The 72089-nt window shown below is 37.5% G+C and overlaps 1 protein-coding gene across 1 annotated transcript; it reads right to left on the reverse strand.

Moving 5' to 3' along the window:
* Positions 1-30913: 30913 nt before the first annotated feature.
* On the reverse strand, positions 30914-31870 carry LOC131639306 (uncharacterized). Its single transcript, XM_058909808.1, has one exon. It carries the CDS (start codon positions 31868-31870, stop codon positions 30914-30916), a length of 957 nt encoding a protein of 318 aa, XP_058765791.1.
* Positions 31871-72089: the final 40219 nt, after the last annotated feature.

Raw genomic sequence — 72089 nt, forward strand, 5'->3', positions numbered from 1 at the left:
TCGAGGGTCCTTGTTATAGCACAAGAGAAAGCTATGTGGTTTTGAACTTAGTTTGGCTCTAAGCAAATGGGTAAGAGGTTTCACTGGGAATAATTCCTCTTGGGTGGATGTGCCCTATTTTTGTTCTAAGGCTTTTTTCAAGATGTTTCACCGGGAATAATTCATCTTGAGGTTTGAACTAAGGAGATCTAATTAGGAAAGAGCCTTCACTGGGAAGACATTCTCAATCCTAGGCCATAGTCCTATAATATATACATATATATATATATATAGTTTATTTGTCCTAAAGTTGTACTCAGACGTAGTTCTAAACAATATATATACAGTATATATTTGACAGAAATTTAAATGAAAGCTTGTTAATTGAAAGCTATAAATCCTAACCTGGATGAAGAGGAGGCCTTTGAAAGATGTATGTACAAAGCCTTACCAGTAGCTTGGTTGTTTATTGATAACAATTTGAGGTTTGATTGTGAACAATTGAATGTTCATTGAAAACAGTTGAATGTTTTATTGAAAACAGTTGAATGTTTTATTGAAAAAAGTTGAATGTTTTATTGAAAACAGTTGAATGTTTTTGTTTTGAATACAATTGAATGTTTTTGTTTTGAAAACAGAAGAAGTGAGGATGGACACTAGGTCACATAGGTATCTGAAGAGTTTCACTGGGAATAATGCCCTTCAAATACCAGATGAATGTTTTGAAAACAGATGAGAAGTTTTTCTGTTTAAAGATGAGTTTGAAAACAAACTATGAAAAGAAAAAGGGTGTTGGGTCTTACACTCTATTAGAGGCCCACTGAAATTAATTTATTGTTTATGAAAAACAGTTGAAGAGATTTGAAATGATACAAGGTTTTGTTGTCTGAAAACCTTGATCGTCTGTTTAATCGAAGTTTGAAAACAGTTTGAAAATTGACAAAAATGGAAAAAAATAGCAAAAGGTCTGAGGGGGGGATCGAACCCCAGATCTTGTGGCAAGAGAGAGTGGAAGTGCATGTGACCAAGTGAGCTAAACGATGTATTCCTTTATAACACACTTCCAATTAATTATATTTTAAACTTGCCCCTGAGAATTCAAAAATGGCGCCACCCACCATCTTCGTCTTCAACCTCAAGCTCTCAATTTTTGAATTTATGAACTTGCTCATTTCTCAACCAAACAGGATGATGTAAACATGAATTTCACTCTAAATTTCCTCACGAATCCAGATATGTAACTAACATAAGTTTATATTAACTACATCTACTGAATTAACTGAAATACTTGAAGAACCCTTGAATTTAAAAATAAAATTAAATGATGATGCTGAAGAATAAATGAATGATGATAGAGGGTTTTTAATCCTCTGATGATGCTGAATGAACTGGTATCGAGATATATTGCAAAGAGTACTTAAATAAGAGTGTTAGAATTTGAAAAAATACCTCTGAAAATGGAGGTCGATGGCTATGGTGGAGAGCTTCTGGCTATGGATGAATGATCACAAAAGCTTCCTGGTGACTCAGTGATGCTAACTGAATGCTTATTGCTACTTGAATACTTCAGAATTGCCCTACTCGACACCTTCTATTTGAGCTTCAAGTGAACATGGAGGTTGGTGATTCTGTGGTTATAGATGTGCTGCAGGCATCTGAATAGCTTCACTACACCCCTAGGAACATGTTGATGTGCTTAGATTTGTTTGACACCCTCTGAAATGTTCTACAGACCTCCAACTGCTTAGGCTCCAAAATGAAAGTGGCTATGGTGTTTCTCCACTTCCAGAAGTGTTCCAGGTACTTGGATCACTTCTAATGAACCTCCTTGAGATGTTAGAAGGCTTACTTTCAAAAGAAAAGCTCTGGTTTGAAGAATTCGATTCTTCTTGCCAAAGAACTTTTGAAAACCATAAGCATAAGGGAGAGAATGAGAAAGCAAGATTCTTGAGTTGCTTTGGCGTGTCTAATACTGAGGTATCCACTCTTATTTATAGCCAAATGATGCAGAGTAGTTTGGGAGAGTGAGCTTGCTTAGTGAAGTCATTTTGGTTTCTTGGCCATGAAGAAATTCAAGGAATCTCCAAAATGCAATGATGGATTTTTGATACCACTCCCCTAGCCCTCGGTTTTGCTTGATTTTAGTGGACAATTTTGTTATAGAAATGTGCTCCAATTGGTTGGGAGAAGATTCTTTTGGTGATTCACTCTTTTGCCATAAATTCCCAAATGTAATCATTACATAATCACATGTCTTTGTTTTTGGAATATTCTTCAATCCTTATGCAATGATGAAAATGGATGCATGGCATCTTTACTGACGTGTTATGTGACATGTAGCATCAATTGGTAGAGGCATTTGCACAAATTTGCAAAGTTCCAAAATTGAACATGACCTATAATTTCACTTCATGAGCCAAACTTTGAATAGGCATAACTCTTAGCTCAAAATGAATTTGAAGATGGTTGAACACAATTTGGAAAGTCCTTAACATGTACTTCAATTCATTAGTTTGGAGTTTCTTCAAAATCATTTGGGACATTTGTGTAAAATGGGCTCAACGTTTGAAGAAAACTAGGGTTTTTTGCTATTTTCATGAAGGCAGTCACTTTGAAGCTCCATATCTCTTCAATGGTTGATTTCTAGCCAAAAGATCATATGTGACAAAGTTGTTCATTGGATCAAAATCTACAACTTTGATGTTGTAAATTTTTTTCAGTTTGTACATGAAATTTTGAGATATTCCCTTCCAAAGTTTTGAAAAAAAGACCCTTAAACACTTAGAAAAATTTCTAAGTATGAAAAGTCAATCTTTGACTTTTTGATTCTTGATTGATTTTTCTTGATCAAATGAATTTAATAATCATATATTGATGATATTGATCCTTAAAAGTCATGGTTTGCTCCAAAACCCTAAAAGTCAAATGTGGTCTTGTACAGTTGACTTTTTCCAAATGAAGTGAAATCTTGGACTTTTGTGATGAATCAAGCTCTCCTCCTCAAATGGATGATATGAATGGAACATATTGAGGTAATATAAGTTATTGAGCCATGTTTTGAGTTGTGGAGCCATGTCTTGATTAAAAGTCAACTATCCAGGTGAATTAGGTCAAAAACCCTAATTTGTAGGTCAGATGAAATTGATGACTGTGGATCTTGAATTGAAGTACAATTCCCATTGGATATTGTCATAGGTGTCATTTGAGGATGATTGAACACTTTGAGTGATGCCCTGGAGATTTTTAGGGTTTCCCAGATGTGGGCCCTGATTTTAGTCCTTGATGGGCTCAAAACCCTAGTCTGGTGACCTGAGCAAACTTGAGTCCTGATGACTGGTGTCTAATCAACATAGGTGGATAAATGAATCATTTGAGTCCTATGATTGTATTAGAGGTCATTTTCTTATTGGTTGATCATTTTCCTGAGCTTCTTTGTTCTTGAACACCCTCGATTGAGTACCAGATAAACAAGTGATTGCTTTGGGTACTTGTCTTGAGTTGATGAAATGTCTGGAGGTGTGACATCTCAGGGGGGGTCAAAATTAGGGTATGACATTATCCATAACATGTTTTCAATCATAACACTACTATTTCCTTGGTCATTGCAATATTTCTCTCCTTCTCTTCATTCCATAATGCATGCGAGTTCATACATTGATTATCTAGTCCAAACGTTTTCTCTTCTCATCAACGTCTATAAAAATCCTTACCTTTATAACATCCATTCATTCAATTATTATCAGTTTTCTGTTCTCTCATAAATACTTCCTTCCAGCATGTCGTCCCAATCATCCCTCACTGTCATCAAAGAACAAAACATATGGCTAGCTAAAAGAGATAACTATTACATAAACCTTTGCCATAAGCAAGGATGGGAATCCTACATTTCTATCCTAAACGGTCATGTCCTTCCAAACCTTGTCAAGAACTTCAGAGTCAATGCGTCTGTTAATGAAGACAATCTCAGTATCACCTCCTCCATTTATGGAGCTCTCTTCACTATTTCTGAAGCATCGATTGCTGAAGTTATTGGTTGTCTAGTCAGGCATGATGCTGCATGTCTCTCAGTTTTCTACTATGTCAATGCATTTGTCATTCCAAACGATTTGAGCTAACTCGCATGTAGTATAAAAAATAATCCCTACTACCTCTCCTCATCCAAACAAGTTTGGTTCAGGCTGATTCTTTCAAATCTCATTCCTAGAGGAAAGTTCCATAAACTCCTGTGTGCCAGAGACAGGTTCATGATCAATCGCCTGGAATCAGGTAAACTGATAAATCTTGTCGCGATTATCTTTGAACACATTAGAGAGTTTCTAATAGCCTTCAAATGTGGACAGGAATTCTTCATTCCCTATGGAAGTGTTCTGTCAGAATGTTTTGAATCTGCAGGAATCATGAACACTCTCCGTACGTCAGGACTTCCGAACAAAAGGGAAGCACTGCATGCAGAGTGCTGTGACCGTTTCTTCTTTCATGGAGGATATTATGAACCCATCTACTAGGAGTCTATGTAACTCGAGTCTGTATTCTGTCATGTTTTTCTAATCAATGAAATTTTTCTCTTTGTAATTTGCTTATTGTTTGGGATAACATGAAAATATAATGCTTATAATAGTTCTACCTGACTAAACTCATACATTTTTATTAAGCATCATTTCTTTTTGATTATGACAAAAAGGGGGAGAATCATATGTGTAAAAAAGAAAATTATATACATCTCCTTGAAATTTTAAGTAACAGAAGAGTTAATCAGAGAAAAAATCTTTTTAACTTGTGCTCCAAGAAGGATCTGTTGTTATAAGGAATGCAGGAATTTTTTTTGAAACTTCTACGAAGATGCGATGCGCGTATACTCAGCCACATTCATCAATCTTCTTAAAGATCAAATTCAAGAAGAAAATTATTTAGGGAAGTTATCCATCATATTTCTCTCTAAATATTTATTTCAGGGGGAGATTATACATCTCAGGGGGAGATAAATTTTCTTATACAAAATTCAGCTTTAGAACGTAAATGTTTTGTCATCATCAAAAAGGGGGAGACTGTTAGAACATAGTTTGGTTCTAATTATATTTTAGTGTTTTGATGATAACAAGCAAACAAATTTTGTATAAAGCAAACATGGTACTCTAATCATATGTTTCTAATTTCAGAAGATGTACCAGTACCATCAATCAGAACTTGAAGAGTCAGAACATAAAGCTAGAAGAAACTTCTTATATCGCACGATGCAAACATATCTACAATAGAAGTTGAATAACAAGGCTTAACAGAAGATTATAAAGAATGATTCAAGCTAACACCGCTGAAAAACAACTTCTGATACTGCAGGCTGAAGACATACTCACAACAGAAGTTGAAGAACAAAAGCTGATCAGAAGATTACACAGATTGATTCAAATTTAACCGTTGGAGACATAATCATTAGCAAAACGGCTGCAACACTCCAAAAGCGTAATTTCCAAGGTTGATTGAAGAAGCTATCCACATGAAAATTTCTTGGAGAAAGCAAAAGCAAGGACAACACGCAAAGCATTTAATGCTGAATGAACTCAACAAAGCTTCGGAGATAACGATCAAAAAATTCTGAAAACTATATATAGTCATGATCGTTTAAAGAACATATAACAACAACGACACATCAATACAACGAGCAAAAATAAAAAGAAACAAGAAAAGTTCACACAAGAATGCTGCAACTTTGATAAATCATCAAATGTGAAGAAAAACTCTTGGAAGCTAAATTCTCTTATTCATATTCTGAGTTTATTATTCTGTACTAAATCTTAGTGAAATATCACAGTGGTGATTACAACTTTCTAGAAGCAAACTATACACTATCAATAGAAGTTACGTGGTAACTAAGTCCTTGAGAGACCAGTGGGTCAGAAGTCTCAAGAAGTGTAGGACTAGCTGAGTCTTAGAAGATTGGTTAGTCACAAGCGGTTGGATTGTGCGAGAATGTTAGTCACCAGCAGTTTGGCTCGTGCATTGTATTGTGAGTCACGGCAGTTGGTCGTGCAAGTGTACTCAAGTTCTAATTATAGTGGATTAAGACCTCGGTTGAGAGAGGAAAATCACCTTGTTGAGGGTGGACTAGAGGTAGCCTTATTGAGAAGGTGAACCAGGATAAAAATAGTTGTGTTCTGATTATCTTTCCTTCACAAAGTTTTAAAACCCACTTATTCAACCCCCCTTCTAAGTATTTTCCCGACCTTCACTTAGATACTACGGTAGAGGAGGACTTTGTCTCTTTGTTTCTTGGGAACACATAAGACAAAAAGAAATCACGACCACTATCACTATCGCTACTAGAACTAGTAATCTTGAGGAGGTTAATACCCTTGGTTTTAGCTTGAATGCTGATGGAGCTTATTTCCCAGGTGATTTTAGAGATGATCTCTTTTAGCATTATTGGGAATTTGTTGGTAATGATAATTTCAAAGTTTTTATTCAATTGTTTTGTAGATCTAAGTGATTGTAGGTATGAAGACTGCAACAACCTATTAATTTAGCTTTGATGTTGACAATGCTCTTAAGAGAAGTTTTCACCAGTCTTGTTATTTAAGGATATGCTTGTACAAGTGATGGTTCGTTAAGATTAATAAAGTGATGGTGCTTGATATGTTTGCTCAAGTGATGGTGCTTGACATATAGTTAATCAAGTCATAATGCTTGATAAGTTGTTCAAGTAATGGTGCTTGACACATTGCTAATCAAGTGATGATGCTTGATAAGTTGTTCAAGTGATGGTGCTTGACAAGTTATTATTCAAGTGATGGTGCTTGAAAATTTTTTGTTCATGTAATGGTGCTTGGTGCTTGAAGCTCAAGATATGTGATCAAGATATGTTGATTAAGGTGAAGCCTAGAGATCGTCTGGTGCAATGATCAAGTGGTTGTAATTATATTTATGGTGATTAAGATTATTATGGTTGGAGATCAAGTTACCATTGATGACAACATGTGATTTCCAATGATATCTAGTGAATTCCTCATTTATTGAAGATAGCTCAAGTGATCAAAGATGATCAAGATAGTTTTATCAAGCCATCCTTTTGAATCAAGCTATTCTTGAATCAACCTATCATTTTTAATATTCTCTTGAATATAAATTCATCACTTTGAAGTCAACACTATGGTTTTCAAACGAAATTAAAGTGAAGTGTTTCAAGGTTCGCCGGTGGGTTCACCTCTCAACTCTCAGATGATGGTAATCAACTTGATAAAATCTCAAGCCTTATCGAGCTAGAATATTCAAGATTCTTGTATGATGATAAACTCAAAGATAATAATGTCAAGATTTGAAGCTCCAGACTTGTGAAAAAGAGGAGGTGTGAAAGCTCACTTGGTCGTGTCTGTCTGAGTGACCAATTTCTTGTAAAGGAATAAGGGTACTTTCGGATATACTATTTCAAAACCATACACACACACACATACAAAACCTTTAAGAAGCCTCTCTTATTTTGTTAAAACCACCTAAAAATGTTTTTTAGGCCTAGCTAAATGATTAGAAAATTGTATGATCAGTTGGAAGCCTATTAACAAGTAAATAATCGATTAGCCATAGTGATATAATCGACTATTTAGATTTGTAATGCTCACAATTGATAGGGAAGAAGACTCTTAATGGTTTTCAACAGCTAGAACTCGAAACATTTCTTTTTGGGCTTAAATAATCGACCATCCTAATCGATTAAATGACTTAAATTTTCCATGGAATATTTCCAAATTTATACCACGACTTGGCCTATAAATTGAGATCTTCATTATCACCTTTTTACATCAGAAAACGAGCAATGATTTCACTTTCTTATTGTCTTTCATTGTATAAATCTCTCAGCTTCTCACATATATTTTTCCATAGTGCTTCGAGAGTACACTTGCGTCTAAGTGATGATCATCGTTAAGGGTGAGGGCTTAATTGATATTTACCAAGAGTCTATTATCTTTTGAGTAAAATACCCTTTTATAAGAAGTTCTTTGGTTGAGAGGTAAACCAATAAAAGATCTTATTTATTTTGGGTAATTGTCTTATGAAGTCTCCATCCTGGTTTGTGAGTTTCACCAAGAAGAAAAACTATCTTTTGGTTCATGAAGATTAGCAATGAAAATCTCTACAATGATTATGGAGCTCGAAATGGTTAAAAGCTCTATCGATTCTAGATTAGCCTATTTAAAATCTCATCTTGGTTCTTGAGTTCAGCCTGGTGTAAAAGCTCAGTTGGTTAGGGATTAGCCAGTGTAAAATCTCAATTCAGTTTGAGTTCAACCTCTCTAAAACTCCAGTCCAATTTAGAGAACAACCAACTCAAACTTCATCTCGATTCATAGGATAACCAACTCAAAAATCCATATTTGTTTGAGATCATCATGTGGAAAAGCTTTGTTTTTTTTGGGAGCATAATCACTCTAAATCTTGTTCATTGTTGGTTGGAATTTAGCCTTAACACTTCATTTCCTTGTATAAGGAGGTTCGTGAGCACATCATTCTAAATGCTCTCAAGTTTATTGGATACTCTCAAAAATAATTTATGGGAACCTGAGTAGGTCAATTAGGTCGAATTTGTATAAATCTCATGTGTTTCTCTCTCACCCTTATCGCTTTACTTTATTATCTTTCCTTTGATATTTCGTTTATCTTTTTTTTTTTCTGCTTCATATTTACTTGTTTATTTTTACAAAATATTTCAAACTCTGATTTTCCGAATGATTTTTGTTTTCTAACCTCCACAATCACCTCCATCTTGTGTTTGTCGTCACATGTCCATTATCTTTGAGCATAATTGGCTTCATAATAGTTACAATTCTAATAAGAAATTCTTATTCCTAAAATTCGTGATGCTTCTATGATGGAACACTATAGGCCTATTGCTCTTGCAAATTGTAAAATCAAAATAATCACTAAAGTGCTTGTTGATATATTAGCTCTAACTATGCCCAATATCATTTCTCCTCATCATAAAGGTTTAATTAAAGAAAGGTTTATTAGTGACTACATTTATATTGCTTATGAAGGAATTAATCTCTTACATCAAATAAATTTTGGTGGTAACTTGGCCTTCAAGATTGATATTTACGAAAGCTTTTGACTGCATTTATCTATTAAAGATGTGTGAGTCAGGGTGACCCACTTTTACCTTTGTTGTTTTCTATAGTTGAGGAAGCTCTTAGTAGAGGCATCACTTATTAGGTTAATACTGGTATGTTATCCATAATAAAGGATGCTAGAAATATGTTGGTTCCTTCACATGTTATGTATGCAGATGAACTGGTGATATTTTTCAAAGGTACTTTGTCCAATGTTAAAAATCCGAAGGATATTTTTTTATAGATATGGTTTAGCATATGAACGAATCATTAATCTGACCAACTATTTATTTTTGGTAGCATGTCTAGCTGAAGACACGATACTATTGCTAATTTTCTTGATTTTGTCATTGGCAATCCTCTCTTTCTATATCCAGCCATTCCTATTTTTAGAGTAAGGAATAAAATCTTTTATCTTCAGGGAATTACACAAAGTACAAATTCCTGCTTAAAAGGTCTCTTTACTTTCCATGGCAGGTAAGGTGGAGTTTGTCCAAAGTACAGTTCATAGCATGTTTTAGTATAATTTTCACATATATTAGTCACCTACTAGTTTATTATCTAATGCGGACAAATGGATGAGAAATTTTATCTGATTAGGAGATATTTAAAAGATAAAGTTTATTACTCTAGCTTGGCATAAAATTTGTAAAGCTAGAGATGTAGGAGGACTAACTCTCAGATCCATTAAAAATATCAACAAAGTTGTCATCCTTCATTTGACTTAGAACTACCTCACTTGTGATCAACATTGGGCTATTAGGTTGAGAGCTCGTGCAAAATTAGGAAGTGATCACACAAATTATCTCATTGAATACTCTATTTGCTTTTCTATTAAATCTCATTTACATATTATCTAGGATAAATCTTAATGAAAAACTGGTAATGATGACAAAAATAATTTCTGGACTGACAGTTGGCCTAATGAACCTCTAGTGAACATTCTCCCATTTGATCCTCATATTGGCCTGAAATCAAAGGTTAGGTATTTAACTCATAAAAAGCATTGGTGTATCTCTACTAATATGAATCAAGCTTTCCCTAATTTCAATATCTTGATCACAAGGTTCATATCCCTAAGTATGATAGTGATGATCATTTGCTATGGGCTCCTTCTAAAATTGGCACTATGTCCTTCAAGGATGCTTTTCTGCATTTTTCTCCTCGTAGATAGCAAATTCCATGGGATAAGCATATATGGCATCAATAAGGCATAATGAAACTAAAGTAATGTGAAGGTAGAGAAAATCACAAGAAAGAGGGGGGGGGGGTTAATTGGGTTTCCTAAAAACTTTTCTTCTGGAAAAACTATTCACCAAAAAGAATGAGATAGATAAGAAAAGAGGAAAGATTTAAACGTTTGGTTTATACAAGTTAACCTTAGAAAAGTCTAATCTTGTCCACCCTTCAAGGTGATTTCGCCTTAGAAAAGGACTTAATCCACTAATCTTGAAAGATTACAAACAACCTCTAAGATTCTAGAAAGACACCTTAGCCCTTTCAAGTATTCAGACTAACAACCTAGTCACTTGAGGAAAACAAATCTCAACATATTTACAGTAAAAACTATTTACAAATAGTGCTTATAAATAAGCAAATGAAAGCAACTCTTAAGAACAAACGTTAACCCAACTAATGAGAAACAACTCTTACGTTATAGAGATTGTTAGAAATAGATTTCTCATAACGGAGTGTTAAGAACAATCTCTCTGAGATTTTCTTTTTCTTTTCTTTCTCGTTGAAGTTGTATGCTGAGTTTGAAATAGTTTGAGTAGGTTGAGCAGCTTAGTAGTGAATTGGCAGCATTCTTCAATGGAGAGTGTCTCATATATATTTCCTAGGAAGAAGACCGTTTGAGAAGGACAATACGTTTCTTTCCTTGCCAACTGATGTAAAGGCTCCAAAAAGATCGTGTGGGACAAAGAGCACACCAAAATCGGATTCCTACATATGTCCTTGCAGTAGTGGAGAAGATAGTGTATTATTGTACTATTTAGCGTCTAGAGAAAGTTTCTGATCTTTTCTTCTTTTGAATGAACTTTTGATCTGAAGCAGAGAGTGCATGAAAGAGATCAAGTAACAAAGACATCCCAAGAGAATTTAGTATTCAGAGTCATAACATAATATTCAGAGTTGAACGCAACAACTTATCTGAACGACACATATTAATTTATGAGCTGGAAGCAAAAGCTTATCTGAGCCTTGAAATCTTTACTTCTGATCTGGAAGAGTGCTTATCTTAGAAACAGTTGAAGATACTTTTCTGGTGCACATTCAACATTCTTCATAACTACTGATGTTGCTTCAAAAATGGATGAATGGTTCTTCTCAGGTGTTGCAAGCGTTGATTCTGATGATTTGTTAGACAACAATCCATAATCAACCAAAATACTTTATCTGCACACTTAAGAAACTATTAGAGTACCAAATTGTATCATATAAAATATATGTATTATCATCATCAAAACTAAAGATTGAATGCAAAACCAAATTTTGTTCTAACATAATGGAAAATTAAAAGATAAGAGATGAGACCATGCACTAGAGACAAGGAAAAAGATTCATGGGCCTTTTTAATGACTCATTTGATCAACCCTCGTTGTTAATCGATTAAGAGCTTTCAAAAGACGATAACCCTAATCTAAAAAAGGAAACTCTATAATGATTATGTGATTTAATAAATGAAGAGTATTACTAATAAACTAATGAGTCTGTTTCTTTGTTCTAGTCGATTGTACTAAGTCCTTAATCAATTATGTACTTTAAAATATTTCCCAATTGAATAGGAATACTCCTTGGCCAATTTCACACAAGCCTTAATAGTTTTTCTAGAGGTTTTAAGGTGTTTCAGAAAATTAAGAAAGGTTTAAAAAACATTTTGAGTGTGTGTGTTTGAGCTTCCTTATTAATTTGAGAATTACTATTATACCTTTACATTCAACTTATTAGATAGACACAAGACCAAACAAGATTTCTCACTTTCTCTCTTTTCCAGCCTTGAAGCTTCTAGTTCCGTTACTTGTTTCATCATTGATTTAGAACTTCATATGGAACTTGGCTATTCTAACTGAAGAGGCTAGGTATAACTTCTTTGATAAACATCGTCGTAAGGTATTATTGGACATGATATCATCAAAGACTTCACTGAATGTTGTTTGATCTTAGGTGTTGTCATCATTGAATTTGACTTGACATCTTCATCTCACAAATAACATCTTGATCTTAATAGAGCATCTTAATCATAATAGAACATCTTGATCATTTCTCCTTCTTGAGAGAAGAAGACTTCACATAATGTCATTTGCCATACATTGTTATGATCATCAAAGCCATAATGATCATCTAACGCTTCCAGACAATTGTACTTGCAAGCACCTAAATCCACATTTATGACATTAATTTGGTTTTATTTTGCGAATGCAGGTCACCTATGATATTGATGGAATTCTTTATTTATGTAATCGGGGTCGATCTCAACAATGTAAATAGGTTATATTTGTAGGTATCAGTAATATTATTGATACCATTTGGTAATGTAGGGATCAAGCTCGATTAAATGATAAGAGGATTAAGTTCCAAACAACCATGAATCATATTTGTGCTAGTGTTTCTATAAATGTCAATGACACTAAGGGATCTTTTCAAGTTCTATATAAAAATTTTGGATCCTAAAATTCTTTTCTACCAAGCTCATCCTCCTTGAGCTCTAACGATAAAATAAGTGTATTGGAAGCCTCAAAAGGTTTATTGGATTCAGTGTAATACTGATGGTCTTAGTAGCCCATGGGTGATTGTGTGTGGTGGTATATTTAGTGATAGTTCCATGCCACTATTGGTTGTTTTGCTAAGCTTTTAGCTAATACTTATGCTTTTCATGCAAATATTTTTTGTGTTACGATAATTATTGAAATTGTTTATTCTAGAGGTTGATATTTATTGTGGTTCGATACTGACTATTTAATGGTTACTCTTGCTTGTGAAATTTCTTCCATGATTTTTTGGCATCTAAGAATTAGATGGCTAAATTGTGTTAAACTTAATAAAAGGATGACTTTCATTATCTCTCACACTTATCGTGAAGGAATCGGTGTGTTGATGGTATGGCTAATATTGATTAATTCTATATCAACTCCTACTTATTATGTTTTAGCCTAATCCCCCAAAAGTTGAGTTACAGAAGTGCTAGCATAGTCGAAATGCCTTTAATTATTTTTGTTTTCTAATTTTTGTTTTAAAAATAATAATAATAATTTAAAAGATCTTTATTACAAATTATTTAAGAGATCTTCAATGGTTATTTTTTAATAAAACCCCTTTAGATTTATACACTACTACAATTAGTTCACCAAGGTTAGGTCATATTTATACAACTCATATATCTTATATTAATAATAATAAATATGCAAACTCATGTCCTATTTCTGTTTGAAAATAAAAAGTTATATCTTAAAATGATTTCATTATTCTTAGATGATAACTAAATATAAGTGAGTATCCAATAAAATGAATCTCCATAATGATTAACAATATATATTGATGCAACCATAGTCCTAAACACAAGATTGAAACCAACAAGGCTCAAGGGGGGCACACCCATGAAATGAACACTTGACTCATAAGTTACAAATCAAGACACATACAAAATACTATCTGTCAACTATGATGTTTCACATTATGCCACTCATAATAACCCATGAGAGAATCAAGGTTCCCTTCCCTGGCCCCAACTCTCATCCAACCCTATTACTCCCTCCTCAACAATTATTTCATTTTGTACAATTATTTCAACCTCATTTTCCTGAATTTGGTAAGAAAAAATCAGTACTTTTAATTTAGAAAAAAACTACTACTAGTACTTTTACATCATCATTATCATTATAATAGTAACATAAAACAAAAATGTCACTATTTTTAATTCAAAATGTCATTAAAAATGCCGTGTAGAGTGTAGTAGTGGAGACAAGTTCACAAAGAAGTGGCAGTTTCATGTCTCAATGCACAAAAATTGGCAATTTTTTTCAATAAAAGAATACTAACATTACGGCAAGGTGAATGATTACTATACCAACGGTTCCCAACACATGAAAAAAACCGTAGGTAAAAATCATGGTGACCTAAAAGTAGAAAAACCAAAGCATAAATAAAACAAAAGAGTAATTGATTATAGTTGGGAGAAGGTAGGAAGGGTAGTTTTGGACCCAATCCAAATCATGATTGCAAATCTTGGGACGGCCTAGCCCATCATCATTTTACATAACCCTAACTCAAAGCCCCCATTATTGTTCCTTTCATCTTCAATTCTTCATCATGTTTATTTTTGTTCCTACTTTGCCCTCCTTCAATTAAGTTCTTTGAGTAAATTTACTTGATGGCAAATGGTGAGTGGTAACTTTATTCATATGCTTTAATGAATGAACCATCTATCGACAAGTGAATTGTGTTGTATTAAAATAAAGTTGTGCTATTTATTGCGAAAGGTGTTGCCTCATTATGATTTAAAATTAAAATGGAAAATGTTTAAAGTCTATGTTTGATGGGTATAAAGGTAAGACATACACGAAATCAAGCTACTTCTTCGGGGCCATTTGTAACATAGAACATTTTCTAATAAAAATAAGAGTCATGTTAAAAGATGATAAAGGCTTGAAGAAAATGTTTACAAAATTTGACTAGAGTAACTAAATATACAAGTGTTTTGGACCGGATCAATCTCAAATTATTAGAAAGTCGGATTGTCTACGTCTTAAGAATCGATAGGTCCCTATAGATTATTAAATGACGATAGTTTATAGGATTCTCTAACTTATATCCCTCAAAGCAGTCATCTTAAAATTTTAAAGATCCTATGTAAAGTTTTAAATTTAATCACCATTCAATCATGACAACATTATATAGGCCCCTATGAAGTATATATCACCTATTGTGGTGAACAGAGAAGTTGAAGTTGAAATTGATGATGACGATGTGGCATCGGAGACGCACTTATGGGAAAATGTTCTAATTATGTATGTGCTTGGGAAAGACATCAATATGCATACGATGAAGAACTTCATGATGAAAGCGTGTAATTTTATTTGTCTCCCTGATCTCTATTTCCATGATGATTGGTATTTTATCATTCAATTCAAAACTCATGAAGACATGGATGTTGTACTCATGAAGGGACCATATACCATCACGAATATGCCAACGTTGCTTAGAGAATGACGCCCAAATTTCAACATGAAGAAGGACCTGCTGCGAACACTTCCAATTTAGATTAAGCTTTCCAAACTCCCCCTGCATCTATGGGGAGCAAAAAGCCTTAGCAAATTGAAGGTGCCATTGGAGCCCCCTTGGTGACTGATGAATGCACCACACATAATTTTAGAGTGTCTTATGCAATAATTTTAGTTGAAGTAGATATCCCCCACAAGCTGCTCGATGAAATTACCATTAAGAATAATGAGGGGAGCAAGATGAAGCAACTGATAGAGCACGAATGGAGACCTAAGTTTTGTGAAAAATGCCAATAAATTGGACATCAACGTGGCATTGTAACAAAGCCTACCTGGAGACCTAAACCAAAACACAGGAGGAATAGAAGATTACTACTGAGGATACATCTAAATGAGATCCAATTGTGTCTAAGAATACTAATGAAGAAGGGAACTAGACTATGGTGAGTAAAGCTTCGCGGGATAGAGGTAAATGTATAGTATTTCCTGAATCATCTTACTCTATATCTTATCTTAATGGATTTAAGGCTTTGGAGGCTTTGATTGGTCCCCCAGGTCCTTTTGACAGAGGCCCATGTTAGTGTCTTGGAACATGAGGAGGCTTAATAAACCTGGTAAATTGAGGGAGATTAGCTCCCATCTCCTTAAGTTATAGGCTCCTATTGTTATTTTGATTGAAACTAGGGTGAAAAGTAGTAATTCTAATAAGGTTAGAGAGAAGTTACATTTGAAAGGAAAATATATGGATAGCTACATGCATCATGATAATGGGAAGTTGTGGATTGCTTGGGATGACACTAAAGTGTATGTTAGGCATGTTCATATTTCTAGCCAATTTATCCATTGTGGTGTATATGATATGACAGGGCAGTTCAATTTCTGGTTAACAACAATTTATGCACATAACCAACTTGAGAAGAGGAAAGTACTTTGGCAGGATATGATAGGGATTCATAGTAGGCAGTGATCATTGCATATTTATGCATATTCTCCTATATTTTTACTTAGGCATTTCTTTACTTTACCTTGGTTATTTTTCTATTTTAATGTATTTTTATAAATTAGTTTATATTTGCACTTAATTGATTTTCGCACTCTATTTTCAGCATTAGCAGTCTGCACTAAAGTGATCATAACTGGAGCTTCGGAAATCGGATCGACGTGTTCAAATAATCGCCGGAAAGCTAAGAGAAAGAGCTACATCTTTCATGTTGGAGTCAAAGGCAAATTTGAAATGCATAGTTCCCAGAATTTCGTTGAAGTTTCAGTCATTAGAATAATTTGTTTTTGGGTCATTAGTTTATGGGCTTGGGTTATGTTTTTGACCCAGTTTGAGTTAATAGAGAAGAAAACCTTATTTTGTTTTATAAAGGTTGGCAGCCGCTAGAATACTGGAGACTTTTTTTGCCACAAATTTCACTTTTGGTTTCATGATTAGAATGAAGAACTAATTCCCGAAGGCAAATCCTGCTGCTTATGGGTTCCATTGCTTTGAGGTTATTCTAATACTAATTTAAATTCGATTTCTGTTCAATTCTTTTCTATGAAATCATTTGCTTAATTTGATTACAATTGTTTGCTTAATTCGATTGTTGTTCATAGGATAGAATTGATTAAATTCGATTGTATGCATGTTCCTAAATTTAATTGCGTGTTATCGTTTGCTTAATTCGTTAACTCGTCATATTCTTAACCGTTTGCTTAATACGGTAAACAGGAACATAACTCGTATGATTTTGATAAGCGCTTGTCTGATTAATCTCATAATCGAATAGGATCGAAGTCGTTTAGGGATTGGTGTTATTATCACCGATGATAAGTCGGAACCCGAATCAGTAGGATTAGCCGTTTAGCTTATTTTGATAATCACTTATTTTACTCTGTTTTATAAATTGATTCTAAAACCATAAACCCCCATTTTTATTTATATTATTTAATAACAAAACAAGAATTCTTGTGAGAACGATACTCGAGTTGTCGTTACCACTAAACTACCATTTTACAAAATACTCGTTTTTGACCCGTGTGCGACAGCGGATCAAATTGGCGCCGTTGCCGGGGATTCTTGTCGTTATTAACTGATTTTAGATCTTAGGTTTAGTGTTCATGCGTTTAGGCCATAGGTTCCTAGTGGTTTCGGCCATAACGCCTTTTTGAGTCAAAAAAATCAGTTTTTGGGAAAATTGAGTCCGATCGATAATTTTTTTTCCTATTGGGAGCAGAAAAATCGTGCGATCAATACTCCCTTACTATAGAAAGTAAGGGAAGTCGACCCCAAATCTCCAAATTCATCGTTTTTCTATTTTTAATGAATTTTTTACTGTTTTCATAGAGTCAGAAAAATCCAAAAAAAATCCCAAAATTCTTATTTCGTCTAATTAGATGAAATTATGCGTTTTTATATTTTTTTGAATTTAATTTAATCGTTTTTCTTCTTTTTATTTGTTTCTGCCTATTTGGGACATAATTGGTATTTTTGTGTTTGTTAAAACCATGACTGAACAAAGAAATTTGACGCAGTTGGATGTCCCTAATGTGAACTATAATGGTTTATTTATTGACTATCGTGCGGCTGATGCACCTTTTGAATTGGAATATGGTTTAACACATTTGTTGCCTAGGTTTAATAGTTTTGCAGGTGAGGATCCGCATAAGCATCTGAAGGAATTTTAGGTTGTGTGCTGTGCACCTTCCGAACCTTCACTAGAGGATATTGTCAAACAAATGGCTGCAAATAATCTTCAATATCAACAACAAATAGATTCTACTCTTCAGGCTTTGCAAACACAGATTGGACAGCTTTCCACTTTGATGAATGCCATGCAGCAAGCTCAAGGATCAAACCAACAACCCTTGGAAGAGCATTCTATTTTTCAAATTGAGTCGCTTTCTGAAAATGTTGATGATACTCGTAATGATTTTCTTGCATCTGATTTTCCATCACTGTCCGATTTTGATGATGTTTACTCATGTTCTGATTGTACTAACACTAACATTTGTGTTGTATGCGCTGAGATTGATGCTGCCTTGCAGGCTAACATATTTACTACAGGTGAAGTTCTTATCGATGAAGCTGTTCATGTAGCTGATACTCTTGACATCCCGACAACCCCAAGCACTCCTTCCATTGAGCAGCCACCTTCCCTCGAACTGAAGATCTCAATTGAAGGGGAAGATGAAACAAAATTAGTGAGGCAGCCCCTCAATCTGTTGAACTGCGATGTTGTGGAAAAGCAGATCACATGTCCATTCGACACTTTTACTTATCGAAGATTCTTCTTTGATCCTGGAATAAAAGGCGAAGGCACTAATAAAAATTCCAAGTTCAATGGACATTACCCAAAGCTACCCCATGAGAGTCCCACTTTGGAAGAAGAGAATGTAGAAGATCCCTCACTAGAAAAGGCTGCTTGTGTGATCACCTATCCTCCTTGACTACTCGGGTGTGTTCTTTCCTTTCTCTTCCTCTTACTTTAATATTCATGTCTTTTCATTGAGGACAATGCATGTTTTAAGTGTGGGGGAAGGAATCATTTATTTTCTTTTCTTTTGTTCTTTGTTTTGTTTTGTTTTCGTTTTTTTTTTTATAATAAAAGAATGCATCTTTTGAAAGTTTTAGGATATAGATTAATTTGAGGTAAGTTTGTGGAGACTTGGGAAAATTTCACAAGATCGATATCGTTTTAACACCGTAAGTCTCCTGCATATGGAATTTAATTTGAATACTTATTATGACATAACCTTGAATTCTCATCTTCTAATAGCTCTTGAGTAGTTTATCTTTGCAATCGGCACCATCTCACACATGCTCTACGTAAGGAAGCCGATGAAAATAAGTGAGTGATCCAAGTTTTATTTGAAAAAAAAATGAATGCACCTTCTAAGTTTGGTGACCCTCACCCGGTCACTTAACCCAACGGTTGTAGAACCTACAAAAAAAAATTCAAGTCCCGCTGTTAGTTGGTTCAGAGGTTTCTGGTGCTGAACTTGGTAGAGAGGATTACGGTCCGATCCCCCGCAATTACAATTGGGGAATAAAAGGGGTATACCACTTAGGTACCAGAACCCCATGCAAAAAAGGATCAGAGTCACTAACCGGTAGCCTTACTATGAGTGTGTGGAGATAACGGGCTTAATGTGATTGCGCCTGAATGAAAAAGAGCAAAAAGGATGAGTAAGTTAGGCTATGGTATAATAATATGATTTGAATTGGTTTGTGTATTTAGGAGGCTTATGTCTGCATAACTGTGGTTAGTGTTCTTAGGATGTCCTTAGTGTGCAATATTAGTACCTATCGGTGCAAACTTAACCGAAGATGAATTGTAGCCTAGGATGAGTAACTAATGATGTATCTGTGCTTTCATTGTTTTGATTTTATTTTGCTCGGAGTGCAAAAGTTCAAGTGTGGGGGAATTTGATCAGTGCATATTTATGCATATTATCCTATATTTTTACTTAGGCATTTCTTTACTTGACCTTGGTTATTTTTCTATTTTAATGCATTTTTATAAATTAGTTTATTTTTGCACTTAATTGATTTTCGCACTCTATTTTCAGCATTAGCAGTCTGCACTAAAATGATCATAACTGGAGCTTCGGGAATCGGATCGACGCGTTCTAATAATCGCCAGAAAGCTAAGAGAAAGAGCTACATCTTTCATGTTGGAGTTAAAGGCAAATTCGAAATGCATAGTTCCCAGAATTTCGTTGAAGTTTCAGTCATTAGAATAATTTGTTTTTGGGTCATTAGTTTATGGGCTTGGGTTATGTTTTTGACCCAGTTTGAGTTAGTAGAGAAGAAAACCTTATTTTGTTTTATAAGGGTTGGCAGCCGCTAGAATACTGGAGACTTTTTTTGCCACAAATTTCACTTTTGGATTCATGATTAGAATGAAGAACTAATTCCCGAAGGCAAATCTTGCTGCTTATGGGTTCCATTGCTTTGATGTTATTCTAATACTAATTTAAATTCGATTTCTGTTCAATTCTTTTCTATGAAATCATTTGCTTAATTTGATTACAATTGTTTGCTTAATTCGATTGTTGTTCATAGGATAGAATTGATTAAATTCGATTGTATGCATGTTCCTAAATTTAATTGCGTGTTATTGTTTGCTTAATTCGTTAACTCGTCATATTCTTAACCGTTTGCTTAATTCGGTAAACAGGAACTAACTCGTATGATTTTGATAAGCGCTTGTCTGATTAATCTCATAATCGAATAGGATCAAAGCCGTTTAGGGATTGGTGTTATTATCACCGATGATAAGTCGGAACCCGAATCAGTAGGATTAGCCGTTTAGCTTATTTTGATAATCACTTATTTTACTCTGTTTTATAAATTGATTCTAAAACCATAAACCCCCATTTTTATTTATATTAGTTAATAACAAAATAAGAATTCTTGTGAGAACGATACTCGAGTTGTCGTTACCACTAAACTACCATTTTACAAATACTCGTTTTTGACCCGTGTGCGACAGCGGATCAGGCAGCAGGGCCCCTGGTGTGCCATTAGGGACTATAATAATATTGCCTCGGGCAATGATAGAACAAGAGGGAAAATGGTGACTGAGGTCGAATATGAAGCCATGCAAGTCATGATGGATAAAACCGGCCTTAGTGAAATGGACAGTGTTGGTGAATTCTTCATTTGGTTAAATAAACAGGCAGAGAATCCAATCTATAATCGGATTGACAAAATTATGGAAAATGTGGATTAGCTCCAGAAATATCAGGAAACTATATTGAATATCCTTCCCCCATATTTCTGACCATGCAATTCTATTTCTATCAGTGCCAAGTACTAGAAGATGCAAGAAGCCTTTCAGATTCAATAATTGTTGGATGAATATGAAAGGGTTTTATAATTTTGTGGAGCAGAGTTGGAGGAAACCTACTAGGGGTACCCCCAAGCAAAAATTGGGTTATAAATTGCATAGAATGAAGCCTGCATTGTTTAAGATGAATAAGGTTGCCACTGATACCCACAGAAGAAGGAAGATGCTAGACACAACTTGGAGCAAGCTTACAAGGATCTCATGAATCATAGGATGGATGCACCTATGATTAAAAAGGTGAAAAAGCTGGCTGAGGAGGTGTCAATTGGAATGAGATAGAGGAAAAGGCTATGAAGTAGAGAATCAAAATTGATTGGCTTATGGAGGGAGATGATAACACAGCCTTTTTATGCCTATCTTAAAACTAAACACAATGCTAAGAGTCTAAGGGTGTTGCAGAAGATGGATGGTATTGTTATGACATTTCAGAAGGACATTGCTAATGAGGTCCTTGATTATTATGGCAACCTTATGGGAAAAGATAGTGATAGTCTTCACCATATTGATGTTGAGGCACTCAGAAAGGGTAAGCAAATAACCATGGAACAAAGGGTATACTTGATAAGTCCTAGTACTGTGAAGGAAATAGAAGATTCGTTAAAAGGAATAGGTGATCTAAAATCACATGGAGCTGATGGGTATGGTGCCAACTTATTCAAATCCTGCTGATACATTAGCAAGGATGACATGGTTGATGCTGTAATGGAATTCTTGATCAGGGAAGACCGTGCAAAGATTTAATCAGACTATGGTAACCTTGATTCCCAATAGTGATGCTGCCAAGTAGGTGAAGGACTATAGGCCTATTGCAAGATGCACCACTTTTTACAAAATCATTTCAAAGATCCTAACTGCCAGGATAGGGAAAATTATTCATAGTATCATCAGCCTCTCTCAGTCTGCATTTGTACCTGGACAGATTATCCATAATCACATTATGCTGGCATATGAGCTCCTTAAAGGTTATACTAGGAAAGGAGGGACACCAAGGTGAATGATGTAGCTTGATTTGAAAAAAGGCTCGTGATATGGTGGATTGGCATGCTATAGAGGGAGTGTTAAGAGAAGTTGGGATGCGTAGCAGACTCATCCAGTGGATAGTGACCATGGTTACCTCTGTCATATATTCTTTCAACATCAATGGTGAACTGTCTAAGGCTATGCAGGTTAGAAGTGGCATAAAACAGGGGGACCCAATATCCCCCTTGCTCTTTGTTGTAATGATGGAGTACTTGCATAAATTACTTGACAATATGCAATTGTACCCTAATTTCAACCATCATGGCAAATGCGAGCATTTGGAGATCACATATCTCATATTTGTTGTTGATGTACTCCTTTTCTGTAGAGGTGATATAATATCAGTAAAGATGATGCTTAAAACTATGAAGAAATTCTCTATGACCACATGGCTAGTTGTTAACCCTAGTAAATGCAAAATTTTCTATGGTGGTATTGACAGGGAGACTAAGCTTAAGATGAAGGATATTACTACCTTTGAGGAGGGTCATCTACCTGATATATACCTGGGGGTACCCTTAACAGGCAAGAAGCTCAATGTTAACCATTATATGCCCCTCATCGATCATATCATGGCAAGAATCAAACATTGGACATCCAAGTTGCTCAGTTTTGCTGGAAGAATCCAATTGGTGAAAATTACTACACATGCTATTACTCAATATTGGATGCAGAGTTTGCCTATTCCACAAAGTGTTATTAAGAAGATCACTGCTCTTTGTAGAACCTTCATCTGAACTGGTAAATATGACAAGAGCAGGAAAAATCCTGTTGCATGGCACACTATGTGTTGTCTCAAAAGGCAGGGAGGACTTAACATCTTTAACTTGGAATAAGGTAACCATGCTAAAGTGTCTATGGAATTTGTGCACAAAATCTGACAACCTCTAGGTTAAATGGGTGCACGTGCACTATTTAAAGAGCATGGGTGTTATAGAGTTTATGTCAGGCACAACCAGCTCATGGGTTATAAAAATGGAAAATGCTTAAGGTCTATGTTTGATGCATACAAAGGTAAGACATACACGAAATCAAGATACTACTTTCTTTGGCGCCATTTGTAACATAAAACATTTTCTAATGAAATAAGGGTCATGTTAAAGATGATAAAGGCTTTAAGGAAATGTTTACAAAATTTGACTAGAGTAACTAAATATATAATGGAAAGTTGTAGGAAAATTGTAGAAAAAAAAAGTATTTTATGTATTTTGTTGCAGGTTCGGGTTTGGGTGAAAAAACCCGAATTCAACGGATGTGGGCGTGGATGTTATTTTGCCACTTGAACAACATTTGGGTTTGGGTTCGGGTTCGGGTGCTGATTTCGAGTGCGAGTTTGGATAGTTTATAGGATTCTCTAACTTATATCCCTCGAAAAACAAAAAACCAAAAAGTCGAGTTTTATTTCAGAAAATCGAAAAATTGAGTTTTTTCGAAAAAACCAAAAAGTCAAGTTTTTTTTCTTTCAGAAAAACGTAAAATCGAATTTTTTCAGAAAAACCAAAAGTCAAGTGTTTTCAGAAAAACGAAAAAAATCGAGTTTTTTCGAAAAAACGAAAAAAGTCGAGTTTTTTTCAGAAAAATGAAATATCTAGTTTTTTTTCTTCAGAAAAACAAAAAGTCGAGTTTTTTCAGAAAAACGAAAAAGTCGAGTTTTTTTTTCAAAAAAATTAGAGTTTTTTTCGGAAGAACGAAAAAAATATTTTAGAATATTTAATTTTTTTTATGAAATTTAAAAAATATATTAGAATATTTAAATTATTATTTTTATGAAATTAAAAAAAATTAAGAATTTTTTAATTATTTTTTGGATTGATAGATATTCATCCATTAGAAATATGTTAATGGATGGATTGGATGAATTTTATTCTTTAGTGGATGAGTTGAATTAGATTTTTATTAAGAGAGTTTAGTGGATTGGTAATGGATTAATTGATTGGTTTGGTCCATTCATTAACCATCCAATCCATCCATTTTGCCACCCCTAGTCCTATGTAAAGTTTTAAATTTAATCACCATTCAATCATGACAACATTATTTAGGCCCCTATGAAATATATAGCACCTACTGTGGTGAACGGAGAAGTTGAAGTTGAAATTGATGAAGACGATGTGGCATCGGAGACGTACTTCTGGGAAAACAGTCTAATTCAATACGTGATTGGGAAAGACATCAATATGCATTTGATGAAGAACTTCATGATGAAAGCGTGGAATTTCGTTTGGCTCCCTGATCTCTATTTCCATGATGACTCATATTTCATCTTACGATTCAAAACTCATGAAGACATGGATGTTGTACTCATGAAGGGACCGTAAACCATCAGGAATAGGCCAATGCTGCTCAGAGAATGTCGCCTAGATTTCAACCTGAAGAAGGATTTACTACGAATACTTTCCATTTAGATTAAGCTTTCCAAACTCCCTTCTTCATCTATGGGGAGCAAAGAGCCTTAACAAGATTGAAGGTTCCATTGGAGCCCCCTTGGTGACTGATGAATGCACAACGCATAAGCTTAAAGTGTCTTATGCAATAATTTTAGTTGAAGTAGATATCACCCACAAGCCGCTCGATGAAATTACCATTAAGGATAATGAGGGGAGAAAGATGAAGCAACTGATAGAGCATGAATGGAGACCTACATACAACTAGGGTGAAAAGTATTAAATCTAATAAGGTTAGAGAGAAGTTACATTTGAAAGGAAAATATATGGATAACTACATACATCATGATAATGGGAGGTTGTGGATTGCTTGGGATGACACTAAAGTGGATGTTAGGCATGTTCATAGATCTAGCCAGTTTATCCATTGTGGTGTATATAATATGACAGGGCAGTTCATTTCTAGTTAATAACAATTTATGCACATGACTAACCTGAAAAGAGGAAAGTACTTTGACAGGATATGGTAGGGATTCATAGTAGGCAGGAGGGCCCTTGGTGTGCCATTGGGGACTATAACAATATTGCCTCGACCAATGATAGAACAGAGGGGAAATGGTGACTGAGGTTGAATATGAAGCCATGCAAGTCATGATGGATAAGACTGGCCTTAGTGAAACGGACAGTGTTGCTGAATTCTTCACTTGTTTCAATAAACAGGCAGAGAATTCAATCTATACTCGGATTTACAGAATTATGGCAAATGTGGATTAGCTCCAGAAATACCAGGAAACTAGATTGAATATCGTTACCACCATGTGTATGACCATGCAGTTCTATTTCTATCCGTTCCATGTACTAGAAGATGCAGGATGCCTTTCAGATTCAATAGTTGCAGGATGGATATGCGAGGGTTTTATGATATTGTGGAGCAGAGTTTGAGGAAACCTGCTAGGGGTACCCCCATGCAAAAACTGTGGCATAAATTGCATAGACTAAAGCCTGCATTGTTGAAGATGAATAAGGTTGCCACTGATACCCACAGAAGAAGGAAGATGCTAGACACAACTTGGAGCAAGCTTACAAGGATCTCATGAATCATAGGATGGATGCACCTATGATTAAAAAGGTGAAAAAGCTGGCTGAGGAGGTGTCAATTGGAATGAGATAGAGGAAAAGGCTATGAAGTAGAGAATCAAAATTGATTGGCTTATGGAGGGAGATGATAACACAGCCTTTTTATGCCTATCTTAAAACTAAACACAATGCTAAGAGTCTAAGGGTGTTGCAGAAGATGGATGGTATTGTTATGACATTTCAGAAGGACATTGCTAATGAGGTCCTTGATTATTATGGCAACCTTATGGGAAAAGATAGTGATAGTCTTCACCATATTGATGTTGAGGCACTCAGAAGGGGTAAGCAAATAACCATGGAACAAAGGGTATACTTGATAAGTCCTATTACTGTGAAGGAAATAGAAGATTCGTTAAAAGGAATAGGTGATCTAAAATCACATGGAGCTGATGGGTATGGTGCCAACTTATTCAAATCCTACTGATACATTAGCAAGGATGACATGGTTGATGCTGTAATGGAATTCTTGATCAGGGAAGACCGTGCAAAGATTTAATCAGACTATGGTAACTTTGATTCCCAATAGTGATGCTGCCAAGTAGGTGAAGGACTATAGGCCTATTGCAAGATGCACCACTTTTTACAAAATCATTTCAAAGATCCTAACTGCCAGGATAGGGAAAATTATTCATAGTATCATCAGCCTCTCTCAGTCTGCATTTGTACCTGGACAGATTATCCATAATCACATTATGCTGGCATATGTGCTCCTTAAAGGTTATACTAGGAAAGGAGGGACACAAGGGTGAATGATGTAGCTTGATTTGAAAAAAGGCTCGTGACATGGTGGATTGGCATGCTATGGAGGGAGTGTTAAGAGAAGTTGGGAAGAGCCAGCAACCTAGGAGGCCGGGGAAATTCAGATGGAAGGTGTATGAAGTTTTATTGTGTTAAGTTTTTGGCCTGCGTGTCGTTTATTATTTTGTCGTGATGTCCCGGGGGGAATGCCCCCCGTTTTTTGTTTGTAAGGATATTACTGGCTCGACCTTCATGGCTGTTAGTCGGGCAAATTTTCGGGCTTCTTGCTCGATTTTAATTTAAACGTACTTTATTTGTAACGCTTTTATTTGCTGTGCTAGTTTCTCGAAGTTTGTGTGCATGCATTTTGACTCCTTGGGCGGTGTGTCGCTGGTTTCCAACGATTTTGTCTTTTAATGCTTTGTCTATTTCCCAAGCGTTTCTGTCCCCTTTCCTTTTTCCTATAAAATGAGGTCTTATGGGCCATTCCTTCTTCATTTTTACGCAGGAATGGGTGGCGCTAAGGGGAAGAATGTTTCTACAACCTCATGCTCCCGTGGAGTCAAGGAGGTGAAGGAGAAGAAGAAGAAGGTTTCGACTGGATCTGCTTCCCGTTCTCAGCGGGCTCGTAGTCTGGACATGCAGGCTCAGTCTTCAGGCGTGAGGGTTGTGACCAACGCTGATAGTTCTGAGACGGAGTGGGATGTGGACTGGTATCAATACCTTCATTCGGAGGAGTTCACACGTCGGGCAGAATGATGTGTTTTTTCTTTTGTTTATTGCATGTATTTTGTAATTTTTGTCGATAATAAATAAAGAGGACTTTTTGTTGTAGTTTTTTGCTCGTATTTTTCTTTAGTTAGGAGGTTTGCTCGATTATAATGTGTTGATCGCCAAGTGTATGGAACTATGGTCGATGGTCGGGGACGAGTGCCTGGCGAGGGTGAGTCTCAAGCCTCGTTGTGCTGAGTTCTGAGTCTCATGGCGTGAACGGTCCCCTTGCGAGTGGGGCGTTCTGCCGTCATGGTACTGGCTTACGACGGGAATGCTCGGTATTCGTGCCCCCCGAAGGACAAGGAGTCTACTTGATTAAGAGAGTGGGCTTCTGTCGTTTTGTTTCATTATGAGGTGCTCGGCGTGTACCTGGGCCGCACCTGTATTTAGCTGTAATATTGCTTGAGTTTTTCAGCGTTCCAAGGTCGAGCGAGTTCTTCTCCTTGTAAGTTTTCTAAATAGTATGCCCCGTATTCTGTCTTTGCTTGGACGCGATAGGGGCCTTCCTAGTTCGTGGCCAATTTGCCCTCGCGGGAGTCTTCGTGGTTTCTTTTGAGCACTAAACTGTCTATCTCGAATTTTCGTTTGATGACCTTTGCGTCATATCTCAGTGTGATTTTTTGTTTGAATGAAGCTTCGCGTAGAGCGGCTCCTGTCCGGATTTCTTCGACCAGGTCTATCTCTTCTCTGATGGCTTCGAGGTTGCCCTCTATTTCGAGGGGTTCCTCGACGCACCTGGTGGGCACGTGTACCTCGATGGGGATCACGGCTCCGGTCCCGTATGGAAGCCAAAAAGGAGTCTCCCCGGTAGTAGAATGTGGGGTGGTGCGATAGGCCCAGAGGACGCTGTGTAGTTCCTCGACCCATCCTTTTTTGATTTCGTCCAACCTTCTTTTGAGGCCCCTCAGGATTACTCTGTTAGCGGCTTCGGCTTGGCCGTTCGTCTGGGGGTGTTCGACTAATGCGAAGTGTTGTTTAGTTCATAATTTCGTGACAAATTCTTGGAAGCGTCCGTCGGTGAACTGGGTGCCGTTGTCGGTGATGATGGCTAGTGGCACTCCGAACCGAGCGAGGATGTTTCTTTTATAGAAACGTAGCACGTTCAGGGACGTGATTTTGGCAAATGGCTCGGCCTCGATCCATTTGGTAAAGTAGTCGACCGCGACTATGAGGTATTTATTTTGGTTGCTTCCGGTTACGAATGAACCGAGGAGGTCCATGCCCCACCCCGAGAACGGCCAGGGAGATGATAGAGACTTGAGTTCGTTGGGGATTGTGAGGTGCATGTCTCCGAATCCTTGGCACTTGTCATATTTCTTTACGTATTCTTTCGCGTCGTGCTGTATGGTGGGCCAGTAGTATTCTGCTCGGAGCGCTTTCCTGGCAAGGGATCTTCCTCCTAGGTGTTGGAAGTTGATTCCCTCACGTATTTCTTGGAGTATGTGGGGGGATGTGCCCTCGTCGACGCATTTGAGGAGGGGAAAGGAGAAACCCCATTGGTAGATTCGATTTTCGACCAGGACGTACGAGCAAGCTCTTCTCCTGATTACGGAGGCTTCTTTAGGGTCGTCCGGCAGGAGGTCGCTTGTCAGGTAGTTGTATATGGGGGTCATCCAACAGGAGGCGTCTCCGATCGCGTTCACATGTGTTAGCCCAATCGGAGCGGTGTTGGGTCTGGGCAGTATCTCTTGGATCACAGACTTATTGCCCCCTTTTTTTGTTGTACTGGCTAGTTTTGAAAGAACATCTGCCCGGGAATTATGTTCCCTCGGGATATGCCTTACCTTGGCACTTTTGAACCGGGCCATCCATTCGCGCACGAGGTTTAGGCACTCAGCGAGGTAGACGCTTTTGACTTGGTATTCACCCGAAACGTGTGACGCTACTAGTTGGGAACCGGTGAACACTTCGGTCTCTTCGGCCTTTAGGTCGTTAGCAAGACGTAGTCCTGCGTGCAATGCTTCGTATTCCGCTTGGTTGTTGGAGGTAGGGAAAGAGAGCGATAGCGATACTACTATTAGTGTTCCTTCTCCGTTTTCCAAGATGATACCTGCCTCGCTTCCGAACGAGCTGGACGCCCCGTCTACGTTCAAGATCCATCTCCGAGTGTTGCAGGTCGTCGTATCGGGGAAGGCCATTTCGGACACGAAGTCTGCTAGGACTTGTGCTTTAAGGGCTTTCCTTCCTTCATACTTTATGTCGAATTATGAGAGTTCTAGTGACCGGAGGAGCATTCTCCCGACCATGTCAGGGCGTCCGAGTAATTGCTTTATGGGTTGTTCGGTGTGCACGACTATGGTGTGTGCTAAGCAGTGGTGTCTCAATCTTCTGGCCACAGTGATCAGTGCGAGCGCGACTTTCTCGATCTGCTGGTACCTAACCTCGGGGCCTTGAAGCGCTTTGTTCGTGAAGTAGATGCGCCTCTGGCCCTCTTGGGTTTCTCTGAAGAGGGTCGCGTTGACAGCTTCGGCGATGACGACAAGGTAGAGGTAGTGGATTTTCCCGTTCTCAGGCCTCGAGAGGAAAGGTGGGCTCGAGAGGGCTCGTTTGAGGTAGGAGAGGGCGTGCTCGCATTTGTCTGTCCACTCGAAAGCGGTTTCCTTACATAGGAGTTTGAAGAGTGAGAGGGCATGTTGGGCTGATTTGGCCACGAACCTGGATAGTGAAGTGAGCATGCCGTTTAGGGATTGGATGGATATCTTCGAGTTCGGCATTGGGAAATCGGAAAAGGCTCTGCACTTGTCTGGGTTCGCTTCGATTCCTCTTTCTGTTAGATAGGAACCGAGAAATTTTCCCGCTCGGACCCCGAAGGTGCATTTTTCGGAATTAAACCTCATCTTGCACTTTCGGGCCTGTTCGAAGACTTTTTTGAGGTGGACGACATGATCGGTTTCCTCTTGGGATTTGACGATCATATCGTCCTTGTAGACTTCGAGCATATCTCCGATTTCCACCCGGAATACTTTGTTCATCATTCGTTGGTACGTTGCTCCGGCATTTTTCAGGCCGAAGGGCATTACGTTATAGTAGTAGTTGCCCGATTCAGTCATGAAAGTCGTGTATTTTTCATCCGTTTTAGACATGGGTATTTGGTTGTACCCGGAATACGCGTCCATAAACGTTAGTAATTTAAAACCCGCGGAGTTATCGACTAATTTATCTATGTTAGGTAGGGGATAAGCGTCTTTTGGGCAAGCCCTATTAAGATCGGTGTAGTCAATGCACATGCGCCATTTTCCATTAGCTTTCTTTACAAGTACAACATTAGAGAGCCAAGTAGTATGCTTGGCTTCTGATATGAATTTAGCCTCTAAGAGGTCCCTAACAGCTAATTTGGCTGCAGCCGTTTTCTCAAGGGACTGCTTTCTTCTCCTTTGGGCGATGGCCTTGCACGTGGGATCAATCATCAGGTGGTGACATGCTACTTCCGGGTCGAGGCTGGGCATCTCAGCCGTGCTCCAGGCGAACATGTCGACATTCTTCCTGAGACAGGCCTTGAGATGTCTACTGGCCAGTTCGGGCAGGTCCGTCCCGATTTTGACTCCTCTGGTCGGATCATCACCGAGGGTTATCAACTCGAAATCACCGTTGGGGATCGGACGCAGACCCTCCTCTGGTGTCTTCGTGTCTGTTTTCCCCTCGGATTCTTTACAGAAGCGGCTGTCCAGGTCGATGGTGTCGATGCGGGGCATAGATTTTTCGAGCTCGGGACCTGCGTTAGTTGCTGCTTTGTTCTAAGCGGCCGCTTTTATAGAACTGAGGCCCTTGGCGGAGGCTTCGAAACACCTTCTGGCCGCTTCGATGTCTCCGTTGAGCGTTGCGACTTGCCCTTTCGCCGTGTAGTATTTGAGTTTGAGATGCACGGTTGAGGGGACGGCGATCAGTTCGGCCAGCGTCGGACGTCTCAAGATGCATTGGTAGATCGGGGGGCAATCGATGACTAGGAACTGGACTTTGATGGCCCTCGCGGTTTCCGCCGACCCAATCGAAACGATAAGCTCGACGAATCCCCACGGTTTCGTCATAGTGCCATTGAAACCTTGTAGATCTGAGCCTATGTAAGGGGAGAGGTGTATGTCGTTCACCTGCAACGTTTTGAATAGCTGAGAGTACATAATGTCTACCGAGCTCCCTTGATCGACCAATATGCGGCGCACGTCAAAGTTGGCCATTCGAGCCCGGATAAGGAGGGGAATGGTCGCGTTGGGTGCTCCGCTCGGTAGTTCTTCCCTGTAGAATGATATGGGGGATGAGCCGCCCTTGGCGAGGTCGAGAGTAGCGACTTTGCTTGAATTTTCTGAAATTAGCTCGTCGAACTTCCGTTTTACGGATCCGATGGTGAGTTTGCTGAATCCTCCTCCGGAGATGACCATAGCAGAAGGGAAGAATTCCCATGGGCAGTGAGGAGAGGGGGTGGAGGATACCCTAGCCCAGTCGGGGAGGTAAAATTTCTCCGGTCTGGTGATACTCATATACACTTGCATGGCGGGCGTATCTTCTGCTGGTTTTTCCTTGACGACTGGATTGGCTTCCTTGGCGGCCTCTTGCTTCTTCGCGTACTGCTTCAGGTGTCCTTCTCGGATTAATATTTCTATCGCGTTTTTCAAGTGAATGCAGTCTTCGGTGTTATGCCCGTGGCCTTTGTGGAAACGGCAAACCTTTGACTTGTCGACGTTTGGTCGCGCGGGCATGGACTTCGGGAAATGGACCTTGCCTGTCTGAAACTCGGCGTTCGCGCACTCGTTTAAGATGCATTCCCTGGATGCATTCAGTGGGGTGTACTCCCGGAATTTTCATGTTGGTGCTTTTTAGTCTTTAGGGTCCCGACCCTTATCTTCTTTCTTCTTTTCGGATCCCCGGCGAGGATCGTCTTGACGGGCACCTTTAGTATTCTCTTCCTGTTTGGATTTGCGGACCACGTGAGCGGCTTCTTTTTCTTCGTATTGTATGTATGCTTGGGCCATGAGGAAGAATTCGTCCAGAGTGGCGGGGGTCTCGATCCTGACGGCTTTGGCGAAATCTGAACGTGGTCGAAGACCCCGTTCGAGTAAGAACTTCTTCATGTGGGCGGTTGTGGACACCTGCACGGTCTCTTTGTTGAACCGTTCGATGTAGGCCCGGAGGGATTCGTCTTTCCCTTGTATGATGGCTTTTAGGGAGGCTTCCGACTCGGGTGTCTTCGGGAGGCCGTGAAGTGCATGGAGAAAAGCTTTCCGAGCACTTTCCATGATGTGATGGATTCATAGGGCAAACTCTTGTACCAGGTTATAGCTCATTTGCGTAGAGTGGTCGGGAATAACCAGCACTTGATTACGCCCGGCACCCCTCTGTAATCCAGGAGGGCGTCGATGTACTCGATGTGTTCGTTTGGGTCAGTTGTCCCGTCGTATGTGCCTAGTGGCGGGGGCTTTTCAAGACCGGCCTGTAAGGGTGCCTCCAAGATTGCGTGGGACAGAGGGCTCTGGTGCTCTTCCTCCTCGTCGCTGGCGGAAGGAATGGTGGACCGGCTGTGACTCCTCTTGTGTCGCATGCGGTTGTCGCCGTGCTTCGCGGGAGGTGACTTGGATCTTCTTTTCGGTCGAGGAGAGACTGAACGGTGTCAGGAGCGGTGGTCGCCTGACCCTTTCTTTGAAATGGACCCGCGTTTTCCCTGGGGGGGGGGGGGAACGAGGGCGTTTCTTGGGGACCGAGTCGCGATGGGAGCGTGATTTGTGGCCGGGGGGAGTCTTTGAGCGACGCTTCTACTCGAGTGCTCCGATCTTGTCGTTCTGCTACTGGATGAGGGCGTTTGTCTGCGGAAGGGCGGCCAGAACGGAGGCCATAGTATGGTTCTGGGGAGTTGGACCCTTGGAAGAGAAAGGGTTCTCCAGAACCTCTTCGTGGCTGTCTTTGCCGCTGGTATCTCCGAGGTGATGGACAGTATCATTGCGGAAATCCTTCGGGGAAGGAGACGCCGTGAGGCCGTCCCGAGGGACGGTATTTATGGGTGGAGGAATGACGACATAGATATTGTTCTTATTGATCATTGTAGCGTCCAGAGAAGAGGAGTCTTCGTTGTTGCTAGCCATGAATGATGGTTGAACTAGAGCTTTGGTTTCTGAATTCTTGCAGAGGATAAGAATGAATCAAGAAGTGCAAGAAAAGGAAACGGGGAGCTCAGATTTCCCACAGACGGTGCCACTGATCTTACCGAGTAGATCAAATGGCCAGCAACGGTGAAGGCTTGGAATCCGGAGCGGTTGGAAGGGAAAAAAATGGTTGTACCTGCAAGGTACTCCGATGCCATAGTAAGTGCTTGAACAACAAGGTACAACAAAGTGAGAGATTTTGGATAAATAAAAGATTACCTTGCCCTCTAGGGCTAGAGGGCTATTTATAGGATCATCCTATGCGGAGAAAGCTCCAACTTCTCAGGACCCGTGCGAAGCGTTAGGCTGGAAATATGCGAGCAAGCTGTTACCGAGCACGAGGCTTCTGTGTGCCCGGTTAGGTTTGATATTTTCCCGGAGCTGGCCGGGGAATGCTGTAGCGCACGTGGGCCAGCGTGCCTTGGGCCAAAGAGTGGGTTGGTCCAATTTAGATAATTGGGCCGGTATAGAACAAATTCCTTTTGATTTTTATGTGATTTCATCTTAATGATCCATTAGAGGAATGACAAAAATTAAAGCCTTTACACAATGGATCTATCAAGACTTACACCCACTAATCAAAAAGAAAATAGATGGAGAGAAGAAAATATCACAAAATATAGTAAAAGACAGCAACAAATATTAAAAGAAAATAAAATCAAATGAAGAAAATAAAAAACGGATTTTAAATGGTCAAACATTAAGAACTTATTGATGAAATACTTAAAGAGTATCATAATACCAAATAAATTTCCAACAAGACCATTATAAAATTATAAAACCTAATTAAGATTTTAGAAAAAGGTTTGGTAATTTTCAGAAACATAAAACTATTTAAAAATGAACAAAAACGATTAATTAATTGAAATTTATTGATGAAAAACACAAAGGGTATCATAACACCAAATAAAAATCTCAAAAAAGAATCAGAGGTCAAATAAAAGTTAACAAGTGTAGACAAAATATTACATAATTTTTAAAGATCAAAAAACAATTTTAAACTGATTAAAATAAAGGTAACAAAGAAAAAATAAAGAAAAATAGTAAAACCAAAAATAAAAATATGGAAAAATATCCATCAGAAAGAGAAAAGGAAAAGAAAATTTTAGCAAAAACAATGGTATTATTTGGAATTAAAATGAAAGAGATATTAATTTTAGAAGTTAAATAAAATAAACAAAAGAAAATAAAAAAATGTGGACCATCAGATAATGTCAAAACGCGATAGTAAGATGATCCAAGGGAGCAAACACGATGTGCATATCATGGACTCTCTCAAAAATTTCAACATATTCCTTTAGATGCTCTACCATCCTCTTCTTAACGTCTTGATCAAGCTGTGCTCCAATCTTGATTTCCTTCTTATCCTCATCGGAACCCAAGTTAACAACTTCTAACAGCTCTTATATGGCTTAATGGTGTCTTCCTTGTGTTCAAGCAACCGGGAAATCTCATCAGAATACACTCTTCATCTTCTTCCGCCTCATACACAGGATATTCAAAGTTGGGAGAGGATGAAGGGCCATTATTTTCAACGGTTTTATTGATTAATCTGCACATATGATTTATTTTTGAATTTAGGAATGAATGTATGCAAACATGTAACTATGCAGATTATTAACAACTATTTTAATGGGTCTTTTATGTTACCATTTTTCCTGAAAAAGCAAAATAGTAAAAGTACATATATGTGGGAATAAAATGACTTTTATTGATGATTTTAATATTTAAAACAAACAAGAAAGCCCTAACAATGTCACTTCCACCTTGGGCAGAGTGAAAGGATTTTTTAAAGAAATAAAAATAAATTACATTGAAACATGAGTACACTCGGGAACATCCACAGAGATCCAAATTTTGATAATCTTTCTGTTTACTGTGGAAATTGGTAAACAACCGCTGGTCCTCCCAAAGCCTTAAAATTAAGGGTTACTTGCAAGATCGACCAGTTGATCTTAAGACCATGTGCTAAAGTTTGGAATTGTATCTGTTTTGTCGAAGTGTCTGCCTAAGAAACGATTTTCTAAGGCTGATAACAAAAACAATGTTTTTCCACACTGAATGCTAGATCTGACCGACAGGTGACTCGTGACCGACGGTACAAACCTAGACCTAAGGGTTTTTGGTAAGAGTATGAACGTTCTAGCCTTGACCTTCTGGGGTGACTCGTGACCACCGGACATCGTCGACTTAGAGGTTGTTTTTGATCGTAACAACCAGTTTCAGCCTACTTGGTTGAAACAAAAATTAAAAGACAAAGAAAATGCTAGTGAAAGAACACAACATAAGTAAAAGCTTTGAAACATACTGTCATACCCCAAAATTTTCCCACCATATTTCTTCAAATGCTCAAAGATATACAAGAAGAAAGCATGCAACCTCTCTCCTAAATAACAACCTCTAAATTAGGGTTTCCGATTTAATCAAGGAATTTGAACTTCTGATACCTCAAGTGGATTCCATGGTCTCTCATATGATTCAAAGGATTCTCACCTCAAGTGTCAATCTCTGATTCTTAAGATTGCTCACTCAGTGGCCCAAACGATCAATAATCGACTAGTTGACCTAACAGTCAAACTATGGTCAAACCACAGTCAAAATTTCTGATTTTTGGACCAACATAATAATTATGAAGTATCATCCATCATTTGTGTTAGAACAAGAATTGTTCTGATCAATAATCTTAGTTTTGATGATAACAATGTATATGAATTTTGCTCAAGATAATGTGGTACTCTAATCCTATGCAATTTCCTTTTCAGGAAATATATAAAGAGTATGCACAAATCAGCGCTAAGAAGCTTTGACTCAGAAGGTTCAGTATGCAACTTCAGCACATGGTCTGGCAAGACATCAGAAGATGGTCAAGCAGAATCAGAACATGGTCTATTAGAAGCATCAGAAGAACTTGAGTTCAGAAGCAGAAGCACTGAAGTCATGGAATCACGCTCAGAAGCATATCACGATCAGAAGATCAGAAGATGCTCTGCACCAAGCTGTTTGTACTCTGATGATATTCAACGTAGTATTTACAAAGAACAAATCAGAATCAAGTACTAGATGGCAAGCTACGCTGACTGACAAAAGGAACGTTAGAAGCTATTAACTGCAACGCCAGTAGTCACAGCAAACGCAAGGCTCGAGGTAGTTGACAAAAGAGTGAAACATTAAATGCAATGCTGTACGGAATACGCAAAGCATTAAATGCTCCCAACGGTCATCTTCTCAAAACGCCTAAAAATATGAAGTTCTGATGAGAAGCAAGGTTACAAATTTTGGACGCACTTTGAACGAATTCTGAACTATCTCTGATACTATCTTGCTGTTCACTTCAAAAGCTATCAAACTTCATCTTCAACCTCACTACATTACTGTTGTAATACTTTAGTGAGTCTAAGCTTAAATCTGTAAGAGAAATATCACAGTTTGTGATTATCGCTTTTAAGAAGCAATTGTAATACTCTTAGAATTTGTTTACATTAAATTGTAAAGGACTAGAGTGGTCGAGTTGTGATCAGTATACTCTAGAGAAGTCTTAGAAGGTCTCTAAGCAGTTGTTCCTAGAGTGATCGGGTTGTGATCAGTATACTCTAGAGAAGTCTTAGAAGGTCTCTAAGCAGTTGTTCCTAGAGTGATCAAGTTGTGATCAGAAGACTCTTGAAGACTTAGAAGTTGTCTAAGTGGAAAACCATTGTAATCTCGTGTGATTAGTGGATTAAATCCTCAGTTGAGGTAAATCACCTTGTATAGGGTGGATTGGAGTAGTTTAGTTAACAACGAACCAGGATAAAAATACTTGTGCAAATTATTTTTATCTTACGAGTTTACAAAATCACCTTCAATTGGTATCAGAGCGCCGGTTCTAAGGTGCAAACACTTAACCGTGTTTAGAAAAAGATTCAGAAAGAGAAAAACGCTGAGATGGCTGGTACTGAGCAAATACCTCCACCATCTACATCTGGCTCTACTGAGCAATACAATGGTAATGGTAACAATGGTTACACTAGACCACCAGTATTCGATGGTGAAAACTTTGAATATTGGAAAGATAAACTGGAAAGTTACTTTCTTGGTCTGGATGCTGATCTATGGGATCTTCTGTTGGATGGTTACAAACATCCTGTTAAAACTACTGGTGTAAGGCTCACAAGAAGCGAAATGACTGATGATCAAAAGAAATAATTCAAAAATCATCACAAATGCAGGACTGTTTTGCTGAATGCTATCTCTCATGCTGAGTATGAGAAGATATCTAACAGGGAAACGGCTCATGACATATATGAGTCCTTGAAAATGACTCATGAAGGAAATGCTCAATTCAAGGAGACCAAAGCTCTTGCACTAATCCAGAAGTACGAAGCCTTCAAGATGAAGGATGATGAAGACATTGAGAAGATGTTTTCAAGATTTCAAACTCTGACTGCTAGATTAAGAGTTCTGGACAAAGGCTACACCAAGGCTGAACATGTAAAGAAGATCATCAGAAGCTTTCCCAGAAGATGGGGCCCAATGGTGACTGCATTCAAGATTGCGAAGAATCTGAATGAAGTTTCTTTGAAAGAGCTGATCAGTGCCCTGAGGAGTCATGAGATTGAACTTGACGCAAATGAACCTCAAAAGAAAGGTAAGTCTATTTCATTAAAATCTAATTTTAAAAAATGCACTAACGCTTTTCAGGCTGAAGAAGAAGATTCTGAAGAATCAGAATCAGAAGAAGAAGAAGATGAACTGTCCATGATTTCCAGAAGAGTCAATCAACTATGGAAAAGCAAGCAAAGGAGGTTCAGGAGCTTCAAAAGCTCAAAGAAGCCTGAAAGAGGAGAATCTTCTGGAGGCAGAAGAAATGACAAGAAAAAGGTCGTGTGCTATGAATGCAATGAGCCAGGACACTTCAAAAGTGAGTGCCCAAAACTTCAGAAGGAAAATCCCAAGAAGAAATTTCATAAGAAGAAAGGTCTTATGGCAACATGGGATGATTCAGAATCAGAATCAGACTCTGAAGATGAGCAGGCAAATCTGGCACTAATGGCCACAATGGATGACGGATCAGAATCTACATCAGAATCAGATTCTGAAGAGGTATTTTCTGAACTATCTAGAGAAGAGTTAGTTTCCAGTCTAACAGAACTTCTGGAAATCAAGTCTCAGATTAGTATCAAATACAAGAAGCTGAAAAAGCTATTTGAATTTGAAACTAAGAAGCTTGAAGTGGAGAATTCTGAACTGAAGGAAAAAGTTTTAAATTTATCCAAAAATACTGGGTCTCCTTCTGTCTCTGAAAAATCTACTCCAAGTCTGAACAATATTCTGAAAGAATATGACTTAAGTTTCAGAAAGTTTTTATCTAGAAGTATTGGCAGAAGTCAACTTGCTTCTATGATATATGCTATGTCAGGAAACAAAAGAGCTGGCATTGGTTATGAGGGTGAAATCCCATACAAGCTTGAATCTGTGGATGATATGAAAATATCATACAAGCCTCTGTATAACCAATTTAAATTTGGCCACTCCCATGATATTAGGCACACATCACATGCTCAAAGCTTTCACATAACACACACCAAGAAGCATGTTACAAAACCTAAGAAATATCATGGAACTCAGAACATAAACTATCATTCTGTTCCTCCTATTTCATATAATGCTAAACCCAAGTTCAATCAGAACTTGAGGAAAACTAACAAGAAAGGACCCAAGAAGATGTGGGTACCTAAGGAAAAGATTATTCCTATTGCAGATATCCTTGGCTGCAAAGTGTAAATACAAGCTTCTCAAGCATAGTTTGTTTTGATGAAGACAATATGGACATCAAGCTTCCATAAAAGGATGTGCAAAAAGTATTTCAAGTCTTAAGCAAGAAACACATCATTTCAAAGTCTTGAAGAAACAATAAAGATTCAAGGATCGAGCTAAAACGGAAAAGGTACAAACAATACTCACTTTGACATATAATTGTTCACAAATATATTTTCATGCATATCATAAACATACTACAAAGTATCATCCTTCAAAAGATCATTTAAAACCTTTTTCAAAGTTAAAATTCAAAATAAAGGTTTTAGGAACCGGGTTGTCCCTATGGGGGAACCGGTTCCCAGCATTCTCAGTTTTCAGCATTCTGTGGTTTACTATGGGGAACCGGGTTGTCCCTAGGTGGGAACCGGTTCCTCAATTCAAAATTTGAATTTTTCTGCTGTAACGTTCAGCAGGAACCGGGTTGTCCCAGGCAGGAACCGGTTCCTACTGAACCAGTGTGTTTTTCCATTGCATGATTTCATTCAAACGAATTTGTTTTCATACCACTTAATCATTGCATTGCTTCATGGAAAAATAACCATTCAAAGAGGTGTTTAGCACATTATAAATACTACATCTTTCATAATCATTAATCACCTTCTTCATTAACAATTCATAACTTTCATAAATCTTCATCTTTCAATATTTCCAAGTGTTCATCAAATTCTTACTTTCAAGTGAAACTTTCTATACACACTTTCATTGAGAAATTCATTCAAAGTTTCATGCATACATTGTGAACACTTATATCCATTTTGAGAATTGTTTATTTGAAGAAGAAGATCAATTCAAGATTGATAGTGCTATACAAACTTCATCTAAATCTCTTGTAAAAATTCAAAGAAAATTATTTCCTTACTATCCAGGATTGTTGGAAGTAAGTGGTGTGTTTGAAGAGGATTGTTCTTCATCCACATTAGTGTTGATTGATTTTAAAGGTGTTAAGAACCTTTGATCACCCTATAGGTTAGATAGTAGGCATAGGCTTGTACAATAATTCTAACTATAGTGAAATCTCTTTCGTGTTTGAAAGGGGACTGGAGTACTCTCGGATTGTGAGGGGAACCAGTATATATCGTTGTGTTCTTTATCTTTTCGCTTTTACCGCTTTCATCACCATTACCAAGAAAAAGATAAAAACCATCAAAAGCCTTCAAACACTTAACCGAAAATCAGTAAAGACTTTCTCATAAAACCGATTAATTTTTGAAAACCTAATTCACCCCTCCTCTTAGGCATATCTGATACTTACATTTGGCATCAGAGCAAGTTATAGGTAACTTGTTCCTAAAGATCCAGAATGGCTTCCGCAAATCAAAATCCGGTTTTCAGAGATGGTGGTTCTAACAACAAGCCTCCATTGTTTTGTGGTGAATACTTTGACTTTTGGAAAATCCGAATGAAGGCTCATCTAGAAGCACAAGGAGAAGAAGTATGGGAGGCTGTCCTACAAGGTCCTCATGTTCCTGTAACTGTCGTTAATGGTGTTGGATCGGATAAACCTAAATCGTCATGGGATGATAACGATAGAAAGAGGGTTCTTGGTGACAAAAAGGAGGTCAATCTCCTTCAAGGTGCTCTTAGTATGGATGAATTTTTCTGAGTATCGGCATGTACAACATCAAAGGAAATATGGGATACTCTTGTAGAAACTCATGAAGGTACCACTGAAGTTAAAAGATCAAGATTGAATACTTTAAGTCAAGAGTACGAACTATTTAGAATGAAGCCCGGAGAAACCATTCTCGATTTGCAAAAACGATTCGTACATTTGACAAATCACTTGAAGGCACTTGGTAAGACTCTTACTACCGAAGAACTTAATCTTAAAGTACTCAGATCTTTGACAAGGGAGTGGCAACCAAAAGTGACGGCAATATCCGAAAAGAAAAATTTATCAAAATTTACTTCCGCAACACTATTTGGAAAACTTCAAGAATATGAGACGGAACTTGGAAGATTGGAAAAGCATGAGAACTTAGAGAAGAAATCCAAAGGCATTGAATTAAAGGTAGATTCAAAAGAAAGCAAAATGAAAGATGCATCGGATGAAGATGAAAATTTCTTGCTTCTTGTAAAAAGGTTAGGCAAATTTTTTGGTAATAAAAATAATATTGATAATACTAACTATGTCAAAAGAAAGAAATTCTCAACGCATGAGGATAAAGAAGCATCCACTTCATCACAAGAAGTTACATGCTATGAATGTGGAAAACAAGGACACATAAAGCCGGAATGTCCAAAGCTTTCGAAGAAGAATGGATTCAAAGGCAAAAAGGAGTTCAAAAATAAAAAGGCCTACATAGCATGGGAAGATAATGAAGTAAGTTCCTCATCAGACTCCGATAGTGACGAAAGTGCAAACCTAGCACTAATGGCATCACACCACTCCGACGATGAAGAAGGCGAGGTTAGTTATGATGATTCTCTTTTTGATAATGGTGCACAAGGTGCAATAGATGAATTATTAAAAGAATGCAAAATTCTCTATAAAACTATCTCATCTCAAAAGAAAATCATACTATCTTTAGAAGAGAAAGTTAAGATAAGTGAAGTAGAACATAAAGATGACAAAGAAAAAATGATTAGTGTTCAAGAAGATAATGTTGCATGCAAGAACTCTGAATCACTTTCCTTCCAAATTGTCCAATTAAAACGTGTTTTAGAAAGATATGAAAAAGGGCAAATTGGATTGGAAAATGTTCTTTGCACACAAAGATACTCCAATGATAAGAGCGGACTTGGTTTCTCTAAATTTGATAAACCAACATCCAACAAGACTATCTTTGTCAAGGCTAGTAACCAACCAATTCAAGAGAAAGTGATCAAGCCTAAAGTAATGCAACATTATCCTAAAAAGAAGAACTTTGTTAAGAATAAATCTTATCCTCCTAGATATAGAAGTAACTTTGAACCTACTTGTTTTTATTGTGGTATTATTGGTCACACACCCAATGCTTGTTATGTAAGGAACTTTAGTGTTCCTAGTGGACATTATGTATGGGTGAAGAAAGGAACTAACTATGATGGACCCAAAGCCATTTGGGTACCTAACAAAACTTAATTTGTTTTGTAGGCATGCTTGAAGACCACCTCAAACCTATGGTATCTAGATAGTGGTTGTTCAAAGCATATGACGGGTGACCTAAACCAATTTTTAGATCTAAGGTTAAAGGCCAAGGGCTTTGTCACTTATGGAGACAACAATAAGGGAAGAATCCTTGGCAAAGGCAAAGTTGGTGCACCACCTTTCACATCCATTGAAGATGTTCTTTATGTTGAAGTACTAAAGCATAATCTTCTAAGCATTAGCCAACTTTGTGACAAAGGCTTCAAGATCAAATTCACCAAAGAGGAATGCTTGATCATCGATGAAGTCACCAATGAGGTAAAACTCAAAGGTACAAGAATTAATAACATTTTTATGATTTCTTTAAATGATTTATCTTTGAAAGTAAAATGTCTTTTGGTAAATAATAATGAATCATGGCTATGGCATAAAAGAGCAGCCCATATTCATATGGATCATTTAAATAAGTTAACCAAACATGATCTTGTTATTGGCTTACCTAAGATAAAGTTTGTCAAAGATAAATTATGTGATGCATGTCAAAAGGGAAAGCAAACCAAATCTTCTTTCAAACCAAAGAATGTAGTAACTACAACAAGACCACTTCAATTATTGCATATGGATTTATTTGGTCCATCAAGGACAAGAAGCTTCGGAGGTAATGTATACGCCTTAGTTATTGTTGATGATTATTCTAGATATTCTTGGACTTTGTTTCTTGTGCAGAAAAGTGATGCTTTTAATGCCTTTAAGAAGTATGCAAAACAAATCCAAAATGAAAAATCATTAAAGATTGTATCCATAAGAAGTGATCATGGTGGAGAGTTTCAAAATGCATCATTTGATGAATTTTGTGAAGAACATGGTATCTCTCATAATTTTTCAGCACCAAGAACTCCACAACAAAATGGAGTAGTTGAAAGGAAAAATAGGTTTCTAGTTGAACTTGCAAGAACAATGCTTAGTGATGCAAATCTTCCTAAATACTTTTGGGCGGACGCGGTTAGTACGGCATGTTATGTTGGAAATCGAGTAATCATTAGACCTATCTTAAAAAAGACTCCATATGAACTCTTCAAAGGAAGAAAGCCAAACATTGCTCACTTTCACATTTTTGGATGCAAGTGCTTTGTTCTCAACAATGACAAAGACAATCTTGGTAAGTTTGATAAGAAATCCGACGAAGGTATATTTCTTGGTTATTCTCTTTCTAGTAAAGCATATAGAATTTATAATAAAAGAACGTTAACTATTGAAGAATCCATGCATGTATCTTTTGATGAAACTAACACCTCCAAGGAGGAAATAGTTGTTTGTGATGATGATGATCCTTTAGATTTACCCCCGGAAGAACTTTCAAATGATACAATTGTGAAGGCACCGGAAGTTCAACAAGAAAGTGTTCAACAAGAGGATGTACAACAAGAATCAAACACCAATGATCTACCAAAAGAATGGAGAACTCATAGAGATCATCATATTGATAAAGTTATTGGTGATATTAGCCAAGGAGTTGCAACAAGATTAAATCTCAAAGATGCTTGCTTACACATGGCTTTTGTTTCTCAAATTGAACCTTCCAAAGTTGATGAAGCCTTAGGAGATGATCAATGGATAAATGCGATGCAAGAAGAATTAAATCAATTCGAGAGAAATCAAGTTTGGGAACTTGTCCCTAGACCAAGTAATAAACACATCATAGGTACCCGATGGGTGTTTAAGAACAAACTTGATGAGAATGGTATAATTGTTCGAAACAAAGCAAGATTGGTGGCCAAAGGTTATAATCAAGAAGAAGGCATCGACTTTGAAGAAACATTTGCTCCGGTTGCAAGGTTAGAAGCAATTCGTCTCTTACTTGCTTATGCATGTTCATTAAATTTTCAGCTTTATCAAACGGACGTCAAGAATCCAAGAATCCTTCACGAATCTTTCACATGTCTTTAAGTTGAGAATGGCTCTTTATGGATTAAAGCAAACACCTAGAGCATGGTATGATAGACTTAGCAATTTTTTGTGTGAAAAAGGTTTCGAAAAGGGTAAGGTTGATAAAACTTTGTTTATTAAGAAAATCAAAAATAACACTTTATTGGTTCAAGTCTATGTTGATGATATCATTTTTGGATCGACTAACAAAGAAATGTGTGAGGAATTCTCATTGATGATGCAAGGAGAATTCGAGATGTCTATGATGGGAAAGATGAACTACTTTCTTGGACTACAAATTAAGCAACTCAATGATGGAATCTTTATCAATCAATCTAAATATTGTAAAGAACTATTGAGAAAGTTTGATATGGACAATTGTAAAGCAATGAATACTCCAATGGGCTCCGGTACATATGTTGATCAAGATGAATCCGGTACTCCAATTGATATTACCAAGTATCGAGGTATGATTAGTTCTTTATTGTATTTGACGGCAAGCCGTCCTGACATACTGTTTAGTGTTTGTATTTGTGCTCGCTTTCAAGCAAATCCAAAGGAATCACATCTTATGGCGATTAAAAGGATCATGAAGTATCTCAAAGGAACGACAAACGTTGGCTTATGGTATCCTAAAGGTAGTGTTTGCAATTTAATTGGTTATTCTGACGCGGATTATGCAGGATGTAAAACTGATCGTAAAAGCACAAATGGTACTTGTCACATTCTTGGAAATGCATTAGTATCATGGGCTTGTAAAAAACAAGCATGTGTTGCTCTTAGTACGGCCGAAGCGGAATACATAGCAGCAGGTAGTTGTTGTGCACAAATTCTTTGGCTTAAGCAACAACTTCGTGACTACGGACTTGATCTCGGATGCATTCCTCTTCGATGCGACAATACAAGTGCTATAAATATCACAAAGAATCCGGTCATGCATTAAAGAACCAAACACATAGACATTCGACATCATTTTCTTCGCGATCATGTGCTTAAAGGAGATGTTGAAGTCACTTTTGTAGATACTCATAATCAAGTTGCGGATATCTTCACCAAGCCTCTCCCAAAAGAATCATTTTACAAAATTCGACGAGAGCTTGGAATTTTAGATGAAGGTGATGTTTAAATTCGTTCGTCTTTATCATAAATCAAAGGTACACGTTTCTAACATTTTATGTGTTAAAATGTGCTTTATAAATGTTCATATATTATATCTTGGTATTTATAAATGATATGTATGCTTTAAATTTCATAAAATTAAAGATTTTGGACTTTTTTAGTCCAGGAACCGGTTCCCATGTGGGACGAACCGGTTCCTCATAGTAATTTCCAGAGGCGTTGTATTTATGTGCTTCAGGAACCGGTTCCTATGTAGGGACGAACCGGTTCCCACATACTTTTTCCAGATTTTTTTCTTTTTTGGCTGTTACGCATTTGTGTGGTTATTTTTTTTATTTTACTCATTTTCTTTTATCTATTTATTTTACTTCAATATATATTATATCACTTCACACCACACATTTATTCTCTTTTACTCTCATTCACTCACATTTACTCTCATTCAACATTCATCTTCATCTTCTTCAAACCTTCCACCTCCATTGTCAACCAAATTAAAAGCTCCATAACTCTCAAAATTAAAACACCCACTACCTCAAAACTCTATATAATCCTCCATTCTTACACATATCTCACTCAAATCCTCCTCCACTCACCAAATCCGAAAATCCCAACTTAAACCCTAACTCTCAACTCCTTTCAACAATGGCACCCAAAGTTTCAAGAAGTGCAAAGGGAAAGAATAAGATTGGAGAGACAAGTGAAGATCCTCAAGAGTTCCAACCAACTGTCAAGAGTCGGAGACTCACATTCAACATTCGTAGTCGGAAACTCCTTCCGGCTAAGTACGGTAAACTTCATGATTTCCCAACTCATAGCTTTAATTTAAATGCTAGGTTAGCTAATGCCGGTGTTGCAAATTTTTTGAGTGATCATGGAGACTATTACCCGGAATTGGTTAGGGAATTTTACCATAACCTTAAGATAGTGACCAATGATTTTGATGAGTTCACTTTGGTATCCGAAGTTTCAAGAAAAGAGATTTGCTTAGATGTTGAGGAGTTTGGGAAACTATTAGGAATTCCATATGAGGGTTTAGTGCTCCTTCAAGGTAACATTCCGGAGGATTGGCAACCGTATAGTAAGATTGATGTTTTTGTGGATATGTGCCGACCAACTCAACGCGACACAGTTCGCCAACAGCTTGCTACCAAGTTTAACATGTTCGGTTCAAGCTTATCGGTGAGTGATAGGATGCTCCATCTTATCATAGCTTATGTTTTATTTCCAAAGAATTCTAACCATTCCAGGGTCAATGAGTTCGAGTTGATGGTTTTGCTTGCTCTAAGACGTGGCATTGAAGTCAATTGGGCGCTTTCAATTATGCGCCACATGCAGCTCATGGCTTCCCTTAAAGGAGGCTTACCTTATGCAAGGGCCATCTCTCATATTGTTCGGAATGCTGGTGTTCTCCTCCAAAGGGAACCGAAGAAAAATATGGATGAACAAGAGTGTGCTATCACCACCGCTACCGCTCTTAAAAATACAGGAATTGTTACGGATCGTGAAGGTAGATTTTTCTACAAAGTTGATTTCGAACCGGCCGTGCCTCAAATCCCTCAACCTCCCGAAGGTGGATACACAATGGAGATGATGTTTGAGAAGCTTTGCTCCCTTCAAACATCTATTGATAACAACAAGCGGGAGAACAACTATGAGCATAACCTTATGAGAAGACAAATGCGGGAAATTCAACGGACTCAAAGGCGGATCTTGGCTCATTATGAGGGAGAGGAAGAAAGTGAAGAAGATGATGAACAAGATAATGATGATGAAGAGAAAATGGATGAAAGTGATTGAATTATGTGCTCTTTATTATTATTATGCTCTATTTTATTGTTGTTTTTTCTTTATGTTTTAGACATTGTTCCCTTTATGTTACGTGATGTTTAGGATTATTTATGTTTATGTTGTAATCGTAAAAAACTACGTTTCGTATCGTTTAAATCGTGTTATGTTTGTAGTATTTTAATTTGTGTTACATTTGTGGTATTTCACATTGTGTTTATATTTCATATCAATTTTTCTCTTTTTCCCCATCCTTTTTGATAATAACAAAGGGGGAGAAGAATATGCATGTGTTTTTGTGTGTTGTTTTGTTTCAAAGAAAAAATGCAGGCCATTGTTTACATTAACAAATGAAACTCATGTCCATAAATCAAAGAAGGAATCATGGATTTAGGGGGAGTCTCTAACATAGGGGGAGTCTTGCATTGTTCAACATAATTTCAAAATCACAAAACAACTTTTTCAAAAAACATTTTCAAGACTTAGTTGTCATCATCAAAAAGGGGGGGAATGTAAATACAAGCTTCTCAAGCATAGTTTGTTTTGATGAAAACAATATGGACATCAAGCTTCCATAAAAGGATGTGCAAAAAGTATTTCAAGTCTTAATCAAGAAACACATCATTTCAAAGTCTTGAAGAAACAATAAAGATTCAAGGATCGAGCTAAAACGGCAAAGGTACAAACAATACTCACTTTGACATATAATTGTTCACAAATATATTTTCATGCATATCATAAACATACTACAAAGTATCATCCTTCAAAAGATCATTTAAAACCTTTTTCAAAGTTAAAATTCAAAATAAAGGTTTTAGGAACCGGGTTGTCCCTATGGGGGAACCGGTTCCCAGCATTCACAGTTTCCAGCATTCTGTGGTTTACTATGGGGAACCGGGTTGTCCCTAGGTGGGAACCGGTTCCTCAGTTCAAAATTTGAATTTTTCTGCTGTAACGTTCAGCAGGAACCGGGTTGTCCCAGGCAGGAACCGGTTCCTACTGAACCAGTGTGTTTTTCCATTGCATGATTTCATTCAAACGAATTTGTTTTCATACCACTTAATCATTGCATTGCTTCATGGAAAAATAACCATTCAAAGAGGTGTTTAGCACATTATAAATACTACATCTTTCATAATCATTAATCACCTTCTTCATTAACAATTCATAACTTTCATAAATCTTCATCTTTCAATATTTCCAAGTGTTCATCAAATTCTTACTTTCAAGTGAAACTTTCTATACACATTTTCATTGAGAAATTCATTCAAAGTTTCATGCATACATTGTGAACACTTATATCCATTTTGAGAGTTGTTTATTTGAAATCAATTCAAGATTGATAGTGCTATACAAACTTCATCTAAATCTCTTGTAAAAATTCAAAGAAAATTATTTCCTTACTATCCAGGATTGTTGGAAGTAAGTGGTGTGTTTGAAGAGGATTGTTCTTCATCCACATTAGTGTTGATTGATTTTAAAGGTGTTAAGAACCTTTGATCACCCTATAGGTTAGATAGTAGGCATAGGCTTGTACAATAATTCTAACTATAGTGAAATCTCTTTCGTGTTTGAAAGGGGACTGGAGTACTCTCGGATTGTGAGGGGAACCAGTATATATCGTTGTGTTCTTTATCTTTTCGCTTTTACCGCTTTCATCACCATTACCAAGAAAAAGATAAAAACCATCAAAAGCCTTCAAACACTTAACCGAAAATCAGTAAAGACTTTCTCATAAAACCGATTAATTTTTGAAAACCTAATTCACCCCTCCTCTTAGGCATATCTGATACTTACATTTGGCATCAGAGCAAGTTATAGGTAACTTGTTCCTAAAGATCCAGAATGGCTTCCGCAAATCAAAATCCGGTTTTCAGAGATGGTGGTTCTAACAACAAGCCTCCATTGTTTTGTGGTGAATACTTTGACTTTTGGAAAATCCGAATGAAGGCTCATCTAGAAGCACAAGGAGAAGAAGTATGGGAGGCTGTCCTACAAGGTCCTCATGTTCCTGTAACTGTCGTTAATGGTGTTGGATCGGATAAACCTAAAGCGTCATGGGATGATAACGATAGAAAGAGGGTTCTTGGTGACAAAAAGGCGGTCAATCTCCTTCAAGGTGCTCTTAGTATGGATGAATTTTTCTGAGTATCGGCATGTACAACATCAAAGGAAATATGGGATACTCTTGTAGAAACTCATGAAGGTACCACTGAAGTTAAAAGATCAAGATTGAATACTTTAAGTCAAGAGTACGAACTATTTAGAATGAAGCCCGGAGAAACCATTCTCGATTTGCAAAAACGATTCGTACATTTGACAAATCACTTGAAGGCACTTGGTAAGACTCTTACTACCGAAGAACTTAATCTTAAAGTACTCAGATCTTTGACAAGGGAGTGGCAACCAAAAGTGACGGCAATATCCGAAAAGAAAAATTTATCAAAATTTACTTCCGCAACACTATTTGGAAAACTTCAAGAATATGAGACGGAACTTGGAAGATTGGAAAAGCATGAGAACTTAGAGAAGAAATCCAAAGGCATTGCATTAAAGGTAGATTCAAAAGAAAGCAAAATGAAAGATGCATCGGATGAAGATGAAAATTTCTTGCTTCTTGTAAAAAGGTTAGGCAAATTTTTTGGTAATAAAAATAATATTGATAATACTAACTATGTCAAAAGAAAGAAATTCTCAACGCATAAGGATAAAGAAGCATCCACTTCATCACAAGAAGTTACATGCTATGAATGTGGAAAACAAGGACACATAAAGCCGGAATGTCCAAAGCTTTCGAAGAAGAATGGATTCAAAGGCAAAAAGGAGTTCAAAAATAAAAAGGCCTACATAGCATGGGAAGATAATGAAGTAAGTTCCTCATCGGACTCCGATAGTGACGAAAGTGCAAACCTAGCACTAATGGCATCACACCACTCCGACGATGAAGAAGGCGAGGTTAGTTATGATGATTCTCTTTTTGATAATGGTGCACAAGGTGCAATAGATGAATTATTAAAAGAATGCAAAATTCTCTATAAAACTATCTCATCTCAAAAGAAAATCATACTATCTTTAGAAGAGAAAGTTAAGATAAGTGAAGTAGAACATAAAGATGACAAAGAAAAAATGATTAGTGTTCAAGAAGATAATGTTGCATGCAAGAACTGTGAATCACTTTCCTTCCAAATTGTCCAATTAAAACGTGTTTTAGAAAGATATGAAAAAGGGCAAATTGGATTGGAAAATGTTCTTTGCACACAAAGATACTCCAATGATAAGAGCGGACTTGGTTTCTCTAAATTTGATAAACCAACATCCAACAAGACTATCTTTGTCAAGGCTAGTAACCAACCAATTCAAGAGAAAGTGATCAAGCCTAAAGTAATGCAACATTATCCTAAAAAGAAGAACTTTGTTAAGAAGAAATCTTATCCTCCTAGATATAGAAGTAACTTTGAACCTACTTGTTTTTATTGTGGTATTATTGGTCACACACGCAATGCTTGTTATGTAAGGAACTTTAGTGTTCCTAGTGGACATTATGTATGGGTGAAGAAAGGAACTAACTATGATGGACCCAAAGCCATTTGGGTACCTAACAAAACTTAATTTGTTTTGTAGGCATGCTTGAAGACCACCTCAAACCTATGGTATCTAGATAGTGGTTGTTCAAAGCATATGACGGGTGACCTAAACCAATTTTCAGATCTAAGGTTAAAGGCCAAGGGCTTTGTCACTTATGGAAACAACAATAAGGGAAGAATCCTTGGCAAAGGCAAAGTTGGTGCACCACCTTTCACATCCATTGAAGATGTTCTTTATGTTGAAGTACTAAAGCATAATCTTCTAAGCATTAGCCAACTTTGTGACAAAGGCTTCAAGATCAAATTCACCAAAGAGGAATGCTTGATCATCGATGAAGTCACCAATGAGGTAAAACTCAAAGGTACAAGAATTAATAACATTTTTATGATTTCTTTAAATGATTTATCTTTGAAAGTAAAATGTCTTTTGGTAAATAATAATGAATCATGGCTATGGCATAAAAGAGCAGCCCATATTCATATGGATCATTTAAATAAGTTAACCAAACATGATCTTGTTATTGGCTTACCTAAGATAAAGTTTGTCAAAGATAAATTATGTGATGCATGTCAAAAGGGAAAGCAAACCAAATCTTCTTTCAAACCAAAGAATGTAGTAACTACAACAAGACCACTTCAATTATTGCATATGGATTTATTTGGTCCATCAAGGACAAGAAGCTTCGGAGGTAATGTATACGCCTTAGTTATTGTTGATGATTATTCTAGATATTCTTGGACTTTGTTTCTTGTGCAGAAAAGTGATGCTTTTAAAGCCTTTAAGAAGTATGCAAAACAAATCCAAAATGAAAAATCATTAAAGATTGTATCCATAAGAAGTGATCATGGTGGAGAGTTTCAAAATGCATCATTTGAAGAATTTTGTGAAGAACATGGTATCTCTCATAATTTTTCAGCACCAAGAACTCCACAACAAAATGGAGTAGTTGAAAGGAAAAATAGGTTTCTAGTTGAACTTGCAAGAACAATGCTTAGTGATGCAAATCTTCCTAAATACTTTTGGGCGGACGCGGTTAGTACGGCATGTTATGTTGGAAATCGAGTAATCATTAGACCTATCTTAAAAAAGACTCCATATGAACTCTTCAAAGGAAGAAAGCCAAACATTGCTCACTTTCACATTTTTGGATGCAAGTGCTTTGTTCTCAACAATGACAAAGACAATCTTGGTAAGTTTGATGAGAAATCCGACGAAGGTATATTTCTTGGTTATTCTCTTTCTAGTAAAGCATATAGAATTTATAATAAAAGAACGTTAACTATTGAAGAATCCATGCATGTATCTTTTGATGAAACTAACACCTCCAAGGAGGAAATAGTTGTTTGTGATGATGATGATCCTTTAGATTTACCCCCGGAAGAACTTTCAAATGATACAATTGTGAAGGCACCGGAAGTTCAACAAGAAAGTGTTCAACAAGAGGATGTACAACAAGAATCAAACACCAATGATCTACCAAAAGAATGGAGAACTCATAGAGATCATCCTATTGATAAAGTTATTGGTGATATTAGCCAAGGAGTTGCAACAAGATTAAATCTCAAAGATGCTTGCTTACACATGGCTTTTGTTTCTCAAATTGAACCTTCCAAAGTTGATGAAGCCTTAGGAGATGATCAATGGATAAATGCGATGCAAGAAGAATTAAATCAATTCGAGAGAAATCAAGTTTGGGAACTTGTCCCTAGACCAAGTAATAAACACATCATAGGTACCCGATGGGTGTTTAAGAACAAACTTGATGAGAATGGTATAATTGTTCGAAACAAAGCAAGATTGGTGGCCCAAGGTTACAATCAAGAAGAAGGCATCGACTTTGAAGAAACATTTGCTCCGGTTGCAAGGTTAGAAGCAATTCGTCTCTTACTTGCTTATGCATGTTCATTAAATTTTCAGCTTTATCAAATGGACGTCAAGAGCGCATTCTTGAATGGCTACATTAATGAAGAAGTCTATGTCAAACAACCCCCGGGATTTGAAGACTTCAAGATTCCTTCACATGTCTTTAAGTTGAGAATGGCTCTTTATGGATTAAAGCAAGCACCTAGAGCATGGTATGATAGACTTAGCAATTTTTTGTGTGAAAAAGGTTTCGAAAAGGGTAAGGTTGATAAAACTTTGTTCATTAAGAAAATCAAAAATAACACTTTATTGGTTCAAGTCTATGTTGATGATATCATTTTTGGATCGACTAACAAAGAAATGTGTGAGGAATTCTCATTGATGATGCAAGGAGAATTCGAGATGTCTATGATGGGAAAGATGAACTACTTTCTTGGACTACAAATTAAGCAACTCAAAGATGGAATCTTTATCAATCAATCTAAATATTGTAAAGAACTATTGAGAAAGTTTGATATGGACAATTGTAAAGCAATGAATACTCCAATGGGCTCCGGTACATATGTTGATCAAGATGAATCCGGTACTCCAATTGATATTACCAAGTATCGAGGTATGATTGGTTCTTTATTGTATTTGACGGCAAGCCGTCCTGACATAATGTTTAGTGTTTGTATTTGTGCTCGCTTTCAAGCAAATCCAAAGGAATCACATCTTATGGCGATTAAAAGGATCATGAAGTATCTCAAAGGAACGACAAACGTTGGCTTATGGTATCCTAAAGGTAGTGTTTGCAATTTAATTGGTTATTCTGACGCGGATTATGCAGGATGTAAAACTGATCGTAAAAGCACAAGTGGTACTTGTCACATTCTTGGAAATGCATTAGTATCATGGGCTTGTAAAAAACAAGCATGTGTTGCTCTTAGTACGGCCGAAGCGGAATACATAGCAGCAGGTAGTTGTTGTGCACAAATTCTTTGGCTTAAGCAACAACTTCGTGACTACGGACTTGATCTCGGATGCATTCCTCTTCGATGCGACAATACAAGTGCTATAAATATCACAAAGAATCCGGTCATGCATTCAAGAACCAAACACATAGACATTCGACATCATTTTCTTCGCGATCATGTGCTTAAAGGAGATGTTGAAGTCACTTTTGTAGATACTCATAATCAAGTTGCGGATATCTTCACCAAGCCTCTCCCAAAAGAATCATTTTACAAAATTCGACGAGAGCTTGGAATTTTAGATGAAGGTGATGTTTAAATTCGTTCGTCTTTATCATAAATCAAAGGTACACGTTTCTAACATTTTATGTGTTAAAAAGTGCTTTATAAATGTTCATATATTATATCTTGGTATTTATAAATGATATGTATGCTTTAAATTTCATAAAATTAAAGATTTTGGACTTTTTTAGTCCAGGAACCGGTTCCCATGTGGGACGAACCGGTTCCTCATAGTAATTTCCAGAGGCGTTGCTTTTATGTGCTTCAGGAACCGGTTCCTATGTAGGGACGAACCGGTTCCCACGTACTTTTTCCAGATTTTTTTCTTTTTTGGCTGTTACGCATTTGTGTGGTTATTTTTTTTTTATTTTACTCATTTTCTTTTATCTATTTATTTTACTTCAATATATATTATATCACTTCACACCACACATTTATTCTCTTTTACTCTCATTCACTCACATTTACTCTCATTCAACATTCATCTTCATCTTCTTCAAACCTTCCACCTCCATTGTCAACCAAATTAAAAGCTCCATAACTCTCAAAATTAAAACACCCACTACCTCAAAACTCTATATAATCCTCCATTCTTACACATATCTCACTCAAATCCTCCTCCACTCACCAAATCCGAAAATCCCAACTTAAACCCTAACTCTCAACTCCTTTCAACAATGGCACCCAAAGTTTCAAGAAGTGCAAAGGGAAAGAATAAGATTGGAGAGACAAGTGAAGATCCTCAAGAGTTCCAACCAACTGTCAAGAGTCGGAGACTCACATTCAACATTCGTAGTCGGAAACTCCTTCCGGCTAAGTACGGTAAACTTCATGATTTCCCAACTCATAGCTTTAATTTAAATGCTAGGTTAGCTAATGCCGGTGTTGCAAATTTTGTGAGTGATCATGGAGACTATTACCCGGAATTGGTTAGGGAATTTTACCATAACCTTAAGATAGTGACCAATGATTTTGATGAGTTCACTTTGGTATCCGAAGTTTCAAGAAAAGAGATTTGCTTAGATGTTGAGGAGTTTGGGAAACTATTAGGAATTCCATATGAGGGTTTAGTGCTCCTTCAAGGTAACATTCCGGAGGATTGGCAACCGTATAGTAAGATTGATGTTTTTGTGGATATGTGCCGACCAACTCAACGCGACACAGTTCGCCAACAGCTTGCTACCAAGTTTAACATGTTCGGTTCAAGCTTATCGGTGAGTGATAGGATGCTCCATCTTATCATAGCTTATGTTTTATTTCCAAAGAATTCTAACCATTCCAGGGTCAATGAGTTCGAGTTGATGGTTTTGCTTGCTCTAAGACGTGGCATTGAAGTCAATTGGGCGCTTTCAATTATGCGCCACATGCAGCTCATGGCTTCCCTTAAAGGAGGCTTACCTTATGCAAGGGCCATCTCTCATATTGTTCGGAATGCTGGTGTTCTCCTCCAAAGGGAACCGAAGGAAAATATGGATGAACAAGAGTGTGCTATCACCACCGCTACCGCTCTTAAAAATACAGGAATTGTTACGGATCGTGAAGGTAGATTTTTCTACAAAGTTGATTTCGAACCGGCCGTGCCTCAAATCCCTCAACCTCCCGAAGGTGGATACACAATGGAGATGATGTTTGAGAAGCTTTGCTCCCTTCAAACATCTATTGATAACAACAAGCGGGAGAACAACTATGAGCATAACCTTATGAGAAGACAAATGCGGGAAATTCAACGGACTCAAAGGCGGATCTTGGCTCATTATGAGGGAGAGGAAGAAAGTGAAGAAGATGATGAACAAGATAATGATGATGAAGAGAAAATGGATGAAAGTGATTGAATTATGTGCTCTTTATTATTATTATGCTCTATTTTATTGTTGTTTTTTCTTTATGTTTTAGACATTGTTCCCTTTATGTTACGTGATGTTTAGGATTATTTATGTTTATGTTGTAATCGTAAAAAACTACGTTTCGTATCGTTTAAATCGTGTTATGTTTGTAGTATTTTAATTTGTGTTACATTTGTGGTATTTCACATTGTGTTTATATTTCATATCAATTTTTCTCTTTTTCCCCATCCTTTTTGATAATAACAAAGGGGGAGAAGAATATGCATGTGTTTTTGTGTGTTGTTTTGTTTCAAAGAAAAAATGCAGGCCATTGTTTACATTAACAAATGAAACTCATGTCCATAAATCAAAGAAGGAATCATGGATTTAGGGGGAGTCTCTAACATAGGGGGAGTCTTGCATTGTTCAACATAATTTCAAAATCACAAAACAACTTTTTCAAAAAACATTTTCAAGACTTAGTTGTCATCATCAAAAAGGGGGAGAATGTAAATACAAGCTTCTCAAGCATAGTTTGTTTTGATGAAAACAATATGGACATCAAGCTTCCATAAAAGGATGTGCAAAAAGTATTTCAAGTCTTAAGCAAGAAACACATCATTTCAAAGTCTTGAAGAAACAATAAAGATTCAAGGATCGAGCTAAAACGGCAAAGGTACAAACAATACTCACTTTGACATATAATTGTTCACAAATATATTTTCATGCATATCATAAACATACTACAAAGTATCATCCTTCAAAAGATCATTTAAAACCTTTTTCAAAGTTAAAATTCAAAATAAAGGTTTTAGGAACCGGGTTGTCCCTATGGGGGAACCGGTTCCCAGCATTCACAGTTTCCAGCATTCTGTGGTTTACTATGGGGAACCGGGTTGTCCCTAGGTGGGAACCGGTTCCTCAGTTCAAAATTTGAATTTTTCTGCTGTAACGTTCAGCAGGAACCGGGTTGTCCCAGGCAGGAACCGGTTCCTACTGAACCAGTGTGTTTTTCCATTGCATGATTTCATTCAAACGAATTTGTTTTCATACCACTTAATCATTGCATTGCTTCATGGAAAAATAACCATTCAAAGAGGTGTTTAGCACATTATAAATACTACATCTTTCATAATCATTAATCACCTTCTTCATTAACAATTCATAACTTTCATAAATCTTCATCTTTCAATATTTCCAAGTGTTCATCAAATTCTTACTTTCAAGTGAAACTTTCTATACACATTTTCATTGAGAAATTCATTCAAAGTTTCATGCATACATTGTGAACACTTATATCCATTTTGAGAGTTGTTTATTTGAAATCAATTCAAGATTGATAGTGCTATACAAACTTCATCTAAATCTCTTGTAAAAATTCAAAGAAAATTATTTCCTTACTATCCAGGATTGTTGGAAGTAAGTGGTGTGTTTGAAGAGGATTGTTCTTCATCCACATTAGTGTTGATTGATTTTAAAGGTGTTAAGAACCTTTGATCACCCTATAGGTTAGATAGTAGGCATAGGCTTGTACAATAATTCTAACTATAGTGAAATCTCTTTCGTGTTTGAAAGGGGACTGGAGTACTCTCGGATTGTGAGGGGAACCAGTATATATCGTTGTGTTCTTTATCTTTTCGCTTTTACCGCTTTCATCACCATTACCAAGAAAAAGATAAAAACCATCAAAAGCCTTCAAACACTTAACCGAAAATCAGTAAAGACTTTCTCATAAAACCGATTAATTTTTGAAAACCTAATTCACCCCTCCTCTTAGGCATATCTGATACTTACATTTGGCATCAGAGCAAGTTATAGGTAACTTGTTCCTAAAGATCCAGAATGGCTTCCGCAAATCAAAATCCGGTTTTCAGAGATGGTGGTTCTAACAACAAGCCTCCATTGTTTTGTGGTGAATACTTTGACTTTTGGAAAATCCGAATGAAGGCTCATCTAGAAGCACAAGGAGAAGAAGTATGGGAGGCTGTCCTACAAGGTCCTCATGTTCCTGTAACTGTCGTTAATGGTGTTGGATCGGATAAACCTAAAGCGTCATGGGATGATAACGATAGAAAGAGGGTTCTTGGTGACAAAAAGGCGGTCAATCTCCTTCAAGGTGCTCTTAGTATGGATGAATTTTTCTGAGTATCGGCATGTACAACATCAAAGGAAATATGGGATACTCTTGTAGAAACTCATGAAGGTACCACTGAAGTTAAAAGATCAAGATTGAATACTTTAAGTCAAGAGTACGAACTATTTAGAATGAAGCCCGGAGAAACCATTCTCGATTTGCAAAAACGATTCGTACATTTGACAAATCACTTGAAGGCACTTGGTAAGACTCTTACTACCGAAGAACTTAATCTTAAAGTACTAAGATCTTTGACAAGGGAGTGGCAACCAAAAGTGACGGCAATATCCGAAAAGAAAAATTTATCAAAATTTACTTCCGCAACACTATTTGGAAAACTTCAAGAATATGAGACGGAACTTGGAAGATTGGAAAAGCATGAGAACTTAGAGAAGAAATCCAAAGGCATTGCATTAAAGGTAGATTCAAAAGAAAGCAAAATGAAAGATGCATCGGATGAAGATGAAAATTTCTTGCTTCTTGTAAAAAGGTTAGGCAAATTTTTTGGTAATAAAAATAATATTGATAATACTAACTATGTCAAAAGAAAGAAATTCTCAACGAATAAGGATAAAGAAGCATCCACTTCATCACAAGAAGTTACATGCTATGAATGTGGAAAACAAGGACACATAAAGCCGGAATGTCCAAAGCTTTCGAAGAAGAATGGATTCAAAGGCAAAAAGGAGTTCAAAAATAAAAAGGCCTACATAGCATGGGAAGATAATGAAGTAAGTTCCTCATCGGACTCCGATAGTGACGAAAGTGCAAACCTAGCACTAATGGCATCACACCACTCCGACGATGAAGAAGGCGAGGTTAGTTATGATGATTCTCTTTTTGATAATGGTGCACAAGGTGCAATAGATGAATTATTAAAAGAATGCAAAATTCTCTATAAAACTATCTCATCTCAAAAGAAAATCATACTATCTTTAGAAGAGAAAGTTAAGATAAGTGAAGTAGAACATAAAGATGACAAAGAAAAAATGATTAGTGTTCAAGAAGATAATGTTGCATGCAAGAACTGTGAATCACTTTCCTTCCAAATTGTCCAATTAAAACGTGTTTTAGAAAGATATGAAAAAGGGCAAATTGGATTGGAAAATGTTCTTTGCACAAAAAGATACTCCAATGATAAGAGCGGACTTGGTTTCTCTAAATTTGATAAACCAACATCCAACAAGACTATCTTTGTCAAGGCTAGTAACCAACCAATTCAAGAGAAAGTGATCAAGCCTAAAGTAATGCAACATTATCCTAAAAATAAGAACTTTGTTAAGAAGAAATCTTATCCTCCTAGATATAGAAGTAACTTTGAACCTACTTGTTTTTATTGTGGTATTATTGGTCACACACCCAATGCTTGTTATGTAAGGAACTTTAGTGTTCCTAGTGGACATTATGTATGGGTGAAGAAAGGAACTAACTATGATGGACCCAAAGCCATTTGGGTACCTAACAAAACTTAATTTGTTTTGTAGGCATGCTTGAAGACCACCTCAAACCTATGGTATCTAGATAGTGGTTGTTCAAAGCATATGACGGGTGACCTAAACCAATTTTCAGATCTAAGGTTAAAGACCAAGGGCTTTGTCACTTATGGAGACAACAATAAGGGAAGAATCCTTGGCAAAGGCAAAGTTGGTGCACCATCTTTCACATCCATTGAAGATGTTCTTTATGTTGAAGTACTAAAGCATAATCTTCTAAGCATTAGCCAACTTTGTGACAAAGGCTTCAAGATCAAATTCACCAAAGAGGAATGCTTGATCATCGATGAAGTCACCAATGAGGTAAAACTCAAAGGTACAAGAATTAATAACATTTTTATGATTTCTTTAAATGATTTATCTTTGAAAGTAAAATGTCTTTTGGTAAATAATAATGAATCATGGCTATGGCATAAAAGAGCAGCCCATATTCATATGGATCATTTAAATAAGTTAACCAAACATGATCTTGTTATTGGCTTACCTAAGATAAAGTTTGTCAAAGATAAATTATGTGATGCATGTCAAAAGGGAAAGCAAACCAAATCTTCTTTCAAACCAAAGAATGTAATAACTATAACAAGACCACTTCAATTATTGCATATGGATTTATTTGGTCCATCAAGGACAAGAAGCTTCAGAGGTAATGTTTACGCCTTAGTTATTGTTGATGATTATTCTAGATATTCTTGGACTTTGTTTCTTGTGCAGAAAAGTGATGCTTTTAAAGCCTTTAAGAAGTATGCAAAACAAATCCAAAATGAAAAATCATTAAAGATTGTATCCATAAGAAGTGATCATGGTGGAGAGTTTCAAAATGCATCATTTGAAGAATTTTGTGAAGAACATGGTATCTCTCATAATTTTTCAGCACCAAGAACTCCACAACAAAATGGAGTAGTTGAAAGGAAAAATAGGTTTCTAGTTGAACTTGCAAGAACAATGCTTAGTGATGCAAATCTTCCTAAATACTTTCGGGCGGATGCGGTTAGTACGGCATGTTATGTTGGAAATCGAGTAATCATTAGACCTATCTTAAAAAAGACTCCATATGAACTCTTCAAAGGAAGAAAGCCAAACATTGCTCACTTTCACATTTTTGGATGCAAGTGCTTTGTTCTCAACAATGACAAAGACAATCTTGGTAAGTTTGATGAGAAATCCGAAGAAGGTATATTTCTTGGTTATTCTCTTTCTAGTAAAGCATATAGAATTTATAATAAAAGAACGTTAACTATTGAAGAATCCATGCATGTATCTTTTGATGAAACTAACACCTCCAAGGAGGAAATAGTTATTTGTGATGATGATGATCCTTTAGATTTACCCCTGGAAGAACTTTCAAATGATACAATTGTGAAGGCACCAGAAGTTCAACAAGAAAGTGTTCAACAAGAGGATGTACAACAAGAATCAAACACCAATGATCTACCAAAAGAATGGAGAACTCATAGAGATCATCCTATTGATAAAGTTATTGGTGATATTAGCCAAGGAGTTGCAACAAGATTAAATCTCAAAGATGCTTGCTTACACATGGCTTTTGATTCTCAAATTGAACCTTCCAAAGTTGATGAAGCCTTAGGAGATGATCAATGGATAAATGCGATGCAAGAAGAATTAAATCAATTCTAGAGAAATCAAGTTTGGGAACTTGTCCCTAGACCAAGTAATAAACACATCATAGGTACCCGATGGGTGTTTAAGAACAAACTTGATGAGAATGGTATAATTGTTCGAAACAAAGCAAGATTGGTGGCCCAAGGTTACAATCAAGAAGAAGGCATCGACTTTGAAGAAACATTTGCTCCGGTTGCAAGGTTAGAAGCAATTCGTCTCTTACTTGCTTATGCATGTTCATTAAATTTTCAGCTTTATCAAATGGACGTCAAGAGCGCATTCTTGAATGGCTACATCAATGAAGAAGTCTATGTCAAACAACCCCCGGGATTTGAAGACTTCAAGAATCCTTCACATGTCTTTAAGTTGAGAATGGCTCTTTATGGATTAAAGCAAGCACCTAGAGCATGGTATGATAGACTTAGCAATTTTTTGTGTGAAAAAGGTTTCGAAAAGGGTAAGGTTGATAAAACTTTGTTCATTAAGAAAATCAAAAATAACACTTTATTGGTTCAAGTCTATGTTGATGATATCATTTTTGGATCGACTAACAATGAAATGTGTGAGGAATTCTCATTGATGATGCAAGGAGAATTCGAGATGTCTATGATGGGAAAGATGAACTACTTTCTTGGACTACAAATTAAGCAACTCAAAGATGGAATCTTTATCAATCAATCTAAATATTGTAAAGAACTATTGAGAAAGTTTGATATGGACAATTGTAAAGCAATAATACTCCAATGGGCTCCGGTACATATGTTGATCAAGATGAATCCGGTACTCCAATTGATATTACCAAGTATCGAGGTATGATTGGTTCTTTATTGTATTTGACGGCAAGCCGTCCTGACATAATGTTTAGTGTTTGTATTTGTGCTCGCTTTCAAGCAAATCCAAAGGAATCACATCTTATGGCGATTAAAAGGATCATGAAGTATCTCAAAGGAACGACCAACGTTGGCTTATGGTATCCTAAAGGTAGTGTTTGCAATTTAATTGGTTATTCTGACGCGGATTATGCAGGATGTAAAACTAATCGTAAAAGCACAAGTGGTACTTGTCACATTCTTGGAAATGCATTAGTATCATGGGCTTGTAAAAAACAAGCATGTGTTGCTCTTAGTACGGCCGAAGCGGAATACATAGCAGCAGGTAGTTGTTGTGCACAAATTCTTTGGCTTAAGCAACAACTTCGTGACTACGGACTTGATCTCGGATGCATTCCTCTTCGATGCGACAATACAAGTGCTATAAATATCACAAAGAATCCGGTCATGCATTCAAGAACCAAACACATAGACATTCGACATCATTTTCTTCGCGATCATGTGCTTAAAGGAGATGTTGAAGTCACTTTTGTAGATACTCATAATCAAGTTGCGGATATCTTCACCAAGCCTCTCCCAAAAGAATCATTTTACAAAATTCGACGAGAGCTTGGAATTTTAGATGAAGGTGATGTTTAAATTCGTTCGTCTTTATCATAAATCAAAGGTACACGTTTCTAACATTTTATGTGTTAAAAAGTGCTTTATAAATGTTCATATACTATATCTTGGTATTTATAAATGATATGTATGCTTTAAATTTCATAAAATTAAAGATTTTGGACTTTTTTAGTCCAGGAACCGGTTCCCATGTGGGACGAACCGGTTCCACATAGTAATTTCCAGAGGCGTTGTTTTTATGTGCTTCAGGAACCGGTTCCTATGTAGGGACGAACTGGTTCCCACGTACTTTTTCCAGATTTTTTCCTTTTTTGGCCGTTACGCATTTGTGTGGTTTTTTTATTTTTTATTTTACTCATTTTCTTTTATCTATTTATTTTACTTCAATATATATTATATCACTTCACACCACACATTTATTCTCTTTTACTCTCATTCACTCACATTTACTCTCATTCAACATTCATCTTCATCTTCTTCAAACCTTCCACCTCCATTGTCAACCAAATTAAAAGCTCCATAACTCTCAAAATTAAAACACCCACTACCTCAAAACTCTATATAATCCTCCATTCTTACACATATCTCACTCAAATCCTCCTCCACTCACCAAATCCGAAAATCCCAACTTAAACCCTAACTCTCAACTCCTTTCAACAATGGCACCCAAAGTTTCAAGAAGTGCAAAGGGAAAGAATAAGATTGGAGAGACAAGTGAAGATCCTCAAGAGTTCCAACCAACTGTCAAGAGTCGGAGACTCACATTCAACATTCGTAGTCGGAAACTCCTTCCGGCTAAGTACGGTAAACTTCATGATTTCCCAACTCATAGCTTTAATTTAAATGCTATGTTTGCTAATGCCGGTGTTGCAAATTTTGTGAGTGATCATGGAGACTATTACCCGGATTTGGTTAGGGAATTTTACCATAACCTTAAGATAGTGACCAATGATTTTGATGAGTTCACTTTGGTATCCGAAGTTTCAAGAAAAGAGATTTGCTTAGATGTTGAGGAGTTTGGGAAACTATTAGGAATTCCATATGAGGGTTTAGTGCTCCTTCAAGGTAACATTCCGGAGGATTGGCAACCGTATAGTAAGATTGATGTTTTTGTGGATATGTGTCGACCAACTCAACGCGACACAGTTCGCCAACAGCTTGCTACCAAGTTTAACATGTTCGGTTCAAGCTTATCGGTGAGTGATAGGATGCTCCATCTTATCATAGCTTATGTTTTATTTCCAAAGAATTCTAACCATTCCAGGGTCAATGAGTTCGAGTTGTTGGTTTTGCTTGCTCTAAGACGTGGCATTGAAGTCAATTGGGCGCTTTCAATTATGCGCCACATGCAGCTCATGGCTTCCTTTAAAGGAGGCTTACCTGATGCAAGGGCCATCTCTCATATTGTTCGGAATTCTGATGTTCTCCTCCAAAGGGAACCGAAGAAAAATATGGATGAACAAGAGTGTGCTATCACCACCACTACCGCTCTTAAAAATACAGGAATTGTTACGGATCGTGAAGGTAGATTTTTCTACAAAGTTGATTTCGAACCGGCCGTGCCTCAAATCCCTCAACCTCCCGAAGGTGGATACACAATGGAGATGATGTTTGAGAAGCTTTGCTCCCTTCAAACATCTATTGATAACAACAAGCGGGAAAACAACTATGAGCATAACCTTATGAGAAGTCAAATGCGGGAAATTCAACGGACTCAAAGGCGGATCTTGGCTCATTATGAGGGAGAGGAAGAAAGTGAAGAAGATGATGAACAAGTGTCGCACGCTCGCGAAAAATGAACAGAGTCGCCACCAATATATTTATCCCATTAGGGAAAGGAATATCAGAAAACCTAACAAAGGAAGGAACAAGGTCTTGCGACCAGAGAATCAAGGTACGGGAGTCGGTTACGCAAGGGGAAGGTATTAGCACCCCTCGCGCCCATCGTACTCGATGGTATCCACCTATGTTTGTTTCTATCTAAAGGGTGTATCTATGTCTATGCCTACATGCGAATGAATGCAAAAGAAGTACGGGGAAAAGAAGGAAATATTTACAAATGTGATCGTTCAAGCCCTGCGACTTGATGCCTACGTATCCTTTTCAGGAATCAGAGCGCCGTAGTTCGGCTCCATAGTTTCTGTTTGTTTTTGTGTTTTTTAGTTGGGCGGAGTTAACGCTCGCGCTCTTGCATAAGGGGACAGCCTAGGATGCAATAGAGCGGAGATAACAATGCCCTTAAGAGAGGAGAGAAGAGAGAGAGTTTGAGTGTTTCGAGGAAATCCCTAAGGCAAGGGAAACTCGAGTTACTCTTTGGTTTGTGTCTTTTAGAATTTGGGAACTTACGCCCGAATGGTTCCCTAAAGCAAGGGAGATCCAAGCACTCGAATGATTCCCTAAAGCAAGGGAGATTCAAGCTTCCATTCCCTTTTTAATGATTTTCACTTTTTTATTAATGTTTTAAGTGTTTTCTTTGTATTTTTTATGGGGAATTTATTCAAGTATTTTTAGATGTTTTAGTGTTGTAAAAGAAAAAGAATGAAAATGGGGAACTATTCCTAATTTCTAAATCTATGTTATGAATTATTCTAATAGAAAATGAGAAAGAAAAGTTTTATTCAAGCAGTTCACAATATAAGAAAAATATTCACAAAAAAGAAGAACTAAAATCTAAACTATTTATGAAAAAAAATTACAAGCAATTTCATTTTTATTTCATGTGAGAAATCAATTTGAATTAACAAAGAAACTATTTACTTATGGATTATCAACCAATTAGAAAATAAAAAAACAACAATTAAAAAATCTAAACAAACTATAATATTCTAAAAAAGGTCTAACCGGAGAGAAAACAATTTTTACCAACTTTTATTTAAGAAAAATCAATTAATTGCAAAGAAGAATTAAAAGCATAAGAGAAAGTCAATTTTTAATTTGTTCTTGTTATAGCAAAGGGGGTGCAGAAAGTGATTTCAAAATGAACTAATTCTAGTTGAAGCAGAAAACTGGGCTCGAACAGGGGGTGGGGATAGCGTCAAGTGTACAGGCCCTGGTCTTATATGTTGTGGTGCATTAGCAAGCCAGGGGTGTGATTCAGAAAAGTTTCCAGGCCCAGACGCGTATGCGGCCCAAACAGTCATCAAACCAACCATTTCAATTATCATTTCATTTGATTTTATTATCAGCATGCCTTTATTTTGTTATTATATGGTTCCTATTAAAATAAGTGTGACATGTGAACTATTATCAACCGGTGCACCTGATTTAAGTAACAAAAAACAAAATAGGGCCACGGACCAATCAGAAGTTAACAACGCATCGCCCAATCATTTGAATAAGACAAGGGAATCACAAAATACTGGGAAAAAAACCAATGCGAATATGCCACGCGAGCAAAACGACGTGAGAAGGTTACAAAGCAAAACAGACGCCGGAGCAGAGCTCCGGTCGTCTTCTCCGGCCAACCTACAGCGGAGACGGACCAAAATTTCCAGAAACTTGCAAGACTACCATCACTCCCCTCGGAATTTCACGTAGATTCCAGATCCGGTGCCAGTTTTCCCTACTTCTTTCTTTAACTCTATAACCGACCGCGATCTAAAAACCCTAACTATGAGCAACTTCGCCAAATTCAAGAGCAAGCACATCAATGGAGTTCTTATGGATTCTAGAGTACATAATCACGAAACAATCACTCACAAAGCCACATTATCATCTTAACCGAATTCAAAGAAGAAAGAGCTTCATACAATAGATATCATGCATTCTTCTCAAGCACGTACTCGTCAGGCATATTAATATCATCATACAACACACATCTAAATGCAGAGAGGATCCATGAAACTTACTTGATGAGGTCTTGAACAAAATATTCACAGAACCTTGCTCCTCGTGCTCCAACAATAACCGGCCTTGAACTTGCTTCAGATCCACAGGAAGAGAACTGCTCAGATATTACGAAGATGCTGAGATGGAGAACGAATCTTGCTCATGCAATCATTAGCTAGTGATGGAGAGTGTAGAATCTGAAAGACGAGCCATGTTTCTTGCTGAAGGTTGAGTTGGAGAAGTGGTGGCCAGAGTTAGTCAATGTGATCAGTTAGGGTGGTCGGAGTTGGTTATGGTGGCAGTTGGGGTGGCCGGAGTGAAGAAAGAGAGAATGAGGGCGAAGGGGGATGTGGGGAGAATAAGTGAGAGTGAGAGGAAGGGAGAAGAGAGTGTGGAGTGAAGGAATTTTCAGAATGAGCGCGTGTGAGTATGTGAGGGTGGCTCTTTATTTATAGGGCAAGATGATTGGCATGAAGAGCAACTCTTTGGTGTGGGCCTTGAATTGTAGGTTGCAGCATGAATTCTTTTGGTTTTCTTTAATGTGGGACTTTGATAGGCATGAATGTAGTGTAACCTTTTCAAACTTAGTGAGCAAGTTTGTATATTTGTAGTAAGCTTTGTATCACCTTTATGGAATCAGTAAATGCATGGGCATTAATGGCAAGAGGTGGTGGCAATACACTTTAATGCATGTTGCAGCCTTATCCTTGCACCAGAGATTCAAACCAAAGCTTTGTCCCATGCATGTCCATGTCCCTTACTTTGCTCATCTATATCTCAAGCTATAGTTCACTATTTGATTCATCTTTGGATTCACTGTAAAGAAGGCATGTAATGGAACAATGTTGGTGTTTGAGAGTCACTGAGATGAGGTTTGTACATGGAGTGAGGGGCTTGCAAACATGCTGGTTCAAAACACTTGAGTGCCTGGGCGTGTGGCTTGAACTTGTGCCCTGGCCTTGGCAGAAATGCAGTTAGGAAGAGGAGTGACTTTGTAGCCTTGCAACTTGTTCCATGCATGTCCAAAATTGGTGATACTGGGCTCAATAGATAGAGGACATCGCAAAGAGTGACTTAGAATCAAGCTTGTTCAAGATAGTGACTTGTGGGGGAAGAAAGAGGCATCGACATTTGGCACACCATGTGTTTGCTGAAATGCATGCGTGTGCCTTAAGAATCTGCCTTGGCTGCCTCCAGAGTTTGGCCAGTGTTGGGGCATCACTTTGAGGACTTGTATCTCACTCATTATTTGTTCAATTGTTCCAATTCTTGTTTCAATGAATAGAGGAGATGGCAAAGATTAGAATGATACCAAGTTTGCTTCCATGGCAGTTTTGTAGGGCTCTAAAAATGGCTTGAGATTTGGCATGCCATGTGTTTGCTGAAATGCCTGGGCATGACCTGGCTTGTGACTTGGATTGTGACTTGGTTCTAATAGATTTTCAGTAACTTCAAACAACTTTATCTCTTCATACAAGCTTCAAATGAAAAAGTGTCCAACTAAAAGGTTGCTCTCCTCCATGAGAGGAACAACTTTGATGTTGGAATCTTCTTCAAAGAATGCCATTTGCCACGTGTAATCAAGTGCTGAAGTGGACTGCTCACCAAGATCTTAAGGCACCAAAAATTTTCTAAGTGTTGAAAATTTGCCCTTTTGCCATTTTTTGCAACTTTTTGTCGAACTCCCGATTTTATCCATCCTTCGACCTTTCTCGATTAATTTTCCACCAAAAGTCAATATTTGAATAATTCTTCTGATTTTGACCCAAAAGTCAACTGTTCTGATTTTTCCGACTATTGATGAAATTCCCGATTAAATCTCTTCTAGCCAAATCCAGTCAAACAAACACATCCACATAGTCGGTATGAGAAGCTTTTCACACATAGAAAGCATTCCTGATTAAATGTTGACCAGAAAGTCAACTGGTTGACTTTGGTCATAGAAACCCTGATTTGGGAGACCAGATGATTTGCAAGCCAGTATCCTTCAATCAATGCCTTGACTTGAGATTGAGAAAAACCCCAATCTAGGAGGACTTCCTTGAACATGGAACCACATGATTATACCTCAGTCTCCTTATTTTCTGGTCAAAATTCTTTGCCACAGAGCTTTTTCTTGCTAGTCTTTGATTGACCAATGATATGCATGCATGGGTATGGATTATGACCTAAGTGATGTATGTACATGAATGTAAAGCCTAAGCCAGTTAGAAGTTAAAAGGGTAGGACAAATTTGGGGTATGACAGCTGCCCCTATTTAATCGTCTTAAACCTGAATGTGAGATTGGCGCTAACCTTTCGAACATTTAAGGTAGAAGAAGATTAAATATCAAAGTGCCGGAAATTTGTCCTAAAGAGAAGATGGTGTAAATGATATCCTTATTTTTTTTGCTTTTATTTTGATATCTGCTGGGGAAAGAGGAATGTTTTTTTTTTCTGGTGGGAAAGTTTATGGTAAGCAATGGTTGGATGGTGATAGCTTGTAACGTAGCCAAGGTGCCAATACAAGGTTCTCAATGGAAATGATTGTTGTATGAAACTGTGATTGGAAAATACGGGTTTGATGGAAAGGTAGGACCTACGATCCATGACTCGAAACTAGGGTAAGGTCAACGGACCGACGACCCACAAGAATTGAAAAGGATGAGGATAAGGTCGACGGACCTACGATCCATGCCTCGAAACTAGGGTAAGGTCGACGGACCTACGACCCACAAGAATTGAAAAGGATGAGGATAAGGTCGACGGACCTACGATCCACAAGAATGAAAAAGATGAGGATAAGGTCAACGGACCTACGATCCACAAGAATGAAAAAGATGAGGATAAGGTCAACGGACCTACGATCCACCAGAATGAAAAAGATGAGGATAAGGTCAACGGACCTACGATCCACAAGAATGAAAAAGACGAGGATAAGGTCAACGGACCTACGATCCACCAGAACTGAAAGAGATGAGGATAAGGTCAACGGACCTACGATCCACCAGGATTGAACGAGATGAGGATAAGGTCAACGGACCTACGATCCACACGAATGAAAAAGACGAGGATAAGGTCAACGGACCTACAATCCACAAGAACTGAAAAAGATGAGGATAAGGTCAACGGACCTACGATCCACAAGAAATGAAAAAGATGAGGATAAGGTCAACGGACCTACGATCCACAAGAAATGAAAAAGATGAGGATAAGGTCAACGGACCTACGATCCACAAGAAATGAAAAAGATGAGGATAAGGTCAACGGACCTACGATCCACGAGAAATGAAAAAGATGAGGATAAGGTCAACGGACCTACGATCCACAAGAATGAAAAAGATGGGGATAAGGTCAACGGACCTACGATCCACAAGAAATGAAAAAGATGAGGATAAGGTCAACGGACCTACGATCCACAAGAAATGAAAAAGATGAGGATAAGGTCAACGGACCTACGATCTACAAGAATGAAAAAGATGGGGATAAGGTCAACGGACCTACGATCCACAAGAATGAAAAAGATGGGGATAAGGTCAACGGACCTACGATCCACAAGAAATGAAAAAGATGAGGATAAGGTCAACGGACCTACGATCCACAAGAAATGAAAAAGATGAGGATAAGGTCAACGGACCTACGATCCACAAGAATGAAAACGATGAGGATAAGGTCAACGGACCTACGATCCATAAGAAATGAAAAAGATGAGGATAAGGTCAACGGACCTACGATCCACAAGAAATGAAAAAGATGAGGATAAGGTCAACGGACCTACGATCTACAAGAATGAAAAAGATGGGGATAAGGTCAACGGACCTACGATCCACAAGAATGAAAAAGATGGGGATAAGGTCAACGGACCTACGATCCACAAGAAATGAAAAAGATGAGGATAAGGTCAACGGACCTACGATCCACAAGAAATGAAAAAGATGAGGATAAGGTCAACGTACCTACGATCCACAAGAATGAAAACGATGAGGATAAGTTCAACGGACCTACGATCCACAAGAAATGAAAAAGATGAGGATAAGGTCAACGGACCTACGATCCACAAGAATGAAAACGATGAGGATAAGGTCAACGGACCTACGATCCACAAGAAATGAAAAAGATGAGGATAAGGTCAACGGACCTACGATCCACAAGAATTGAAAGAAAGGATAAACATCAATACTGGGGTTGTGGGACATCAACGCTGAGGTTGGAGCATATCAGCACTGAGGTTGGGGGACATCAACACTGAGGTTGTGAAAGGAAAGGCGTCGACACTGAGGTCGAGGACATCAACACTGAGGTTGTGACGAGAAAAGATAAACATCAACATTGAGGTTGTGAATGACGATTGGCATCGACGCAGAGGTCGGGGAAGGAATGACAGGTATCAACACTGAGGTTGGACAAGAAAAGGATAGACATCAACACTGAGGTTGAAAAAGAAAGATATCGACACTGAGGTCAAGGGAAGAAAGAATTAATATCAACACTGAGGTTGGGGATTGGGAATTAGTTTTGAAATGGTTTGCCAAGACGGAAGGCAAAGGATACACAACACGGGGGTTGGATCTAAAAGTTTTCCCGTACGAGGGAAGGGACCACGGAGACTAGTGACGACTAGACTCAATCAAAAGACATAATCACGAAGATGTTGATGCTTGCAAAGCATAAGAATTACATTAATCCCTCAGGCCAAAGGCGGGGTGTAGCTCTTCAAGAGTGGCAGTCGTTCGAATTTCCACACACCATGTATGGTTATTCAAACGATTGAAAAATGAGATGGGTTGAATGCCCACCCTCATTCGCACTCTAATTTGCATGCAGCATACGGGAAATAACCACGACAAGACTAGTTACGACTAAACTTGACAAGAAGATAGAAGTAACCAATGGGAATTACGGAGATATTGATGCTTGCGAAGCATAAGAATTACACTAATCCCTCAGGCCAAAAGGCGGGGTGTAACTCTTCAAGAGCGGCAATCGTTCGAATTGCCACACACCAAGTATGGTTTATTCAAACGATTGAAAAATGAGATGGGTTGAATGCCCACCCTCATTCACGCTCTAATCTGCACGCAGCACATGGGAAATAACCTCGGAGACAACGATTCTGACGAAGAAAGACATTGTGTCTGATCCATACTGGAGAAAAAAGAAAACGAGACTTCTTCTGGGGATTGAGGACACCAGGTATCGGCACCGTGGCTTGAAGAGATTTGTAATGCAGTAGCAGATATCAATTGGAGTTTGTAAGGATAACTTTTTTTGTGTGGGGAAGTCGTCTTGATTGAGTGGTGATTTGTATTATCTGGCTTATGCTTTGATGCATGTTTGAATTTTTCTATGGCGTAATGCTCCATTTTGATGGATATGCTACGCTTTTGAGGATGCAATGTTATATGCATTGAATACTATATGCAGAGTGCCAAATAAAGGCATCGGTGTGATAGGGGAGCAAGACCATTGGGGTCCGTTGCTTGTTGTCTTGAAATGCCAATATGAGTTGACGTTAGAACCCTACAGTACCAAAGACTATTGGAAACTGTGTTGAGGGTTAGAGCATAGCTCTGCTGGGGAGGAAGTGACTTCGCCTGACTTTCCTTACATCCTATACTGCTTGGGGAATCATGAGTTTTGAGGGACCATTCTTTGTCTGCCATATTGAAGAGGGACATGGACCTCTTCAGGTGCCCCATGCTTACCAGTACTGATGAATTATACTCTTGAACTTTCAAGCGGGATGACGACGACCTTTGTGCCATGTCATAAGCCAAGATGACGGCTAGAACCTGCAACCTGCACAGAAAACAACGTTTGGATGCAAATGGTGCCCCTTAGAGCACTTTTATGTTTATGTAACATCATGTTTCGTTTTGATTTTGTGATTATTATTCCCCATGCTTTTAATGCAATGTTTAATAACGAATTAAATCACACCTCGCATGCGAAAAATGAAAAGTAGGAAGGAAGGCTTTTTATCAAAAGATCACTTTATTGATGGAATGCCTATGAATAGGCTTATGTACAGGGAAGCAACTCCTAAACGAGGTAGTTGCGAAAAAGAAAATA

The sequence above is a fragment of the Vicia villosa genome, unplaced genomic scaffold (assembly GCF_029867415.1).
Source record: "Vicia villosa cultivar HV-30 ecotype Madison, WI unplaced genomic scaffold, Vvil1.0 ctg.002587F_1_1, whole genome shotgun sequence".
Classification (NCBI taxonomy): Eukaryota; Viridiplantae; Streptophyta; class Magnoliopsida; order Fabales; family Fabaceae; genus Vicia; species Vicia villosa.

Excerpts from the sequence above, each read along its gene's own strand:
- LOC131639306 (XM_058909808.1), bottom strand. The coding sequence starts at position 31,870 with ATGCCCGCGCGACCAAACGTCGACAAGTCAAAGGTTTGCCGTTTCCAC.